The following is a 61,521-nucleotide window of genomic DNA, read 5'->3' on the forward strand; positions in this document are numbered from 1 at the left end:
TTATTCAACCACCTGGACTGTTTATTCATGTGCGCGTCTCCGGTAAGAGTACGTACTCGGACCCAAACTTTCCAACTGTGTGGGTTAACATTGTCCGGCGATCTACGGATCTGGTGAGATCTGCTTCATTTTTGTATCTTGTTGGCGTGGTATACCACTGGATCAACGCTCTACTTTTTTCCTTTTTTTGTTGTGGATTACGTTTTTTAGTTACGTTCCGATAAGGGATTAATCTCGTGGACTAACTGTTTCCTGGTTGGAAAGACTGTAGCGCGCTCCTGAGCCAGCCTGGAAGGTTTCTTTGAGTTTGAACTTTTAGTTTAATTTTGTGGACTGGGACAAGAAAGGGGGAATTGTGTGGTTGCACAGGATATTTGATTCCTTTATAATATACCGCGCTAAGCGCGTCATTCAATTGAACTGTTGGGTGAGTCTTTTGTTGATGTTGTTCAGCGCCGTCTGAATATTTGTTTGTTGCTGTGTGCCTTATCAACTTCTTTACACCTTTTTCTTAGTCATATTTATCTGTTTAAGAAAGCATTGAGTATGTGACATTGTGGAATTTTTGTGGTTACTGCTTTCATTCCAAAGATCACCTTGTGTGTTTATAGTAACACAGCTGTTTAAAAGGAACATTAAAGGGCGGATTGTTACAGTCTTCAATGGCCCTAGTCAGCACACGGAGAAGCATTGCGTCAAGGCTAGTTCTCACGTCACTCATGCTGGCTTGTATTGAGGGTGCGGGGTCGGCCACGGAGCCCGTCCATTCCTCACATTTGGATGCAGCGAGGGAAAGGCTGTAATCCTTGTCGTCCTCCTCGTCTGATGCCCCAAAAGAGATGAGACCGGCCGCTCGCTGAGAGGGGTACTGGTCCGCCTGTGTGAACAGGACCGGCAAGGGGATTTCTCTGGGACGCGGGGACTGGGCCGGCATATGCTCACTCCACTCTGGCATTCTCTGTGCACAGCGCTTTTTCTTACGCGGCTCGAGCAAAGGAAAAGGAGGGGCAGGTGTAGGGTCGTCGGCGGCGAAGCTGGCTAGTCGAGCCCTCAGTGGAGAGAACGCCATTTCAACGCACTCCGGGCAGCCGCCCTTAGAGAGTGCAGCTTCCGCGTGGTTATGGCCCAGACAGGAAGCGCAGAGGATATGACAATCTCCGCCAAAGAGAGGGCCTCTGCACGACGCGCAGGTGAGGCATTTGAAACAACGCCTGGAAATTGCTCTTTTAGAAAGTGAGTTGCAGTGGCGAACACACTAGCTTTTGTAAAAGGATATAGTGCGCCGGATGGCACAGCAGAACAGAGGGCTGAAGGTGGCATCCAGTGAAACCAGAAAGCCGGTGTCCTCAGAGTTGCTTATCAGGTGGCTTCTTCCGCTGAAGGCTTATCAACGGCGGCGAAAAAGGCTTCTTAATCCGGAGGACAGCAAAGTGGAAACTTGCTGAGGAGATTAAATCTGATTCTATGACCTGACTGGTTCGCGCACATGAGCCGCCTCGCCATAGGTTCGTGCAGTTGCTGCAGCACAGCCAATTACCACACTAGACACTCAACTAGCTGTCTGCTGTGCAGCTGCACTGCGTTTTAAAAATTTGGCTTCAATATTCTTGAGAAAAGGAGTTTTTCCCATAGCGTAAGCTACTTACGCAATACGAGAGACCTCTCGAAAGAGGTTGACTATACAATTTTAAGTTCTATTTCTGCATCCTGAAATATTAATTGAATGCAGAGGACTGTGTTCCCTGTGCTGACACGCTATCAAATGACACTATCTTGTGACAATGTGAAACTTTCACTAAATAGTTAATATCCAGATATTTATTTTTGGACATTAAAAATGTCAAAAATTCATTCAACCCAAAAATTTCTATTCAACCCTCATCACTGCGTAAGAGACACTATGAATCCAATTGTCTTTTAAAAAGTATTTATTCTTGCAAGAAGGCCCAGTCGCCACATAGAAGTTACACTGTGGAGTGAGACCCAGACAGAAAGAGCTGGGCAGCCTTTATACTCGTTTCAATGCCTTATTCAGCAGGGCTTCTTTCTGCCACACATTCCATAGATAAAGGACCCTTTGTTGTATAAGCTTCTATTTATCACTAGCGGACACTTAAGACCACCAAAAGTCAATACTAGGGTCAAAAGATCCCTTCCCAGCTGTTCCCAAAGTGTCTCACTCCTGCACTTCCACAGGTGTACAGGTGTACAAATATACATATATTCCCCGTTCACATATAGAAAAATGTGACATTACTTTGTAATATCTACTGAAGATCAATGAAAATCTAATTTTCCCATTACAACATTAACTAGAATGCTTGCCTCATACACACTCACAAGTCACAAGACACATTTGACACTCCTTTGTTTACAACACAAATCAGATTAATTGTTGTAACAACAGGCTACTAAAAGTCTAGTTTTCTTTAACCCTTTGATGCGCACACTATGGATACCCCTTCTAATGCACAACATGGGTCTAAAAAGACCCGTATTCATTTCCTATGTTATTTCATGCATGGCTTGGCATTTTTTTTTTGTTTCACCTTTTGAAATCACTTTATTTGAGCATTTACTATTTCATGATCTATTAATTTCATGATTTATGAATATAATTTTTATTTCATTTTATGATCACAAATTCATATTTTAATATTTTTTTATAAGTTTTGTGTTAAAACATCAAGTTTACACATATGGGTCTAAAATGACCCATCTATGCAAGCGTGATAAAACAAAAGAATAAAGAAAACTTTTTGTTAAAATAACCAATGTCACAGTTGTTTAGATCAACACATTTACTGTAACACTTGAAATATGTTTATTGGCCACTTTGTCACACATAACACGCATATATGCCTAACCGATAACACTGAAATTGAACTGTAGTGTAGTGCAACTGTAGGGGGATCTCCTCAACCACCACCAATGTGCAGTATCCACCTGGATGATGCGACAGCAGCCATAGTGCACCAGAACGCCACCACACACCGGCTTATGTGACCGATAGCATTGATTTATGACCACAAATAAAAATGAATAACGGTACAAGGTTTCTGCCCAACAGCGACAATATATACTTTTATATATAACTTTCTATTGCAAATTTTATTTTATTGACCTAGCTAACATTAGATAAAATAGAATGTCGACGCAAGCTAGCTAATGGTATTGGACATGTTTCTCTTTCACACTAGTAATGGTTTTCAAGGTCAAGGCAACCTTAGCCTACAAGGCTATATCTATATTTTTCTGTAACAAAAAGTGTTTTAAATAAAACTTACATTCATGAAAAATACAAAAGCAGCCGTGTTGAATTGTGAAATGTGTGGCAGATGAATAGTTTTCTGCAGTAAATATATTTATACATATCAAAGGTTCCTATACGGGTCATTTTTGACCCATGTGTGTAAAATGGATGTAGAAATACAAAAATCGTGTTTGTTTATAAAGTAAGAAAGGAAAAATAAACATAATGATTTTTGAAAATCAAAAACAAGATATTTAATGAACACCTGGATTAATAAATTATAAAATACATTTATTTCAAAGATTCAGCAAAGAAACATGAATACGGGTCTTTTTAGACCCATGTTGCGCATTAGAGGGGTAGTGACACAAAAACCATTTTTATTCGAAAAGTAAGAAAGGAAAAATTTAAATATTGATTTGTAATGATCTAAAACAAGTTAATTGAGGAATACCTGGAATACTGAATGATTAAATAAATTTCTTGCAAAGATATAGAAAATGAAAACTCAGTCGGGTCTTTTTAGACCCATGTTGTGCATCAAAGGGTTAAGAGTTGTATTGTCTTGGCAGCTGATCAAGGAATTGTTGGTTTCTTTTTGTCATCTTTGTGATTAAGAAAGTCCAGATGATTTTCAGCAAACGCCGTCTCCAGCACCAGCAGTAGAGACTGTTTAAGCTTCTTCTTATACTCATCACACATGAACACATAGAGAATGGGGTTCAGACTGCTGTTTAAAAAAGCCAGGCACACTACAAAAGGTCTTGCTTTAGAAATTACTTCTCGAACATTAACATTCTGCTTATTCTCCACTGCATTTAATGAAATGAAACACAATTTGTGAATATGGTATGGGAACCAACATAAGAAAAAGGCCAGAACCACTGAGATACTTCCCCCTTTTGAGATGTTTGACCCGCACTCCAGTTGCAATATAAGAAGATGCAATGATCAGGAAGGAAATAATAAAGCCCACTATAAACTTGTATGTGTACAGAGACTGTAAGTCTATATACCCCTAATCAAGTAATTAAAAAAATGACATGGCAAAACACCAAAGATCAGTAAAACGTATTAAACACTGAACATAAATTTAAAGGGCAAAAAATGAGTATAAAGTATATGGAACTGAAATAGGGAGAAGTCTGTTATATGACCATATAAATGCACATTTCAGAAACAAAAATTAAACTATTTTAATCCTTGGAAGAACACAAATGAAACATAAATGTTTATAGCTAAAAGACAATCTATGCAAAAAAAAAAGTAATTCTGCATAATTTTCCATTGAAACCAAAGTTCTTGGCCAAGGTTTTTCAACATACTCTGATTGCAGCTTCATTGCCCTCAGGCTTCTCAATAATAATGGTGTTTCCTATTTGGTTGCAGTTCACAGAACAGGTCTGAGCTGTTCTAATCACGCTTCCTCTGATTTCTTAATAGATGTGACTGCTGGCCAATCATACTTTGAAGCATTAATTTGCTCAGTTAATCTTCTAATTAGGTGCTACATTTAGTAATTTATTTATATGATTTATATACTGTCAGGTTACTGATTGGGTCTCCATTAGTATTTAATTTACAAAAACAAATAACAACAACAAAAAAACAAATGAAATGAATATTGCACAGATGAGACTCTTAACCATGTTCTGTATCTCTGCAGCTTTGTGTTCCCACAACTTGGCAAATATATATATATATATATATATATATATATATATATATATATATATATATATATATATATATATATATATATATATATACAATATTATATCAATGAGGAAAAAAATATGTGTGGTGTTTTTCCTGCTTAAAATTGGAGGCTGTAACAACATCAATACACATTTTAATACATTTTTAATGTATTTAATTTTTAAAAGCCTCAAGGCAACATTGTAGGCTACCACAACAGAGAAATTGAAACATTTGACATTTTCAGTGTAGTTCTACCACACATAAAATTCTTATTATTATTATTATTATTATTATTATTTTTTACGTTTACACAGAAATGTATAATACTGATGTATTGACAGCACCAAAAAGTTAAAATATTTACGTATTGACAGCACTGAAACGTAAACTATTTATGTATGAACAACTTTACTGACGGACAAATTTGTATGTATTCCTATACGCACACACATATATATATATACAGTGTTTGCATAATTATTATGCACAACACCAACACTTCAGCTTGTGATTCTTATTAATGTGGGTCATATTTCAGGATTCTTTACCTTAGTAACTTGATCCTGACACCTTGCAATTATGGAGATTCCGGGTTGGTTGCCATTCTGGAAATTGCTGAAGACTAAATGGTTCCTGATGGTTTCACACCTAATTCTTCACTTTAATTCCTTTTTTTTTTTCTTTTTTTTTTTTTTTTTTTTGCAGTTAACATGTGTCTTTTCTTCTTGGCCTGTATTTGTATGACACTACTGTCCATTGGTCAGGCCCTAATTTCACAATTTCTATTGCTTTAGTAATGCATCCTTCTCATGGGCATTTAGTAATTTTTGACTTTTCAGTGCACGTTAAATCTCTTTTTTGCCCCATTTTAGGCCTAACTGTAAAAGAAAACATGCTTATTAATTATGCACACCTGAATATAAGGCGTTTTTCACTTCCAGCCTTCGTTGACAATTATATATACACACACACACACGACACCTTTAAATTAATCATGCTTGACTACAATGGTGTCAAATGTCATTGGTTCTTTCTAATGTGTAATAACCTCAAACCAGAAACGACAATATGTTTTCCTGTGCCGTGTTTAAAAGGAATGCAATAGCTTCATCAGAAGGCAAGCTTAGAGAATAACAACTTCAATGGTCTGTTTCTCCTTTCAGTGTGACGTGTTTTCCACACAATCCTGTGGTCTTATGGTCAATGTATCATGCAACAACAGTTACAACAATGCAATTGGCAGATAAAGTGTAAAAAAGGCCTTTGTGCCAATCACTTTGACTGATACCTTGGCAGAACTGCTGATGTGAACAAGAACCACAATCATGTCCCGCCTGAAGCAACTACACTAAGAAAGCAAATACAAATGTTAAAAATATGCCAATATTAGTATAATAATATAGTAATTACATACAAACTATTTTTTTATTTTTACTACATTCAAAAAATTGGGGTCAGTATTTGAAAGAAATGAATTCATCAAGCACACATTAAATTGATCAAAACTGACATTAAAGACATAATAAAAATGTTACAAAATATATATCAAATAAATGCACACATTTTAATTAGCACAACTGTTTTCATCATTGAAACTAATGGTAAAAAATTATCACATTATCATGTGACACTGAAGACTGGAGTAATGATGCTGAAAATTCAGCTTTATCATCACTGGGATAAATTACTTTTTAACAAATATTTATATCTTAAATTGTAATAATATTTTAGAGTATTACAGTTTCTCTGTATTTTTATCAAATAAATTCAACCTTATTGAGAACAAGAGACATCTTTCAAAAATATAAGAGTAATTACTTAATTAATTACTTAGTAGTAGACGTTGTAATAGCATGTAACAAAATGTAATTAACATGTAACTAAGTTATGGAAAAGCCTGTACAGATTGTAATTACGCACATGTAATAGGCAGCTACTGTTACACATATGTAACAAGCCGAGATGGATAAGGTTTATAGATACACATGAAGTACACTTAAGTACAATCTTGATACACTTTATTTTACATAGCTTATCCCTGTGTAATATTATGTAATTGCAATGTAATTAGGAAGCTACTACATGTATTTAAGCTCTGAACTAGTGAGTTTAAATCAAACTAAGGCACAGATGGATAAGGTATGTATACACAAAGTACACTTAAGTACAATCTTGATACACTTTATTTTACGTAGCTTATACCTGTGTAACATTCTGTAATTTTAAAGTAATTAAGAAGCTACTGCATGTATTTAAGCTGTAAACTAGTGGGTTAATTAAGATGGATAAGGTATGTAGATACACATGAAGTGCACTTAAGTACAATCTTGATACACTTTATTTTATGTTACATATGTGTAATGCTACAGAACGTACAAAATTACCATGTGTAACTGCAGGCTTTTCCCGACCTTAGTAGCCTAAGTACTTGTGTTACATTGTGTAGTACTAAGTACTTTCTTATATAATTACACTGTACCAAGTCTGTAACACGCATGTAACCGACTCGGCTTATTACATATGTGTAACAGTAGCTGCCTATTACATGTGCGTAATTACAATCTGTAAGTACAGGCTGTTCCGTAACTTAGTTACTGTACATGTTAATTACATGTTATTACAACATTTACTACTAAGTAATTAATTAAGTAATTACTCTGTAACACGGACACCGTAAAATAAAGTGTTACCAAAACGTAAAAAAAAAAAAAAAAGTGCCTATTTCCCTGATGTTGTTGTGTATTATTAACAGTGCGCTCTGATTTGTTTTTGTTTGGGTCGTGGTTCCTGGAAACGGCAATACTGATGAATCTTACATCACCTCACTATCAATACATCATGTTACTATCAATACATTTGATAGATGCAAATACATTTGACAAACTCATACTCACATTTATTTTTTTAATCCTTATCACCCAGTCGCGTCTGAACGCGTTGTTGTCTTTGGAACTCTATCGATTTGATTTATAATTCTTGATTTTACTCTTTAAACTTACTTACAACAAACATTTTCTACTTTTCCTCACTGAGAAGCACTACTGCTCAAACCTCATAGTTACAACGCGGACTGTTGAGCAGACGTGTCTCAAGCCTGTTAGTGATCCAACGCTGGATACTCTTATAGGTTACTCCCGGGGATCACGGCTGAACGCGTCTTCTCAACACTCACTTACAAACATTTTTCACCTATCGTGCGTCTACTCTACACCCGTACCACTTAAATCGCGATCAGCCATGGTCTCGTTCACTCCGGCTCCAACACGCCACCACGAAGCCTGGATATTTCCGCAGCAGAAGACGCGAGTCAGGTCTAGACCAAGACCCTCTCCGACCCTCCCGGTTTTCGAGTTATCCACACAAAACCGCTTCTCCGCTCTTCGCGAAACAGAACGCGATGCTGTGATCATCGGTGATTCCATTGTTCGGCACGTCCATGCTACATCAGGTAAAAATAAGGTGCACAGTCACTGCTTTCCTGGTGCTCGTGTTTCTGAAATTGCTGCTCGCGTTCCCGAGATTCTGAACGATAACGAGCGCGTCGGAACTTTGGTATTGCACGCGGGAGTGAACGACATCAGGCTGCGCCAGACGGAAGTTCTGAAGAAAGACTTCAGGAATCTGATCGATACGGTACGCAGCACATCGCCTGATATAACGATCATTGTGTCAGGACCGCTTCCCACGTACCGTCTAGGACATGACAAGTTTAGTAGATTATTCGCGCTAAATGAATGGTTAATGTCATGGTGCAATGAGCAGAAACTGCTCTTTGTAAATAATTGGAATCTGTTTTGGGAGCGTCCTAGGCTTTACCGTGCTGATGGCTTACACCCAAACAGATTCGGATCGGATCTTCTGTCAGATAACATCTCCAAAATGTTAAATACCTTTTGACTAGTAACCAAAAGTCCAAATCATAGTCTCTGCTGCACCAAATTAACTGATATAAATACTAGTGTAGAACATTGCATAGAAACTGTGTCTATTCCCCGTTTAGTGCGATCAAATAATAAATCTACTGCAGGATCTAGGAAAAATCTAATTGTTATTAAAACAGAAAATGTTGCTATTAGTAAACAAAAACAATTTCTAAAGCTAGGTCTTTTAAACATTAGATCACTCACACCTAAGGCAGTTATTGTAAATGAAATAGTCACAGATAATAACTTCGATGTACTTTGCCTTACTGAAACCTGGCTTAAACCAAATGATTATTTCGGTCTAAATGAGTCTACTCCATCAGGATACTCCTATAAGCACGAGCCCCGTCTGATTGGTCGTGGCGGCGGTATTGCAACTATCTATAGAGATATTCTCAATGTTACTCAGAAAACGGGTTATAAGTTTATTTCATTTGAAGTACTTGTACTAAATGTTACGCTCTTAGATGATAGAAAAACATCCCTATTATCTTTAGCCTTGGCTACCGTATATAGACCACCAGGGCCTTACGCTGATTTCCTAAAAGAATTTGCAAATTTTCTCTCAGATCTATTGGTCAATGTCGATAAAATATTAATTGTTGGAGATTTTAACATACACGTAGATAATCAAAATGATACGTTAGGGGCTGCGTTTATAGACTTATTAAACTCTTTTGGGGTTAAGCAAAACGTTACCGGACCAACTCATCGTTTTAATCATACACTCGATTTAATTATATCACATGGAACCGATCCAACCGATATAGATATCATTCCGCAAAGTGATGATGTAACTGACCATTACATGGTAACTTGCATATTACGTACCCCGGTAATATATCATGCTGCGCCGCGTTATCGATTAGGCAGAACAATCCTTCCATCCACCATAGATAATTTTTCAAATTGCTTATCGGATCTGTCTCAGCTGCTGCCTGAACCTAAACAAACAGATGAACTAGACGAACTAACCAGCACTATGAGCACCATTCTCTCTGGAAAATTGGATATTGTTGCACCTATGAGACTAAAAAAGGTCAGAGAGAAAATTAAAGCACCATGGTACAACAATACTACTCGTGTTCTAAAGAGAGAAACCCGTAATTTAGAGCGTAAATGGAAACAAACTAATTTAGAGGTTTTTAGAATCGCTTGGAAAGACAGTACGTCACGCTATAAAAAGGCCCTAAAAGCGGCCAGGGCTGAGCACCTCCGCAAACTAATAGAAAATAACCAAAACAATCCTAGGTTCTTATTTAACACCGTGGCTAGACTAACAAATAAACAAGCGTCACCTGAACAAAATATTCCGTTACAGTTTAGTAGTAATGATTTCATGATTTTTTTCACTGAGAAAATAGAAAACATCAGATCCACAATTGTAAACGTTCAATCTTCAATCGCGCCTTATAATTCAGCCTCGATTATCACCCCGCAAGAACAATTACAGTGCTTTACAACTATAGAACAAAAAGAGTTAAATAAACTTATCATTTCCTCTAAAACAACAACATGTTTATTAGATCCCATACCAACTAAACTATTGAAAGAAGTGTTACCTATAGTGGAAGAGCCTCTCCTCAATATTATTAACTCGTCTTTATCTTTAGGTCATGTTCCAAGAACATTTAAATTGGCAGTTATAAAACCTCTCATTAAGAAACCACAATTAGACCCAAATAACCTAGCAAATTATAGACCCATTTCAAATCTTCCTTTTATGTCCAAAATATTAGAAAAAGTTGTGTCTGCCCAACTGGGCTCTTTCTTGCAAGAAAATGACACCTATGAAAAGTTTCAGTCTGGGTTCAGGCCGCATCATAGCACTGAAACTGCGCTTGTTAATATCACAAATGATTTACTCTTAGCTTCTGACCAAGGCTGTATCTCAATACTAGTTTTACTTGATCTTAGTGCTGCGTTCGATACTATAGATCACACAATACTCTTAGATCGGCTACAAAACTATACCGGTGTTCAAGGACAAGCATTAAGCTGGTTCAGATCATACCTATCTGATCGCTACCATTTTGTCTATTTAAACGGAGAAAAATCGATCATAACTCCAGTAAACTATGGAGTGCCGCAAGGATCTGTGTTAGGCCCTCTATTATTCTCAATATATATGCTGCCACTTGGAAATATTATAAGGAAACATGGAATTAGTTTCCATTGTTATGCTGATGACACTCAACTATATATTTCATCACGGCCGGATGAAAACGCTAAATTATCCAAATTGACAGAGTGTGTTAAAGATATAAAAGATTGGATGACGCACAATTTTCTTTTATTAAATCCAGATAAGACAGAGGTAATACTTATCGGTTCAAAAAACCACCCACAAAACCTCTCACAATACAACTTTAACATAGTAGGGTGTCCTGTTACTTTATCCTCTACAGTAAAAGACCTGGGTGTTATATTAGATTGTAACTTGTCTTTTGAAAATCATATTTCATATGTTACAAAAACAGCCTTTTTTCACCTTAGAAATAAGGTATTGCTACTGACTTATAAAGCCCTAAACGGCTTAGCTCCAGTTTATTTAACGGATCTTCTATCGCCCTATAATCCATCGCGCTCTTTAAGATCACTAAATTCAAGGCTTTTGGTCATACCTAGGATATCCAGATCCACCAAAGGAGGGAGAGCATTTTCACATTTAGCTCCAAAACTCTGGAATAGCCTTCCTGATACTGTTCGTTGCTCAGATTCGCTCTTTAAAACTAGATTAAAGACGCATCTCTTCAGCCAGGCATTCATATTTTAATCTTACAGTTAAATCCGGTCTCTACTTCATAAACGCCAGAGGAGAACTGGCCCCTGACTGAGCCTGGGTTCTCCCAAGGTTTTTTTTTCTCCATTAGGTCACCTGATGGAGTTTTTCGGTTCCTTGCCACTGTTGCCTTTGGCTTGCTCAGTTGGGGATACTTAAATTGATTAATCGATTCAACAGTGCTATTGATCTGCATTACCAAACGTGGATGTTTTACACCAGAAACAAACACTGATGTACTATTTTATTTAATACTGTGAAGCTGCTTTGATACAATCTGTATTGTGAAAGGCGCTATATAAATAAAGTTGACTTGACTTGACTTGACTTGACTATGATTTATGTTATGTGCTTGAGTCACTTCCCATAATCTTTAGAAGGTGTTTTAAATATTTTTATTGGCATTATTTTCAAATTGTTGGAGCTCTAGTTGGAGGCGACGATCTGGTCAATCCATTGGCGAAGGTAAGAGACCCGGGCATAGACGGCTGGGGTGCGAACATTGCAGTCGTTGGTGCCCCAGGACACGATGCCCACCTGATACCAAACACCGGAGCTCTCACACACCAGAGGACCACCAGAATCACCCTGTAGTTGACAGACAAACCCATATAAGCACATCAGAACTAAATCACTGTATGTATGTATATACATTTAGGCCTAGGTATTTGTCCTCATATACCTGGCAAGAGGAGACACCAGAGGCTCCAGCACAGATCATGGCGTCTGTGATTCTGCTCTGACCCCAGTACTGCCTACATTGAGCCGGACTCAGAAGCGGCAGCGCGGTCTGCTGCAGGATATTAGGACTTGCTGTAAAAGCAAAGCAAATAGAAGAAAACTGTAGAATATCCAGTCATTTTAGTCATAAATGTAATTGTTTTGACATCAGTGATGTTGATGATATATTTACAGGTGGTTCCAGTTTTGCCCCATCCAGTGGTGACGCAGCGAGTGCCAGAGGGGATACTGGTAGAGGAGGCAGCCAGACACACAGGAGAGATACGGGACGTCAGCTGGGCTGGAGAGGACAGTTTCAGCAGGGTGACGTCGTTGTTGAAGGTCTGACTGTTGTAGTAAGGATGGGTGATGGCCTACAGTGGGAGGAAAAATGAACTCATGAGATTATTTATTATACAATATACATACACTATACCGTTCAGAGGTTTGTATCTATACCGTTTAATACGATTTTAAAAAATTTTTTTTGAAAGAAGTCTCTTATGCTCACCAAGTCTGCATTTATTCGATCAAAAACACAGTAAAACAATTTGAAATCACTGATTTCTATTGTAATATATTTTAAGTGTATTCCTGTGATGCAAAGCTGACTTTTCAGCATCATTACTACAGTCTTCAGTGTCACATGATCTGTTAGTATTTCTTATTATCATCAATGTTGAAAACAATTGTTCTGCTTCATATTTTTATATCATTTATATTTGTAACTTTATAAATGTCACATCTGATCCGTTTTATGTGTCCTTGTTAAATAAAAATACTGACCTCAAACGTTTGAACAATAGTGTCTAATACAAAACAATAGATCCCAACATATTAGCCAATATAGCTAATAGAGAACGACCTCTGAAGTTTTCTTACTGACTACAAACTAGGGCTGTCAGAGACTTTCGTGATATCTGTCAGATAGTAGGGTCAGTTACTCATGATATTAAAATAAAAACTTACAGCAATTTTAATCTTGTGGTATTACAAGCTGAAAAAAAGAGCAAGGCGTAGCGCAATGGACAAAGGAGTCTGTCACAAGTATTTGTTAAATCCCGCCCCTAGTAAGCAAGCCACACTTTTTTTTAACTATGGCAGAGAGACAAATTCCTGTGGTTTCTGAGGTAATGCCCAGATCAGAGAACCACAGCAATGCAATCAGCAGATAGTGACTCAAAGGGATACAGTATGATTAAAGCATGATACCTTGGCGATCCTCATGACTTGAACAGATTCAGCGCTGGAGCCGCGGTTATGCTCTCCAAGGATAACATAGTGATATCCAGCCCTAGGGTAAGATTGAAAAAATAAGAAAAAAAGAACCAGGTAGGGTATGTTTATAAAGTAAAACAGATTTGAAGGTTCTTACTGAACACGACAGTGAGCAGCAGTGACGACCCAGTACTGGTTGATCAGCGATCCTCCGCAGAAATGGAAGCCATTGGATTGCTGGTTCATACATTAACAAATAAACATGATATAACTCAGTGAATGATGAACACATTGTCAGTAAAAACATTTATCATGTATTTATACATACAGCTTATAGGACCCTCTACAGGGATGTTCAATTCTACTCCTGGAGGGCCACTGTCCTGCAGAGTTTAGCTCCAACTCCAATTAAACACCTGAACCAGCTTATCAAGCTCTTACTGGGCATACTAGAAACTTCCAGGCAGGCGTGTTGAAGCAAGTTGGAGCTAAACTCTGCAGGACAGTGGCCCTCCAGGACTGAGTTTGGACACTCCTGCTCTAGTTCCTTAGGAACAATAATTGCATAATTAAAACTAGCCTCAGTTACCTGGAGCGAGACCTGCCAGGGCCACGAACCGGACACTGCATTCTGTCCATTCACAATTTTGTTGTAGCCGCTAATTACTGGTCTAATGGAAGGCACTCCACAGCCTATGGTAAGGAAAATGAATGCATGCAAAAACATACAATCATGGGTAAACCAGCTTAGTTCTTTTTATAATTGAGTACGTTAATATATTTTGAACCTAAGAAATTCCTCTGTTCTTTAAGCCAGCGATTGCAGGTTTAAAACTAGCTAGTTACCAGTTTCATATACCACACTCATTGCAAGTTGCAACAAAAGAAACTCACCCAGAGTGGAGGCCACCAAAGCAAAACAACTTATGATCCAGAACATCATGGAGACATGAACCGTAATTTCCTACTGTTGTTCTCATTGAGTCTGACGCCTGCTTTATATTCTCTTTAGCATCTGATAAAACTGGGAATCATCAAGGTGCTTCCATGCAGCTGGAAGGATCTCAGAGCTCAGCAACGTTCATATCTTGTTCAGTACAGTCATGTGACAAAAAGTATGTTGAAATATTGACAAGAATAATTAGGTCAACTGGGGAAAAAAGGGTACAAACTAATTAAAACTAATGTTTTCTGAATGCATTCAAGTGCAGCTATGAGACAAACTGGGACGCTATTCTTTCACCTGTAAATTTATAACCTGAAGTTCTTATTGAACCCATACAAGCAGCAGATACAAGAAAGAAAATTAGGGGGTGGGGGAGATTTAAGATCTTTTCTCTATTCTAAGACACTAAATCATTTGTTAACACTTTACTTGAAGGGGTGTGCATAAGACTGACATGACACTTTCATAATAATGAACTTGAAGGAGGTTTTATGCATGTTAATGACAACTATCATTAAGTGTCATTCATAATGCCATTTTTAATGCAAAGATGACATTGTTTGAGATGTCTTTGTTATGACAACTTGACATAAACCAAGACAACATAACCTGTCATAAATATGTCATAAACATGACATAGCAGATTAATCATCAAACTTAAGAAACTACTTAGCTTTATGGGTTAACATTACATTAAATTACTGACCACTTTTTTCCAGTGGTACAAATTGAATGTGTCATTAAAATGTCATTAAGTGATAATACTCTCAAATAATTTTATAACTTTTATAACAGTGTCATGAATATTTTTCTTGACCTCAACTACAGTGATACAAATTTAATTTGTCATTAAAATGTCATTAAGTGTTAATACTGTCAAATTATTTTATAACTAATACTGGAATACTGGAAAAAAAGTGGTCAGAAATATATTAATGTCAAAACCAACCACATGACAGTTTAATGCAGCCTTTCTCAAACTTTTTTCAGTCAGGGCACCTTTCAAAAGTGCATAAAATCTCAAGGCACCCCAGTGTAAAATATAATTTAAAAACACTGCATAACCCAAATGCAAATTACATATATATATATATATATATATATATATATATATATATATATATATATATATATATATATATATATATATATATATATATATATATATATATATATAAAATGAATTTACAATTTTATTAATCCGTTCATAATATGTTTAACCCTTTCACACGTAAATTTAATATATTCTGGCTGACCCCCCCAGCGTGAGTTTTTCAAGGGGACCGTTATTTAGAATGTGCCACTTTATGGTTTCCATGGTGACGCGTCATTGCTTGTCACGTGACACACCGCAGCAGCAACAGAGATGAATGAATTGTGATCTGCTTTTATGTCATTTTTACTTTTTTATTCAAAATATTCACAAATTTGTTAGATATGGCATGAAATATCTGATATTCCGATTGTCAAATATATGCAAGTGGAAGTGTTTTGTTTTTTGAACACCATTATAACGATCGCGTTAGTTGAGCTGTATGCGCGATGGGCGCCGCCATGTTAGTTTGTGCCGCAGACGCAGTTCAGAGAATCGGATCTGTTGGATTTACAAGTGAATTAATCCACTTCTCCCGAAATACATAAAAGTAAGTGGCAGGTAAACTGGGAGAAGAATAGAGTAAATTTTAAAGTTACTTACACAATGTGTATCTGATATGAATAAAACTAATTCTAATATAAATTATTATTATTATTGCCTCTTCCTTTGACATCAGTGTGTATTTTACTAACTCTAAATGTATTGTTTTTTTAGTAATTATGTCTGAAACCTAAAACAAACATTATGTGGATGAAAACACTGAAAAGTTGTGATATATGACAGCTGAGCGCGCCTGTCTCTGGCTCAGCTCCAGCCAACGCGCGAAAGCACATTTGAATTTAGCAGTTGATCACGTCATGCACTGACCGTTCTAATCACACCGGTGCTCCAGGGACCAGCCTAGACTGATCGTACGTGCAAAAGGGTTAAAAGAAGAAGAATGTATTTATGTAAATTCAAATATATTTATATATGAAATGTCAGACTTTTTTTTTTTTTTTTTTTTTTTTTTTTTTGCCTACGTAATTTTTTGGCGGCACCCCTGGCCCTGACACAGTCAGGGGGCACCCCAGTGTGCCGCGGCACCCACTTTGAGAAAGGCTGGTTTAATGTAATGTTAACCCATAAAGCTAAGTAGTTTCTTAAATTTGATAATTAGTCTGCTATGTCATGTTTATGACACATTTATGACAGGTTATGATGGTTTATGTCAAGTTGTCATAACAAAGACATCTCAAACAATGTCAACTTTGCATTAAAAATGTCATAATTGAGCGAATGACACTTAATGACAGTTGTCATAAACATGCATAAAACCTTCATATTCATGACATGTCATGCCATGATTATGAAGCTGTCATGTCAGTCTTATGCACACCCCTTCTAGTAAAGTGTTACCAATCATCTTTTAAATAAATATTTGTTTGTGTCTCAGTCACATTTCAGGTGTTTTGTGGTTGTTTAACACCAAAGAACACTGTGAAAAGATGTTTAGCCCGTGTGGTTTTTAGGATGAACAAGTAAACAAGTCAATCACTTAGCTAATCACTTTAATGCTGACACCTTGGGAATAATCTTCGTCTGCACAGGTTATGTACAGTAACCATGATAATGCTCTACAAGGACAACATATAGAAGAGAACAGGGGCCTGTTTCAATAAGGAGGTTTAACCAACTCTGAGTTCAAACTTGAACTCTGAGTTGATTTACCCTGATACTCATTTTCATGCTATAAAAAAAATAAAAAAATAAAATAAAAAACATGACAGGAACTAAAAATGAACATTAAAACCATAATTCAATCAGTTAAACCTTTAAGCAAAGGTTCATGGCTGTAGGCTACATGACTTTACAAACATTTGACATATTAAATAAATATAATTCAGTGTCTATTTCAATGTGCCACACATGTTTCCATGTTGTTTAATGCTCTTTTCACATAATTAAATGTTCTCTAATCCAACTTGTTACATTTTTTAATTAGGCTAATGAAATTAACATTTGACTTCTACTCCACCAACAGAGGCTAGACCTGCACCACCACTGATTGATGAAGAGGAGATATGGAAGAATATTAAAATCCAACTGGAAAAAGAATTACTGTTGCTTTTGTATTTGAAAGAAAAATAAAGATGACAAAATAAATTGAGAATAATTTGTGTATTTAACAGCTGTGGTGGTTACGGCATATATCTCTAATCTTCCATCTGGCATCCTCCCTTACAGTAATCTGGCTCATTTTCGGAAGGTGCGATGATGGGATTATGTGTGTCATCAATACATCCAACCACACTGGAAATCCTAAAGGAAATTCTAATTATTAGGTTACTTCCAGAGGTCACAGCAAGATGTTATCAAGTGAATATAATTGATCAGATTATCCTCATTTAAACCGATTTCTCCAACACTGTCCTGCAGTCCTGTGAAAATCCTCTTTGATGGATCTCACGGGTTTGTGTTGAGGAAACAACACAAAAACTCACAGAAAGTGTGTGAGAATGAGGCTCACTTTCCTTCCCACTCTGATACAGTGGCCTTACTAATGTGCTCTGCATCTCTGATGTTGTATAAAAAATGTGCAATGAATGAATGTTCTGCACTGCGAACATTTTTTTTTCTTACTTACACTTTTTGCCTTGTTGTTTCCAGTCAAAATATGTAAAAAATTCTTAAATCAAGATGCATTTACTACATAAGAAAAACTCTGGGTTTACCGAAGAAAACCTGCTCCCGACCAGGTTAGGTTAAAGGGTTAGTTCACCCAAAAATGAAAATTCTGTCAGTAATTACTCACCCTCATGTTGTTCCAACCCCGTAAGACTTTCGTTCATCTTCGGAACACAAATTAAGATATTTTTGATGAAATCTGAGAGCTGGATCACTCCTCCTGAAGGCTTATGGACACCTTAACTTGCTGGCCCAGAAAATGTATTAAAGACATTGTTAACCCATTTAATCCCAAATTTTTCCCAGACACAAAAATATCCAAATCATGTGTCATTAGTATCCCTTTGAAACAATCAATCATAATTTTTTGAAATTTTCATGGAAAAGTGTGTGAAAAAGTGTGTTTTACGGTCGGTCACAATTGTGACCGGTGGGATACTGTGTTGTATCAACCATTGTATTGATTTAATATTGGTCTATTTGACCTGTGCAGTGTGTTTGTGTGTGTTTTTGTGTGTGTGTGTGTATGTTTTTTTTTTTTTTTTTGTGTGTGTGTGTCTGCGTGTGTGTGTGTGTGTGTGTGTGTGTGTGGAGATCAGACATCAGAGGAGACGTGACCGTGTGTGTGTGTGTGTGTGTGTGTGTGTGAGAGTTTCTGTCTCTGTGTGTGTGTGTGTGTGTGTGTGTGTGTGTGTGTGTGTGTGTGTGTGTGTGTGAGTTTCTGTCTCTCTCTCTCTGTGTGTGTGTGTGTGTGTGTGTGTGTGTGTGTGTGTGTGTCTGTGTGTGTCTGTGTGTGTGTGTGGAGATCAGACATCAGAAGAGACGTGACCGTGTGTGTGTGTGTGTGTGTGTGTGTGTGTGTGTGTGTGTGAAATTAGGTAGAAAGTTAGGTAGCAGCAGAAAGTAAGGTAGAACAGTTAGCCTATGTGTATTAGTATGTAAATACAATGGGTTATCCCACCGGTCACTATTGTTGCCGTTGACATGTTTGTGAGTTCTATGAACACATTAAACAAAGTTGAGTAATTGCAAATGCATATATCAATACTAGACACCTTAAACATGATGTGTACCAAAAATCTATGTCCTATCTTTATGTTAACATACTTTACCACCCTTTTCTTTGGGAGCTTTCTTGCTGCCATCCTCTTCTCTTGGCGCAAACAGGAAATAAACAGCTCTGGTCATGTGACAATTTACAGTAAACATGCGAAACTGCACATATTTCATTGAGACCCTTTATTATTCAATATCAGCTGGAAATGCATTGATAGATCATTTAGTAACATTTTTATAGCCTTAGAAATGAAACACTTTTTTACGGTCACTATTGTGACCGGTGGGATTGTAATATAGTCCAAGTGACTCCAGTGGCTCAATCTTAAGTTTATAAAGCGACGAGAATACTTTTTGTGCGCAAAAACAAACAAAAATAACGACTTTATTCCACTTTTCATTTCCTTCTCTCTGGACCTCGAGTCTTTTTACGTAGTGTTTAAGCGTAGCGCATCTGTGTTTCACGTCACCACGTAGGCTCACTATTGGGCGACGCTGGTCATGTGTGATACGTGGTGACGTGAAACACAGACGCGCTACGCTATTACACTACGTAAAAAAAAAACTGGAGGTCCAGAGAGAAGGAAATGAAAAGTGGAATAAAGTCGTTATTTTTGTTTGTTTTTGCGCACAAAAAGTATTCTCGTCGCTTTATAAACTTAAGATTGAGCAGGAGGAGTGATCCAGCTCTCAGATTTCATCAAAAATATCTTAATTTGTGTTCCGAAGATGAACGAAAGTCTTACGGGGGTTGGAACAACATGAGGGTGAGTAATTACTGACAGAATTTTCATTTTTGGGTGAACTAACCCTTTAAGTTACCATGGTAACTGACTCTGAGTATAAGTTACCTCTCTTTCAGAAACGGGCTTGACTTACTCTGCTTTCTCGGGTTTGACATACCTCCCATTCTGAAACAGAAAACCCAGAGTTTCCCTCATTTCAGGGTTAACATACTCAGAGTTTTCACTTAACCTCCTTTCTGAAACAGGCCCCAGGACATGTAGGCGTATGTAAATGTATGCATAATAAAAGGGTTTTCAAAAGTTATTGGCACTGTAAGTGTGTAAACAGGCAATCATGAACAAGCTCATTTGAGCATCATGGTATATTTATTTGACCTTGCTAATCTTATAAAATGCATAATCTAATTTTAATATAAAAGCTAGGAAAAGACATGGGAACTGATTTATACACCACTAAAAATCAAAAAGCACAATTTGATTGCAAACGCCACTTGGTTTGATGTTTATATATATATATATATATATATATATATATATATATATATATATATATATATATACTAGTTTTTAAAGCCTATACCGTTCAAAAGTTTGGGGTTGGTAAGTTTTTTTTTCTTCTTTTTTTTTTCTTATAAGAAATATAATATAAGAAATATAAGAGAATAAGTCTCTTATTCTCACGAATACTGCTTTTTTGATAACAAATACAAACAGTAATACTGTGAAATATTATTACAGTTTGAAATGACTGTTATCTATTTTATTATATTTTAAAATGGAATTTATTCCTGTGATGCAAAGCTGAATTTTCAGCATTATTAGTCTAGTCTTCAGTGTCACATGATCCTTCAGAAATCATTCTAATATGCTGATTTAGTGCTCAAGGAACATTTTATATTATTATCAATGTAGAATGTGATGCATTTTTTCAGGATCTTTTAATAAAAGTAAAAAAAAACTTTGCACTAAGCACTAATGCTTATTTTTGTTCAAGATTTGGTCACTGCATTTCAACAAATACTCAAAGCATACCATGAATAATTTCAGATTTATTGAGTAACAAGTGTAATACAATTAGTTAATTACAATTAGATGAAAACAGATACATTGTGGTTACATAAGTAGTGTTTTTAATAATTTAATTGCCATATGAGGTATTTTCAGTATTCAAAACAATAGCATCATAAAAAAGTGTTATGATAACTGGAAACCTTGACTAATGGCTGAATGCTCAGACACATGAGAACCAGAAACCGTGAACAACAAAAGATAAAATGTAGCGATGATAGACTTATGTCCTCTGGAGGGTAAATACTCTTGCTGGTGCTCTAGTTGAATTGCACAATTCCATCAATCCATTTGCGAAAATAAGAGACACGGGTGTAAACTATTGGAACGTCAACATTGCAGTCTGTTTTGCCCCAGGACACGATGCCCACCTGATACCAAACACCTGAACTCTCATACATCAGAGGACCACCAGAATCACCCTGTAGTTGACAGACAGACATCAGTGATTAACATTGTGACAATGTTAACATTATTTGTTTTTCAAATATTGAAATGGATAGTTTGTGTGTAATATGTTTGTCAATCTGTCTTCATATACCTGGCAAGATGAGGCTCCAGAGGCTCCAGCACAGATCATGGCATCAGTGATTTTTTTCTGACCAAATACTTGCCTACACCGAGTCTGACTCACTATCGGCAAGGTCGCCTGCTGCAAGAACCGAGGAATCACTATAAGCAAAAGAATAATGTGAGACAGTAAGTGTATGAATGGTTGAGCAAGGATCAACTGCTGTTTTTGTATTTATTTACTACACAATTGAAAATGTACAGGTGAGAAGAATTGCGGACTTACTCTCGGTTCTGGTTTTGCCCCAGCCAGTGGTGACACAAAGAGTCCCAGGGAGGATGTTGGTGGAGGAGCTAGGCAGACATATAGGAGAGACACGGGACGTCATCTGTACTGGACTGGACAATTTCAGCAGTGTAACATCATTGTTGAATTTGGTCAGTTTGTTGAAATCGGGATGGGTGATGACCTATAAGTGTAATGTAGCAAGTTTTTAAGAAATTAATACATACAGCAAGGACACATTCAATTGAGCAGAAGTGACAGTAAAGACGTTTATAATGCAACAAAAGTTTGTATTTCAAATAAATACTGCTCTTTTGAACGTTCTATTCATCAAAGAATTCTGAAAAAAAAATCTGAATCTTAATCAAGCAACACAAAACTGTTATATTAAACTGAAATAATATTCAACAATCTTTTTGTTTTTACTGCATTTTTGATCATATAAATGCAGCCTTGAAGATACTTTAACTTTGAAATGATAGTGCAATTTAAAGATTTAAAACTTCTGAGTTAATATAATAATCACATTAAAGATGATACCTTGGCAATGTTCTTGATCTGAATAAGTTCCTTCTTGGAGCCACGGTCACTCTGTCCAAGGACAACATAATGATTTCCAGGCCTAGAAAGACAGCGGGAAAAGGAAAAGCAGGACAACTTGAAAACGTTTTTATTTTTTATTTGATCAAAATCTGAATACCTGGATAGAATGATAGAATACATGATTGAACAAAGAAACAATGAATAGCTACTTACTGAACTGAACAGTGGGCAGCAGTGAGGACCCAGTAATTGTTGATCAGGGAACCACCACAGAAGTGCTCACCTCTGGAATTCTGGTTTAAATATAAATAACTTCATGAGTACATGATTAAACAGAGAATGAAGCCCACGACCATTATGATATGATAATAAATTAGCAGTGGATCCATTAATAAAAAAAATCTTGTTTTGGAAAATACTTAACGATTATGTTTTTAAAACTTGTAACACTACCTGGATAGAGACCTGCCAGGGCCAAGGGTTTGCTTCCATTCCATTAACAATACCATGGTTTACATCATTTCCCCCAACTACACTTGGAAAATTCTCAATTTTACTCCTGGCAGCACTACCCCACGGCTGCAATTGAGGCACTCCACATCCTGTAAGCAAAGATCATAAAAAGACTAATAAGAAAAGTATCACTAAACATGTTATGTTTAGTTTTGTTCAGTACAATGACATGCATACATTCATACATGACCTCAAAACTCACCTAGAGTGGAAGCTACCAAAGCAAACAAGCTAAAGATCCAGATCATGTTGTTGACAAGTGCCTTGTGTCTTGCTGTTGTTTGCTATTAGGTCTCTCTCTGGATTTATATTCTCTCTAGCATCTGTTGAATTTCACAATTCATACAGGTGCTTTCATGCAGTTAGGAGGAGCTCAGGAATGTTTGTATCTGTCATATGAGGAAAAGAACAATATAATTTTGACGGCAATAGCTGAGCCAACCAAACAAAAACAAAGGAATATTATGTTTCTGAAAGCAAAAAACATGAGACAAGATATTCAGGAAATAATATGCTTTATTTTTATTGAGTCATACAGGAAACGCTAAAACAAATGAATTGTAAAAGCAGATGTGTAAAAACCTCTCCCTGTGGAATAATTATGAATAATGAGTATAATGGCTAAATGAACAAGGCCTCACCTCAACTAGGCATTTTGTTGTAATTGTAGCATGACTAACCTTGTAAACACTGAATAATAGCTTACAGACAGAATAACAGATTTCCAAACATAATGCCAACATAGGCTAATATGTTAAAGCTGTTTTGTAAGTGCCATATTGCTTTGGTCATAAGCTATAAGTTGGTCTTATGTGGCACATCAATGTAAGTAAACACTAGTTAACATGAAGCCAGTTTGAAATGCAAGTTGACAAAAATCTGATTTTGAGTTGGTTTCTTGTACTGTATGTGAGCCTGGATGTTCTGGTGTCAAGATTAGTCCACTTCCTCAATGGTAGGACCAGAGGAGGAACCACTTCCTGCCCCTCCAGGAAATCCCCCAGGCATTCCACCCGGCATTCCACCTGGCATGCCGCCTGCACCCTGATAGAGCTTGGTGATAATGGGGTTGCACACTTTTTCCAGCTCCTTCTGTTGGTGCTCGTACTCATCCTTTTCTGCAGTCTGCGGTACAAGACATAAGAAAAGTCTCAGAAGATGCTCTTTGTTCTGTGAGGTGACTCATTGCTTAATGCAGCATTTCCCAACACTGCTACTAGAGGCACACCAACAGTTGGGTTCAATGGGGTTACAGGCACACCTTAAGAAAAATATGCTTTACTAATCCCATAGTGTGTGATTGCAGGAAAAAAAAAGACATACAGTATGTTTTTATTGAACGTTGATGGAGCAACAGATTTTGTGTGAAAATAAATCATAAATGTATAAGGTGGTAAGGAGGGCCTTTTATCCCACACACAGGGTAAAAGGCTCACCAGCATGGGGCAAAAGGCACAACATATTGATACAAATACTTAATATATTTAGAATAATACCAAAGTTAATACTTGTTCAAAATAATACTTGTAGTTAATACTTGTATTTTCTGTTTATTTTGATACTTAAAATAATGTTTTTCGTTCAATAAATATACTGTCATTACATTCATTTTAAAAATACAGAAACAAAATTATTTTAAAAAGCTACGATTCTATAGGCATTGGATGAGATACCCTAATAATTTAATATAGCTTGACAGTAGTAATAATTAATATGATATGAAATGATTAATATATTTTAAAATATGATGGTTTCATTATAATTATGGTCATTATCTCTTAATGTCTTAAATTAACATATGATATTGTCTGTCTAAATATAATTATTTCATGTCAACAAATGGAAAAGTCAGTCGGCAGATTATTGTCATGTTAATTTTTTTTGCCTTTAGCCAATCGTGGGGTGCCTTTTAGCCTAAATACCATACTTTTACATATTCTTCCAGTATTGAAAAACTTTTGCTTTAATTACCTTGAAGAAAACTAAAAAACATTAATGATACCGTTGTCTCAAAATATAGTCAATAATGTTATCATTATTTGTCATTTACTACATAAACCAACAACATTTTAAAAAACTTTAAATAATAGATCAAAGTAGCGGCGAAACAGCGTTGCGTTGCTGTCTGTGATTGCGTTACTTAAGGATCAGCCAAATTTCTTTTGCATCATCAAATGTGGTTGTTAAGAAAAGTGCTGAGGTTCATTTTTGTGCCATCTAGAAGTGTAAAGTCAAATGTGCCTTTTCCCCCAGTGCACCTTTAGCCCTGTTGTACCCTTCATTTTTTTTTTTTTTTTTTTTACATTTCCTAATTAATCTCACTTGATTCAACTCATCAGCTCATTAGTACAGACTCCAAGACTAGAAATAGATTGGTAAGATATTTGAGACATCCAAAATGTGTACTGTTGGTGTACCTTTAGGAACAAGGTTGGGAAACACTTGAAATAGTTGAAAACACACACACATACACACCCCGGAAAAATGGAATCCTGGCTTATCTTGTTTTGTGTTTCACACTGCTTATAATTTACCCTGGATTTACAATTTACACTGTACATTCCTAAACACTGGGTTAACATTCTTATTTACTTATTTACAAGCGTTGTCAATGAAGGCAGAATGTGACCTGTTTACATTAAGGAATTAGCATTTCGCAACCTCATATTATATATTGCTGACTTTACCATCAAGTTTGTTTTTAATGGACTTTTCGGACTAATAAGGTAAGAATAATGTGGTTTCTTTGTTACTTCAATTTACATGTTTTTCATCACCATTTTATTTTTTTCTCCTCAAACACCGAAACTACTGTTTATACAACAATGGATATGATAGTATATAACAGTATTTATACACAGTTTATACAAATGTTTCTATCATTGTCCAAAGCACATAAATATGAGGCACATCATTGGGTATCTATTGCTAAGCATCGCCATAACATTTTGGCACCACAATGCAGAGCAGGGTTTCATAACCTGGGTAAACCCTGTTTCTAAATAATGATTTTCTACCTGGGGTTAAAAGCGGCGTTTAGAACGATGATAACCCCACAATTATCAATCACAATGTAAAAGGTACATTTTTTGGGGGTGAAACACTCACACAAATAGATTTCACTTCCTCAAGGTGAGATATCAAATAAAGATCCTTCAGTTATATAATCATAACTGAAAGGGATAGCCTTAATCCTGTAAACAAGTGTGACCTGTAGATTGGCATGTAAGTTGTGCAGTTTAGGATGTTCCCTACCTGGTTCCTGTCCAGCCAGGCTATGACCTCATTGCATTTGTCAGTAATATTTTTTTTGTCCTCTGCACTGATCTTGTCCTGCAGCTTGTCATCCTCCACAGTGCTCTTCATGTTAAAGGCCAGGGACTCTAAAGTGTTCTTGGCGGTGACCTTCTCCTTCTGAGCTTCATCCTCTGCTTTATATTGGTCAGCCTCTTGTACCATACGTTCAATGTCTTCCTTGCTCAAACGACCTGAAAGAAGCAGAAGAGATTAACGGGAAACTAACGGTAAAAACTAAGACCATTTTTGAACTTCAGAGTTCTCTGGAATTAATGAGTATAAAGTCAACACTTTATCCAAGGTCAGAACAATTTATTCTACCTTTGTCATTAGTAATCGTGATCTTGTTTTCTTTGCCAGTGCTTTTGTCCACTGCGGATACATTGAGAATGCCATTGGCGTCAATGTCGAAGGTAACTTCAATCTGTGGCACACCACGAGGAGCGGGAGGGATGCCCGTCAACTCAAATTTTCCAAGAAGGTTGTTGTCCTTTGTCATGGCTCTCTCTCCTTCATATACCTAGGGGTTAGAAAATCAAAATGACTAAAACAGACTCTTATTGGTTACAAATGCCTCAATGGCTTTTGGAAGAACTGTTGTCAACATCTTAATTGTTTCAAGGACCTTCCTGAGTAGTCCAGCATTGCTGGTCAACAGCACATGTTATGTTTTGGACGTTGGTTTATTTGGTTCCCTTACAAGGCTTTTTAACTTTTTTTGAGGTCTGGCTGGGGGGTTACAGATGGCCCGGGTCAGCAATCTCTTTTCGTATTATCTTTTTAAATGCTTATCTTCTGAACTGCCATTTTCTTTAGCACACTATTCAGTGCAAATCCCGAAATGCAGTCAATTGTTTCATTTGTTAATGTTAGGGTGTAGGGTAGGTTTAGGGGTTAGCATTTGTTGAAGCATTGTCTAGGAAATCAGCACTGTGATTGACATGACCAAATAAATCTTTAGACTTGGCTGCACTGGTCTAGTTTGGGGGGGAAGCCTGACAGCATGTGCCTGTCTGTCAATGGGAGGAAGCCCCCACCCCGATTTGGAGATCTCCAGGCTGCAGCTATACCCATCTCAATTTTCCAGCTATCCATGTTTTCACTGTTATTCATTAGGGGGCGCTATTACTCATCTGAAAAAAGTACAGAATATCCAGATCAAAACACAGGTGAAGAAGCAGAAACAAGTGGTAAAAGATTGCTAACACAAATGTAAAATAATGCGGTCATAAAACATTAAACAGCATATAAGTTCAAAACTGTCTAACGTTACTAAATAAACCGAATGACCCAGCAAGGGTTAACAACTGTGAAGCTTTTGGGGGTGTTGATGGACTCGATCTACATCTGTGTTTTGATCAACATTCTGAAACCAGACCGGACATTGTCTTTGACAAAAATGTGATTTTCTCAGCTTTTTGTTCAACGTGAAACTTACCCACATTCAAGTGTTGATTAAAAAAAGGATGCATGAAGATAGAATAAAATGTTTTTAAAAATGAGTTAAAGTGCATTGAAAGGTATATTTCAAGTATAAAAATGTATATCTAAATAGGAACATAGTAGTATACTTAAAGTGCAAAAATTATATTTAAAAAGTAAACTATAAGTATGATGTTATGTTCACTTAAAGAAAATGTACAAGTATACTTGCAGTATAATACTAAACTAGTAGTTTACATAGAGTATACTTCAGTGTACTTTCATAAACTAAAAGTCTGACTTTTAAACTATCAGTATACCTATAAGTTGTGTACTCAAAGTTTACTTCTGGTACACTTGAAGTATACGTAAAATTATACTTTTATACACTGAAAAGTGGGCCAATTTAGTCCCAAGTAGTATTGAAACAGTACGCTAACAAGTATATGTCTAGTACATTAATATTAGTATACTTATTACATAAAATGTGCTTAATAACAGTATACTTAATAAAATGAACTTGAAGTATACTTATATATTATATACTTATATAGTCTATTATTATTTTGTAAGAGAGACTTGGAAACGGAGGTTCATGCTAATCCGACCTGGGATTTTCAAAAGGGGAGGAAGACCAAGTATGTATGGGTACAGCAACCCCTTTGATTTACCTGGATCAGTACACCGGGCTGGTTGTCTGAGTAAGTGGTGAAGGTCTGGGTTTGCTTGGTGGGAATGGTGGTGTTCCTCTTAATTAACACAGTCATGACACCACCAGCCGTCTCAATGCCCAGAGAGAGAGGAGTGACATCCAACAGCAAAAGGTCTTGGACATTCTCAGATTTATCACCTGCTAAGATGGCTGCCTGGACAGCTAGGTGGGATTTGAGGAAAGATTAGTATGTCAAAAAGCAAAAGTGTTTACTAATTCATCTATAGTGGAAATCAACCCTCTTACCAGCTCCATAAGCTACTGCTTCATCAGGATTGATGCTTTTGTTAAGATCCCGGCCGTTAAACAAGTCCTGAAGCAGTTTTTGGATCTTGGGAATGCGAGTGGAGCCACCAACCAGCACAATGTCATGGATCTGTGCCTTGTCCATCTTGGCATCCCTAAGAGACTTTTCCACCGGCTCCAGCGTACCACGGAACAGGTCGGCGTTGAGCTCCTCAAAACGTGCTCTGGTGATGGAAGTATAGAAGTCGGAACCTTCGAACAGAGAGTCGATCTCAATGCTGGCTTGCGTGCTGGAGGAAAGGGTGCGCTTGGCTCGCTCACATGCTGTCCTCAGGCGACGGACTGCACGTTTATTGCCAGTGATGTCTTTTTTGAACTTGCGCTTGAACTCGGCAATGAAGTGGTTGACCATTCGGTTGTCGAAATCCTCACCACCCAGATGGGTGTCACCTGCGGTAGACTTGACTTCAAAAATGCCATCCTCGATTGTTAGAATGGACACGTCAAATGTTCCACCACCCAAATCAAAGATGAGGACATTGCGCTCACCACCAACCTGTAGTGAATTGTGGCCATAAAGCAGTAGTTTAACCCTCCTAGCTCTTTAATATTACTGCACCCAAAGTGCAAAGGTGAGATGCTGGACAACAAAAAAAGCCTACAAACAACTTCATCCAAACATCTTTACAACCAGTTAAGCATGTTTACTAGGGATGTGACGAGATCTCTTGCCTCCACTGTTGTTTTGTTGTTTTTATAAAAATAAAAAAACATTGTAAACTATTGTAAATATCAGCTCTGCTCATCCAGCACGAGTTGCAGTCGCACACAGTGCAGCAGGAATCACAGTTCACTGATCGTGTGATGATAGCAGAGGATTCGTTGTGCAATAGAGCCTAAGCGTCTGATAAATATCGTATCTTGTAGAATGTGCGCCCAGCACCGCACTTCTTATACACAGGGTACGTGAAAACGCGAGCTCCTCGATACACGCAAATTAGGCTGCATACAATAGCTTGTCTCCCAATATCAAACCTTTCTCTGGACTGTGTAGTTGTGGCTCTGGTCTCTGTTTTGGTCTCTCTTTGCACTTTTAATACTAAGAGAGTACTTTGATTACTTTGTTATTTATACTGTTTTTTTTTTTTTTTTTCTGTTCAATTTGTGGAAAGGAGTTGAATTAGGAGGTAATGCACAGCCTAAATCAGAAGTTCCGGAAGCTCATAATTCATGTACAGTAAGGTATGAAGAGACTCGTGTTAAATCACACAGGAGAGAAGCCAGTCAGTTGTGTCTGAGGCAAAACATTTTAAAGTGCTTGTATATTGTCTTTCAATGCATATGATAATTCATACTCATAAAGTAGAACTGAAATGACATTCATTACAATATTATTACCAGTAGTTAAAACATTTCAAAAGGCCAGTCATGCATTTTGTCATTGAGGACTTCTCTAAAATCTCATCTTGTCTTGTTCTCGTGAACCATATCTCGTATCTCGTCTCGTGAGATAAGTGTCTCATCACACCCCTAATGTTTACCAAGTTATATATAAAGCCCTGAACTGGTAAAGTATAGCTCAGGATGTCTGTATACCTTTTTGTCCAATCCATATGCAATAGCAGCCGCTGTTGGTTCATTGATAATACGAAGGACATTAAGGCCAGAAATGGTTCCAGCATCCTTGGTGGCCTGGCGCTGAGAGTCATTAAAGTATGCAGGCACAGTAATAACCGCATTTGACACAGCCTGAAATAACAAGAAGATCCAAATCAAGTCCATGTCTTACTCAGAAATGTTTTATTTTTTGTGTAAAAGATTATGTTGGCTTTGATTCTGATAAACCCAGTGGCTTCTAGATACTAGTGCATATAAAAAGTGCTTAGTGACTTTTTTGTAGAGGGGAGATTTTTGTGATTAATAAGGAAAGAGTATTTGCATTCATTATGATTACAGTTCACTTTGTTCAATATAATTTTGCTCATAAAGAAACAATAGATGCTTTCATGAAAATGTCTGTGTTTTTAAGCAACACAGGTTCATAAAAACAACCTTGTTGACACTAATGATTGTGGCCAAGTTGACATCCTTCCTGGAACCAGTGTTATCTTCAAATATCTCTCAAAAGTCGAGGTACATTTCAAACTTCAAAATGTTTTAGAGATTTCTAAAACGCGTGCTGCGGAACCAGATATTAATCTGTGGTGAGTGTCTCAAAACCATTCTAACAGTAGACGTCACTAAAAGATAAGATGCATAAAGCTGTGTTTGCAAAACTTTGCACAAATGCATGAGATATATATATATACATATATATATTAGTCCTCACAACAGTACTTGGGTTTCTCTGTTTTTGTTTGGCGCGTTCTATAAAAGTATGTGATCAGTTAAAGGCTTTACGTCCATTATAAATTAGTCAGGATTCTTTTTACTTTGCATGTTGCAAAATTCAGGGAAAGGCTTCAAATGTTGTACACACATTTTCTCATTAATTTAATGACAATTTGATCTTTAGAGCGATATGTTCTCTTTGCTTGGTCATCCATTTCCTGTATGCTTGAATGCACATTACATGTGAAGCAAAAGGGCCAGAAAGTGTCCTGAAATATGTAACAACCTAAACAGAAAAGATTTAAAAGCACCTAATTCCAATGCTTTTGCATAGTTCTATTCACCTTTCCCAGGTAAGCCTCAGAGATCTCCTTCATCTTAGTGAGGACCATAGAAGACACCTCTTCAGGGTAGAAGGTCTTCATCTCCCCTTTGTACTCCACTTCCACCTTGGGCTTGCTGCCATCATTGATCACCTTAAAGGGCCAGTGCTTCATGTCAGACTGAACCACTGGGTCATCAAAGCGTCGACCAATCAGGCGCTTGGCATCTGTTGAACAAATAAAATGCACAATGGCAACAAACAAGCATTACTTTAAAACTGCTGCTGGTTTCTGCTGGGTTACTGGATTTCAATATTAACATTATAATAACTACATTGCCATCTGATGGAGAATAGTAACATATACAAGTGTCAATGTCAATCTTTCATTTTTTTCCTCATGTAAATCACATCATGTTCTGGTAAATTCTGTTATGGGCTGTCTTACCGAACACTGTGTTGGTGGGGTTCATGGCAACTTGGTTCTTGGCTGCGTCTCCGATCAGTCTTTCGGTGTCTGTGAAAGCGACATAGCTGGGGGTCGTTCTGTTCCCTTGGTCATTGGCGATGATCTCCACCTTTCCATGCTGGAAGATTCCCACACAGGAGTAGGTGGTGCCCAAATCAATACCCACTGCTGGACCTTTTGACATCCTGTCTGGACCGTATGACCAATGGTAATTTTAGTAAAATATCTGAATAAAGTATTTTTAGAATGACAGGGAATTAAGTTTACTTTTTTGTATATGCAAGGTTATAAACGACAGCTAAAATGTGTTTATAAAAAAAAAAAAAAAAGAATTCTGTCAAATTAAGACAATGCATATTGAATATGAGTAATCTGTCAATCATAAAAAAAACATTGGTCAATCTTTAAATATATAGAATATGTATAGCCTGACTGTGGCATGTTTCTAGTTACATCCACATTATGCTGGCCTGTGCTGTCAGCTGCTTTAGAAAGCTCTAGATTGCCTGCTTGGCTGCATGCCATGACCAATACTGTGTGGGTGGGTGGGTGTGTGGGTGGGTGGGTGTGTGTGTGTGTGTGTGTGTGTGTGTGTAACAGCATGCTGTGAATTTCTGTCACCTCATACTGCTTACTCAACAATTAATTCTAATTAATTTTAAAGATAGAATATTGTCTTATTTATCTTTAAATATTATAAAATGCAAAACCAAAAAGGCCTTAAAGAGGTTGGTATACAAGAGCGACTGGAGGTTTTGCTCCTGCTTAACTCTGCAAAACAAATCAAATGAGGGATTTTAGGAAAATCTTCTGAGACGAAGATATAGGCCTGACAAAGACGCAGACTGTTTCTTAAAGGAAAGCTGATGTCATGAGACAAGAGCACATTGAAAGTTAAAGGGCCTAGTGCTGAAGGGGTCATGTGACCTACCATATCCACATGATTTGCTGCGCCTGCATGTGTGGCAGTTATTTTTATTTTTCATGTAAATTTTAGTTTCAATTTTAGACATTTCTGTTTGTGCTTTTTTCTTATATATATATATATATATATATATATATATATATATATATATATATATATATATATATATATATATATATATATATATATATATTCTTTTCTTTTTTCAAATATTGCTTGTATTTTATATATTATTTATATTATACGTTTTATGTATTTTAGTTTTTATATTTATTTACAATACATAATTATAGTGCTTTAAATTAAACTTAATTCAGTTTATTGCCTAGACAACATTTCTAGTTTGTGTTTAGTTTAAGTTTATAAACTAAACATGATATGAATATACTGAGATTTTATAACAATTGTACTTGATATAAATATACAAAATATTACAAATTCATTTTAATTTAAAATCTCCAGCATGCATGCATGCAAACTTCAATACTTAAAAGAATAAAAAGAATAAAAAAGCATTCTAGGATGCACCTAATAAAGTTTTAATTACCATACTACATTCGTGTTACAATTTGTTATGCTTTACTATTTTTCCAAAACATGAAAAGGGTAATAAAAAAAAAAAAAAAAATGGGTAGGTGTGTCCATTTCAACTGTGTATTCCATACATAAATGCCTTTCTTCTTCTAGCACAGGGGTTTTCAACTGTTTCATGGAGCTTCCCCAGAATTAATATTTTGTGGATGACAAATTTCTATTCTTATCACAAAGTAAATAATAAGCTTGTTATTTTTTCTTCTGGGAATTCCTTCCGGCGTTTTTATATATTTTTTCACATGCTCAGTTTAATGTGAGAGTTGACGGATGGAAGAATAATCAGCCCAATTTGGTCTAGAACAACAAACTTTGTTTTAGCACTGTGTAAAAAAAAAAAAAAAAAAAGGAAAATATGAATGCAGAACTGCCAAAACAGTCCATATCTAAAACAGACCGAACAGAAAACCAAGCCAAACTGCTTGCAATGCTTCAAAGAAAACTTTTACCTTACTGGAAAAGTTGTACTTGAGAGATAAAGAAGTGCAACGTGTGTCCGGTTCCTTTCAGCACGGGGTCCGCCCTCGGCCAAAGCTCTGCTATAGCGTGTTCCTGGTGCCTTTTGCACTCCTGCACTGCTGGACTCAGAGGCAGAAGCCCTGGACTCTTCTGGTATATAGGGATTCCAGCTTGCAGTCACCTGACCCACAGCGCAGAGAAAGTTCCAGGCTGCAGTTCTCATGTGCCAAACGCCTGCCATTCAGAGCAAGCACAGTGAGGTAACAACCAACCAAGGCAGTGCAACACCGAAGACACTGGTTTCCATTCATGGGGACATTCAGTCTTCATCAAGTATGACACAAACTCAATAAGTGCAGTGTCCTCACCTTTTTTATTTAGCAGATTTAAGCACTTTGAGATCTTTTCGTGGTGCTTTTTTGCCTCAAATGCCCAGTTGTGCTGTAGCATGCGAGATAAACACATGCTCTCACAAGATAAGTTCATCAGACAGTGTCAACCGAAACACTCACGAATAAGACTTTCTTGTAGGGATACGTCTGCTAAAAACAAAGTTAATCCAAAACAATGTATGTGCATATAACACTGCATACAAATGTGATATTTTCCACTAATAGCATTCAAAATATTTAACAAATGGAGATGAATGATTTTATGAGCGATTTTGAATTAGATTTAATTTTGTATGAGGTTGGCCATTTTTTTTTCAACCTTGTTACCATCTGTAAATAGTTGAAAACTTCAATTTGCAAGATGAAATAATAAAACATACCAAAATTTATTTCAAATATTGGGCAAAGGGGTTGCAAATTTAGCCAAAATTCATATATATAATACAGTTTTGCAGAGTATCTAAGAAAAATTCTCAAAGAAATATTTTTCTTTAATTAATGGGAAATGTACAATTTTTGGATACACTTTATTTCAAAGTTTTTCTTGGTGTTACCAAATGCTTCACATTTCTCATTAATAAAAGGAAAAATTCTCAAAGAAATATTTTCTTAAAATAACTTTGGTAAAAGGGTCAGCTTGCTGAATATGGTCAAAACTACAATATTTGTAAATAAAAAAAATCGAGACCATGTACTTGTCTTTCCATCATGCTTTAGAAAAAGTCAGAATTTCAAGGAATGTTATGCGTTTTGTAATAAATTATGTAATAACATTGTTGCACTAATATCCAGATTTTTGGTGCGTACCCTATTCAAGGAAATTACCATGTATCCTCAGCTTTAACAGTAAAACTAATTAGAGAAATAAACAGTCATATTCAAATCTCAATACTTTATTTCCCAAGAATATTTAATGGCTAGCACGCATGAGTCTATTCTGTATGAAGTGACTCACTAAAAACTGACAGCTTAAATGTCACATAGTATTCTTAAAATAAAACACTCACTCTCAGTATCTGTCTCTCTCTCTCTTTCGCGCACACACACACACACACACACACACACACACACACACACACACACACACACACACACACACACACACACACACACACACACACACACACACACACACATTCATGAACGACACTTTTGACTGAAAATACACAGCTACAGTAGATTCATTCATTCTGTTTAACATTACAGTGTTTCTAAATTATTGCTACATTAATTAAAACATTAATCAACTGTGAAAACCTCAAAATATAATCCAAACATCAGTGGGCAGCATCAAAATTACAGCACCCGTTCCCCAAAAAATGTTGGTCATTCATTTAATTCTCTTAGAAAACAACTTTAACATCACTCCCTCACTGAATGTGTCATAGTGTGTCAGTTCTTAATAAATAACCACCAAATGTTATGTGCAATATTCCATATCTCCAAGTGTCCACTCATATCTTGTGCATCTTAGATAATTAAACCAATTCAGTGTGGTCTCACGGTGAAGGGTGTCCTGGTTCAACGTGCTATTTCTGAGCAGTACATTGAGCACTCTACGATTGGTAAGACAACACCACAGAGGGTCTTCTAGAGCTTCTCAGAACTGAGCCCGTGTTTCTATTATTATATTGTGCTGTAAAATACGCAAGAACTATTTTTCTAAGAGTTGTTAACATTCACAGGTCGGGTCTCGCTTAGATCAGCAGTAAGGATTTCGGTTTTCTGTGTTTATCCAGCCATTGCGCACAATAAAATCCTGATCGAATTTTGATTTACTTTAACTGACGAAGCATCTCTGCAGTCAATAAGTCTTCAGTACTATCAAAAAACTGTTAAATTCCCAAATGCTACTTATATTTTCAAGCATGGTCAGGGTAAAAGGTTAAATAAAAGTCTTATTTGATTATCTTAGAGTGGTTAAATTAGTGTTTTGCTGTTCTCATTATTTCTGGCACCATAATAGAAGCCTTAAAAGTTCAAATACTGAAGGAACTGTTTGGAAGGAGTCCATCTTGCTCCGGTTCAAAACTCTGGTTAAAAGCAGCATCATTCTTTGAAATACAATTCCCACTGGATTCCCAAAATCCCACTTTTTCCACTTGTGTCTGTCAACAAGATTGTTTCTTGAAAAATTCCATGCTGGCCTTTTGGTCTCAGGAAAAAAGGTTACGGAGTTGATATAAGAAATGGTCCTCTTTGCTCTTGCGTGTGCGATAGAGGCCATTCAAATAGTCCCAGGATGAGCGTTTGCAGTAGTTGTAAATATGTTCCTCAGCTTTTGTAAGGGTGCTGTTCAGGTCCAGCTTGCCCTGCAGACTGACCATGACAGCATGATTAGACTCTCAAGCTCCATGAATGGGAAAAAAAAAATGCAATATACAGTGGCCCCAAAACACATTTAGACACTTAAGTCACATTAAAAATGTATAAATCTCATAGCATTAGAAAAAGATATAGCAGTTTTTAACAAAACACTGCACAAAAATTAATGATCTACATTTCTTTTCCAATTAAGACAAAAAGTATTTTGACACAATACAATTTTTTAGACATCTTAAAGTGACATTTTGGGGCCACTATGTTCATGAAGGTTTCAATGTGAAAGCACACACACACACACACACACACACACACACACACACACACACACACACACACACACACACACACACACACACACACACACACACACACACACACACACACACACACCTGCTGGTGAACTGTATGAGCTGAACCTCGTTCCTGCAGCTGAGTAAAGTGTCTCTGTTCTCCAGCAAGATGGTGGCACACATGAAGAGTTCAAAGGTGAAATCTGTGTTAACGGCATGTAGCTCCGTCACAGGTTCCTCCTCTGGCGATCACAAAGTCATAAATCAAAATCATTTAGTAAGGCAATAAATTGCAAAATAAAGTTAAAATAAAATAAAGGAAATAAAGTCAAATTTATGTATAGCACATTTAAATACAGCAAATCTGAACAAAGTGCTGAGAAAAGTTAATTACAGCACAATGAAATAAATTAGATACAAAAACTAGTGTTTATCTGCTGTTTTTCTAATCAAGCATACAAAAAACATTTAACCATCTGTCCCTCTTCGTTTAGGGGTCACACTTGGCCAAAGCCTTGAAATATAACTTTTTTTCCCCAAGAAAGCCAAAACAATACATTTTTGTTCAATAATATTTTTTGATTAATATTTAGAATTTAGCAGGGATTTTATGATACTATGCAATATTTATACAATTTTATGAGCCATTTTTTCACAATTAAAGAATACATATTTTTCTTATAATTACTTGTCAATGAAAGAAGTATTCCATGTTAAAATAGAAACAAGGCAATTTAAATGGCCATTTTTGAAGGTAGATTAGTGCCATCTGGTGGGAGTAAAAGAAAAGAAAAACTTATGTAATACCATGGTGCTACTAGATGCCTGTATACTTCTATATAAAGTGGTGTATAAATTCTCTAGTGGTTTTTAGACATAAATACTTATTTGGATTTATACTTAGACATTCTCAAAGACTAGAGTGTGTATTTGAGTGTGTGTGTCTGTTTTGTACTCTTTTGAAACCTTTTCCTTGCTGTTAGTGTTTTTTTTTTTTTTTTTACTGTATTGTGGCTGAATTACTGATTTTATTTCACACATTTGCAAAAACTTGTTCTGTGTTGTAGTCGCTACAATGAATCGCATCCAAAATAAAAGTTTGTGTTTACATAATATATGTGTGTGTACTGTGTATAATTATTTTGTATATATAAAATGTATATATGTATATTACCCAGGCTGTGTTTTCGCGCCAGTCTCTCCTGATATCGAACGCGATCCACCTGCTGTGAGATGAGCTCCAGGTGATCACAGCTGAGAATCTCAAACAGACGCAGAGCATCGCTGTGCTCAAACTCCCGCTGGAAACCCAACAGAAGCCACCTGAATGGAAGACAAAGATAACATTTATAAAGTGACAAGAATGGAAGGAAGACGAGAAAGCAAAAAAGAAAACCGACACACACCTGTGACAAAATGTGAGTCTTTCCATGTTATCTGTGACCAGATGAGAGTGTAGTTGAGGATCCAGTTCTTTTAGTAAAGCAGCTTCCAATTCTGATAAACGCAACAGCAGAAAAAGCATTTGACCATTATTACCATTAAATCCAGTAAGAAATCATGGGCCGTTATTATTGCTAAAAACAGATCTAAACGGTTTGGAAAAACCAAGGAAACCCACCCATTTTGCGATACAGTCCATCAGCACGGAAGTCTTTGGAAAACTTCTCCATGTAGCAGGAGAAGCTCCAGTAAGTGTCCACTTCTGAGTCGAGAACCTCTAGAAAGCGACTGCACAGGTCATTCATACCCTGAGCGTAACTTACATCTGCAGAGACCAGAGAAAGAGATAGTTCACCCAAAAAATGAAAATTCTGTCATCATTTACTCACCCTTTTGGGAAAAGTTATTCCAAAACCTGTATAGACTTCCTTCTGCTGTTGAACACAAAAGAAGATATTTTGAAGAAAGTTGGTTGAATGGGCCCCATTCACTTCAATAGTATTTTATTTACCATTCTATAGAAGTCAGTGGAGTGCATCAACTGTTTGCTTTACCATATTCTTCAAAATATCTTCTTTTGTGTTCAGCAGAAGAAAGAAACTCATACCGGTTTGAAACAACATGAGGGTGAGTAAATGATGACAGAATTTTATTTTTTGGTTGAACTGACACACTGTACTTCAAAATTTAACCACTAGATACCGCCCTTCATCAGCAAACAAAGATCAGATCACAACCACCCAAATAAAGTAGAAATAAAAGAGTTAAAAGGTTTGGGGTCAATAAGATTGTGCTGTTTAACATTTTTATGGAAACTGGGATATATTTTTTTTCAGGGCTCTTTGATGAAATTATATATATATATATATATATATATATATATATATATATATATATATATATATATATATACAGTATATATATATACAGTATATATATATATATATATATATATATATATACACACACACACACACACACACACACACACATATACATACATACATATATATATATATATATAGACAGATATACATACATATATATATTTATATATTTAAAATAATTTAAAATAATGGTTTTCTATTTGAATATACTTTAAAATAGAATTTATTTCTGTGATGCAAAGCTGAATTTTCAGCATCATTACTCCAGTCTTCAGTGTCACATGGTCCTTCAGAAATCATTCTAATATGCAGATTTATTATCAATTTTGGAAACTTTTTTTTTTATTACATGTGATAATTTTTTCAAGATTCTTTGATGAATAAATTGTTTTAAAAAAAGAACAGAATTTATTTAAAATATAAATATTTTGTAACAATAAACACTACCGTTCAAAAGTTTGGGGGTCAGTAATTTTTTCTTTCTTTTTTTGAAAGAAATTAATACTTTTATTCAGCAAGGATGTGTTGAACTGTCAAAAAAAAAGTGATAGTAATGATTTATATGGTTTCCTATTTTGAATCCCAATTCAAAGTTTCTTTTAAAGTCCTGAAAAAAGTATCACAGGTTCCAAAAAAAATATTAAGCAGCACAACGGTTTCCAACATTGATATGATTTCTGAAGGATCATGTGACACTGAAGACTGGATTAATGGCTGATGAAAATTCAGCTTGGAATCACTCAAATAAATAATATTTTAAAGTACATTCAAATAGAAAACCATTATTTTAAATGGTAATAATATTTCACAAAATATTTTTGATCAAATAAATGCAAATAAATTATGCTTCATGAGCATAAAATACATCTTTCAAAAACATCTATTTTTTTAATGATTCCATTTTTACCAGTACTATATATATATATATATATATATATATATATATATATATATATATATATATATATATATATATATATATATATATATATATATATATATATATTGTTACTGTCACATTAGAATAATTATAAAGTGTTCATTTCTTTTAGAACGACTCAAAGGTGTATTTACAAGCACATACCTGGGTGAAAAGCAGCATATGTGATTAGGATATCTCTTAACACAAGCAGGTTACCCAAACCTTCATTCCTGTGAAGAAACACAAGAGATTAGGGGGTCTTTATTCTTCAAATGACTGATTTAATTAAGCGGTTGATTTTTAACAAAAGTTTAAAAAAAAATAACTATGATATAATCATACAGTGCATAAAATCATTTGTGTGCTGTACATTAAAATTGTGTTATCTGCACATTTAAAAAAAAAATAATTAGTGCTTTGATGAAAGTTTGATTTTGCTGCAGCAAAATAGGCTAATTTTATATTAGTTTATATTATTATCATTTCTTCGATCAAGTTAGAGTACCATTCCTTTATTAAAAAAGGTTTCTAATGTGTAATACATCATGAATTATACTTAAAAGCTAAATACATTTGCAAAAAGTCAGTTTGAAAAGCATTAACAGTCCATTTTTGCTAATGTACCATTTAATATCTATTTTGTATTAGTAATTATTGTGTATGCTTGCCTATATTTGCAGTTTGTTATATATTGTAATTATTAAATGGCTGTTTAGAAGCCAACACTGTCTTTGTGAAAGAGCTACAGATTTCTGCTTTAATTGTAGATTTTGTATGTACTTTGATATTAAATTCTCCTTTCAAAGTGAGTAAAAATACTCAAAACTAGTTACTGTTTAACCGCAGTAAAACGGTGTGCCAGACTCCCGAGTGTTATTTGCATTGAGCTCCAAGGTTGTTTGATAAACTGGTGTGGCAATGACATGTTTGCTTTGTGCTGGTAACTCACAGTAGTGATGCAAATTGAGCCGTAAATTTCACAACTCTGTGTGATTGTGTGACTGTGTGTCATTTGTGTAAACAAACATGAGAAACGAATTATTGATTTTACTTTATTTGGCAGAAATGTGTTGCCATGCAAAACACATGCAATTATGGTTCTATTAAAAAAAAAAAAAAAAGATTTTGGTGTAAATTAAACACTAAAATAGAGTTTAAAAAAAGGAATAATCAAGTCATGAAGATGGATAGACTTGTAGATTTATGTAGATCAAGATGTATGTAGCTATAGAAGAATCAAACATGGAAATCTGAACAAGGAAGTCTTTGCTATAAGAAAATGGACAGATGTAATGATAATGTCTTCGATAATGAGCACCATAAAGCCATAACAATACGTGAACAATAAGACCCAACAAAGTAATATAATCATATTTATAACTTCCAGATCAAAACTCTTTAACTTAAAACTTAAAAGGAATGTATGGCAGTTTGTTTCTGCCATGGAATAAAAAATAAAAAAGGTAATTGCAACTTTTTTCTCTTGCAACTGCGAGTTTATCTTTCAAAATTATGAGAAAAAAAGTCGGAATTGCAACAAAAAAGTCAATATTGCAATATTGAGTTCACAATTATATATTTTTTTCTTGCAACTGGGAGTTTATCACACAATTCTGAGAGACAAAAATCAGAATTAGATGTTATAAACATAAAATTGTGTCTCTGACTTTTTCTTCTCGGAATTGTGAGATATAAACTTGCAATTGTGAGGAAAAACAGTCAAAAATGTGAGATAAAAAGTTGCAATTAGCAAATGTTTCGACCAGCATTTTCTTTATTTAGCATATTAAACTGTACACATGAAACAAGTTCTCACCGGTAGTAAGGAAGATCTCGGTCGGTTCGAGGAACATCTTTGTCAATGATGCGAATGGCCTCCTGTAGCTCTTCCAGGTCAAAGGTTACCCGTTCAAATAGCACCTGCACATTAAAGTCAGTATGAAATCAAAACTGATGCTGACCTGACATACTGTACATTCTTATTACACAATTGTTTATTTATTGTTAAAGGATTAGTTCACCTCACTGTGTTCCTCAAAAAACTTAATTTCTTTTACAATGAAGAAAGAAAGACATTTACATCTTGGATGGCATTGGGGTGAATAAATTGTCAGGAAATTTTCATTTTGAGGTGAACTAATCTTTTGATGTTTTTTTTTTATTATTATTCAAATCATTTTTACATCACCAATGCCATTTTTTGTGTGTTTTTTTTTTTACAGTTTACAGTTTTACCTGAGCCTGAAGTTGCAAAAAGGACAACTTTTCTTGGGCCTCTTCTGACTGATATTGCTGCTGATTCTGCTCTCTGTCCTGCCTCTGCTCAAAAAACTTCACTGCTGTCAACAGTTCAGCTGAAAAACGATTTATTTATTATTAGTTGGGGTTTAACATCACCACAACTTGTCAGTTCTGAATATATATATATATATATATATATATATATATATATATATATATATATATATATATATATATATATATATATATATAATTTGTATATCATAGGTTTTCAATATCAAGACTGAATATTTTATTGCAGTCACTAAGGGTTAATAAGGGCAAACCGTTCCATTTTAAAAGTGTTTGTTCTGCCTTGGAATATGATTTACCATCAGTGCCATTAAGACGTAGGCAAACGGCTCCAGGAAGCAGGTGTTGCCACTTCCTCTTCATGACCTGATAGCGCACCGCCATCTGCTCCAGCAGCAGGTGGCGCTCTAGAGTCGTAGAGCTGCAGGGGTACATCCCAAACAGAAAACGCCATACCTGACCCCGTTCGTCAGGGGACACGCCACCTGAATCGCACGAACAGAACACAAGATAGACATTTGAAGATGATTAGCTGGTATAATAAGAACACAACGCTCGGGATATTCGCTATTTCACAATGTTAGTTGCTTTTGTTCTACTAGTATACTGACTATTTTTGAAAGTTGTACTTTACAAGAAATGTAAAAAAAAATAATAATAATAATAATAATAATTGTAAGAGTGCAATGCATTTAAAAAAATATGAAAATTATTATTAATAAAATATTATTAAAGTTAAAAATGTCCCTTTTATTTATTTATTAAAAATCTAGTTGCATCATTAGGATCTCTAAGGTTGTTAACTATCTTTTCAAACAGGTCCGTGGACCCCCAGGGGCCGCAAGGCAGTGCTATGGGGTCCGTGGAAAAGCTAAAAACAAGGTAAACTTTAAAGAAAAATGTAAAAATAAATATTGTATTATTTAATAATACAAATAATAAAACATAAGATTAAATTAACAAACTGAATTAACACATAATTTGAATAAAACAGAAATATATATATATATATATATAAATAATAAAATAAGTACAATTATTTAAAAAAATACATACAAATAGAAACACATTTAATAATGTAACAAAATAATATAATATAAAATATTTAATAAAATAAAAACATTTTATGCATATTCATAATTTACAGAATTATTTGGTATTTATAAATTAAAATATATAGATGCCTTTAATATAAAATATATAGATGGGGGGGGGCATATTGTGGGCTCTGTGGCATCTAAAATACTAAAAAACCCTGAACTAACTGATACAATTGATTGGAAAGGCAATGCATCAGTTTTAACAACAGTTTAAACAAATGTATTGATTAAACAAACTTAACATCACTGTTAAGATACCAACATTGCATCACTTTAAAAAAAAAAGTCAAACCTAAGCATTCATATCGTATTAGCATTAGCAATTCAGCATTTCACAATGAGCTCGCCCAGTCTGGGCAGAGAGAGTTTGAGGCTCCACACAGAACAAAAACAACCTCTAATCCCCTTCTTACAGAGCTGATTATGTAATTCATTCACTTTGCATAGATTCTCATTTCATTGAATAGGAGGAATGTGTTTTGGACATGAGAGGCCTTCACAGACACGGCAGAAGTTACACTGAAGGACAGTTAGTGAAACGCCAGTTCGGCTTTGAATCGTGACGTATGACTTTAAACGTTACTGATGTGGTCATGTTTGCATCACACTCTCGTGCCACATTCTTGTGTTGTAAGATGAGGGTGCGCTGCTGAATATTAAGCTTCAAATGTGATGAACGCTAATAGGTGCAGATCTGAGTTACTTTACAGACGCATTGAGTGGATTACAACAAACCATCAAGGAAAATCACATAACTTAAGAGTCTGGTTGGATCATTATTGCAGTGATTATTATGTTTCTAGCATGTTATATGTTTGGCAAGAGTTCTTCTAATTCTAACTTATGGAGTGTGTAGCTTTATTATTTCTTAAACTACCACGTAGGAAGACTCATCATGGCCATATTCCAGGATGATAATGTCAAGATTCATCAGGCTTAAGTTGTGAAAGAATGGTTGGGAGGAGCATGAAGAATCATTTTCACACATGAATGGGCACCTCTGAGTTCAGACCTTAAATTCAGTGAAAGTGAATTTGTGCTGGAGGAGACTTTACAGAGTGCTGGACTCTTGCATTGCATTACAAGATCTTGACCAAAATTGATGCACCTCTTGATGGAAATTTCATTCACAACATATATTTCCATCTAGAGGTGCATCAATTTTTGCAATGCAAGAGTCAAGCACTCTGCAAAGTCTCCTCCAGCACATCTAATCTAACAAGCTGCTACATTTGAGACCTATATCAGGAGTTCAGGGTTAGTAGTTGCTCCATATGCTGACATGGCTAATTCGCAGATATCTCACAATACTGGAGCATGTCTAATCATTTGATTTTAAAACTAAACAGACCTACTGATAAAACTGATACTGATAATCCACAACTCTAAGGATTAGCCATGCACAACCACTTGTGAGGGGTTTCTGTGAATTAAACTAGCAACCATGCTGTCTGTCGTCACATCTAAAGCATGACTAAAATGAATCTTATGATTCAGCGCAGATTCTATAGCTCTCTGGATTACTATGAAACCATTCTTCATCTGTTTGTTTGGGAAACATGTCACTTGACAAGCACTTGACAAGAAGAGGGCCTTTGGGTAGACCAGTGATTCCAGACAGTCATCCAGCCCTTTTATAAAGTATGTTAAACTAAGACTTCTACATGCCAATTGCCTCTCTTTGAATGCAACAAAGATTAACTGATATAGATAACAGTGATTAGATGACCTACATTAGCAAATACAGAACACACTTGAATATAAAGGTATAGGGATTTCCATTGACATCTGTTGTTTTTATAATGAGCTAATTATATTTGTATCCCCTACACCTAACACTCACACAAACTTTTTTGCATTTTTACATTTTCATTAAGACTTTATTACATTTATGTATATTAAAGTCGGCATGAAACGGAAGTTGCGATAGTCTTTTCTTCCCTTTTGTGCCGTATATCCAAGTAAAACGGCTTCTCAAACAAGAAAAAAATGTAGGGCGGGATTTGATTTTGTCCATGGGGAATTAATTGGATGATTGTGGTCTGCTATTGGTCAATCTCATGTGAGTGACAGGTTGTTACGCCCTCATGCCGCTAAACACATCATCAGAAAAGAGAAGAGATGTCGCTGCAAGAGGGAGGGGCGGTTATTTTGATTAAATATTATGAGGGCACATGAAGAAAAGTAATAATGTGCAAATATAAATAATTTATAATAAACACTTAAATATTCTAACTTTTTTTTTAAAGAAAGAATGATAATAAAGTCACAAGTCACTCCTACAGGCATCAAACAAAACACAAATAAGATAAACGGAGCAATTCCAAGAGGGTCCTCACACCATCGGTGCTCGGGCCCTAATTAGATTACATTAAAAAAATTAAATTCTTATTTTTTTCAGAATCCCAGGCCGTACTTGAGGAAATTGTTAATTCTAATAGAATTAACAAGTAAAACTGGTTTAAAATTCTGAAATTTCATAGAATTCATTTAACATTTAACAAGAGTTTGTGCCACTGTAATTTATTAGCCTATATTTTTATAAATAACCAACCAATAGAAAATCTGACAAAAAAGTAGTAGAAATCTACAACTAATCTTAAAACAGTGTAAAGTAGCCTAAAATAAAGTGTAAAGTAGCAAATCTAAAGTAATAAAAATTATATAAAAGGCAAAAAAAAAAGAGTGTATAAGCAAGCATGAGTTTGTGTTTAGCAAATGTATCAGTGCTGGGTGTAATGCATTAATAAGTAATTATTTACAGTAATTTAATAACTTTTCCCTTGAAAAAGTAAAGTTAGGGATTACTCTTAATTTGGCTAATTGTATTAAATACTGTGTAGACTATAGAACAACGTATATTTTCAATGTAACCTTCTCTTAAATACTTTGGTCAGTTCAGGAACAACTTATGCAACTCAATATTATTTATTCGAAAGAATAAAAGAGCAGTTTCATGACTATATCCTTGTATTGTTCAACTGGTCAGGGGTGATTTGGAATTTAGAAAGTAATGAGTAATGCAATACTTTTTAAAGAGAGTAATTAGTACAGTAATCTAATTACACAGTTGAAGATGTAAGCTGATAATTAATTTTTTTTAAAGTAACTTACCCAACACTATAGTCCTACACACTATTTTATGCTATCTCCTTTTTTCATCCTTTATTGGTCAAGCAGAAATACACTAAAATTGTAGAGTTGCAATCCACACACATGATATTTCAAGTGATAAAGTAGATGAAAGTTATCTACCAATATAAACAAGAGAACCTGCTGATCCAGTAACATTGTCATAATCAAATGATAATCCATACATTACAAACAGAGACCTAGGTCTGTCACCTCAGGAGGCCTTTGGTCATGTTTCTAGTTATTAATTTCCAACAGCTTAAACTAGGCTAATTATGTTATCATACCGACTCTCCACAAACTATATGGATGATGATTGATTATTTACCGTTTTTAAATATATGCATTCTGAGTCTGGATTCGTCCACTCGCCCCTCAGCGTCCATCACACCTGGCAGCGAGATGCGCGCGCAGGCAGACGCAGGTGAGGTCACAGGGGCGACGGACCGACAGCTGTTGTTATTCCCTGTAGAAACGCTGCACTTCATTCCCTTAAACTTGCCAAAGCGTCCATTAATGTCGAGATGGTTTTTACCTTTCCCTTCTACATGTGATTCATCACACGATGCGATCATTGTGCTATATCCTTTTGCTTTCTCTCAGACATTAAAGTTGTCGCGGTGTCACGAGCTGATAAATTCAGTAGGTAAAAAGTCTTCGGCGGTCTTTCTGAAAGTTCATTTTAGACGTACGAGAAAGTGTTTTGTTAGTGAGCACACCCCTCATCCCTGTCATATGACCATCTCTCTCTCTCTCTCTCTCTCTCTCTCTCTCTCTCTCGCTCTCTCTCTCTCTCAGTTTGAAAGCCCTCGGAGCTGCAAGCGCTGAGGACATAAAGGTAAATGTCTCCCTCTTGTGGTGAGTGTGTTTTGCCTTTTCTTTATTTACAAGTTGTATACAGTATGTTATCATATCTTATCTGTATTATAGCTGCGTGCGCAACTTATATTCCATTATATTCAAGAGACACAGAAAATATTATCATGCTTTATTTGATATTCTAAATTCAGTCATAAATAATAATCCATCAGATAAAATCAGATGATACTGTTTGAGTAGTTATTTCAGATATCCATTAATTGTTTCTGAACAGTATAATTGGTGGGATTATCATCATCCTCCAACTGATGAAATAATGAGAACGAAGAATCTTTTATATGCTCATTTCCATTGATATTAATGTTTGCATACAGCTCAGCAAACAGGTTATGCAGATAATGGCTATGTCTGCAAATAATGGCACACAGTGTATCAGTACCAGTCAAAAGTTTGGAAACGTTACTATTTTTAATATTTTTATTTTTAAATAAGTCTCTTATGCTCATCAAGGCTGCATAATGTTCTATTTTAATGTACTTTAAAATATAATTTATTCTGCAAAGCTGAATTTTCAGCATCATTACTCCAGTCTGTAGTGTCACATGATCCTTCAGAAGTCATTTTCATATCATTCTGATATGCTGATGTGTTTTTAATGTTGGAAACAGTTGTGCTGTTTAATATTTTTTTTAATAAGCATATTTTTTTCAGGATTCTTCAATAAAGTTAATAAAGAACAGCATTTATTTAAGTTTAGGGTCAGTACAATTTTTCTTTCTTTTTTTGAAAGAAATTAATACTTTTTTTCAGCAAGGTTGTGTTAAATTGATAAAAAGCTATAGTAAAGATTTATTGTTAGAAAAGATTCCCATTTTGAATAAATGCTGTTCTGTTGGTGACTCATCCACAATTGCTGATTTCAGTGATAATGCATTTTCATACACTAAAAAATGCTGGGTTGTTTCAACCCATGTTTGGGTCAAATATAGACAAACACAACTGTTGGATTTAAAAATTTAAAAACAATATTTAAACCAACGGTTAGGTGAGTCCATATGTTTTTTAGAGTGATACTGTTGGACCACATGGGTTTCAGTATAAACCTCAAACAAAGCTGGTACAAAAGGGCATTTTGTCTTGCAAAAAAATCATTTACTTTTGCCATCACTGGTACAACCTAATGGAAAACATTTCTTGTGGAATGAATGTAATGACTGTTGAACTCTGCATAACTCAGGCACACCTGCAGTAAGCAGTACCAGTACCCACACACTGATTCACATCTTCCATTGTTATTAATTTGAGAAACTGAAGTGTGTTTTCAGTATGATATAATATTTTTTTCATTGTTTTGTGCATTCACTAAAGCACTGTGCTGTACTTTTTACTTATCTGATTGCTCTACATTATTTCATTAGGTTATGTCCTTTTATAAACTACTGTTCAAAACTACTGTTCACATTTGCTTATGTTCTAGTCCTGTTTGTTGTGAGCACGCTTTTTCTTAGATTATTAAAAAAAATGTAAAAAATGTATATTTTCATTTGATTTTTTTCTCCTTAAATGATGCCAGTTTAAGCACTTTCAGCTACCATTGAATATATGCCATATGAATAAACATGCCTTGGATCGAGAAAACATGAGGATTGGATTTAATGTGGAGAAAAAAGTGCAATGGAAGTCATAAATATAAATACCACAAGTTTAGATAATAAAACAATTAAAACAAGAAAGGGGAAAATCAGGTCAACTCTTGATTCATCCTCCACTCCATCTGGTCAGAGAACAAGAGAGTGATAATGAGAAATTGTACCAAAACATAAAAGTTTCACAGCTATTTTACAAAGAGTTTACAAAGAGAAAATGATCCTCTTTCTTACCTGTAATATTGGAGGTACAAAGTGGGCTTCCCTTCACATTTTCAGTCCTAAAATGTACAAAAAGTCGAGTCCCAGTCCCACAGTGCTGCTCAAATGTGCCATTGATTTTGCAGATATAATTACAGCTGAACATGCCGGTGTCGTTGAGCTCTAGTGAGGTCAGGGTAAAGCTTGAGCGTGAGTTGTTTGCTTTTTCAGAATGTCTCCCACTAAACTGAGCAAGCTTGTTGATGTTCTCATGTTTCCCAACTCTTTCATAGTACCAGTTTACTAAACAGATGGCTTCCTGAATGTCTCCATGAGTGTGACAGTGTATGGTGATGTTTCCTCCAGGTGTGCTGTACACCTCACCTGGCCACTGCTTCACGCTGTTTTGTGTGTCAGCCTTTCCTGTGAAAAAAACAAAACAATGGAGAAACATCTAAAAGATATTTAAGATGTTTACTCTTGATGCCACACTCTTAGAAAAAAGCTCATTGGGGTTCTATATAGATTACATTACGCATTTTAGGTCATATAATATAATATCGGATACATTTTTTATTACTTTTGACCCAACTCATTTATCTCATTGATTTCATTGATTTCAAGTATTGGCCTATTGATATAAAAATGCAAGGAGAAAGAAAATGTATTCCACTCATTGTTATCAACAACGTGAAGTACATTAAACATGTCTGGCTTTTTCAAATTGGAGTTTGTGTGGAAACATCAGGGGGTAAAATTGATGAAAAGCTTACAATCAATTAAAATATTTTAAAATAAAAACAAATCAAAATAAAACATATGGCACAAATCTGTCTGCACTTACTAAAAATATATATATTTGCTTGTTTATTCTGTGTGGCCTCTCAATTTTCCATGTAATAACTGCCTAGTGGTCGTTCTTGTGGGCGTAATTCCACAAAACATGAAGAATTTCCGAACATATATAAGCAATAGTTTTTTTTAGAAAGGACATTTTAAAAGAGAAAATTCTTAGAATTATGGAGAATCATTGAATTATGAATAATTTACTGTCATTTTGTGAATATTTAGTAATCAATAAAAAAGTAACTGTAGTCTGATTACGAGTATTTTAAAATGTAATATGATCTAATTTCAAGTATTTAATTTTAGGAATCTGATAATGTAATCCAGATTACATATAATCAGTTACTACTCAGCTCTGTATTATATTTATATACTATTTTGAAATAATAGGATGCATTTTGATCCATGAATATATTTTAAGTTTAAAGCCATTAGTTGTAAATATAATAGAAACACAAAGACTAAAAAAATAAGAGTAAGTGTGTTACCTGAGGGATATAAAGCAAAGAAGACAGCGGCAAAAACAACCTCTTGGAATAACATCTCTGTCTGTAAATTTGAAAAACAATGATCTTATAACAGATTCAGTGCCATTTTCTGTTGCTTATTATATACAGCATGACTTATTTAGACCTATCAGAAAAAACTTGGCTCTCTTCTCTTCTTATTGATGGCTTTTAACGTTACATTAAGTAGGCTACACGTAGTAAAACACATCATTTAATGTGAAGAACGTTTCTGAAGCACATTTACGACATCCTGACATATTGAAACATGAAAACATATGATCTGTCTTGTCATTTTAGGGGTACAGTCTCTGATAACATTTGAAATAAATGCTGAATTGTTTCAGTCGATGCTGTCTGACTTACCTCTGAGCTTCTCACAAATCAGTGCTTCCTACAATATTGTTGTTGCTATCAGAACCAGAATCTATTCGCATGTCAGTCAGTGAGGGGGCTTTCACGCATCTGTTACGGTCTCACTTCCTGTGCCTTATTAATATTCAGGAAGGATGAAGGTTAACTAACAAGTTAAAGACTTGAATTAGTTTACAGCTGTCATCCATTAGCCTACTTTTCATGCAGAGTTTGTGTTTTGGCCAAAGCAGTGTTTTGAAAAAATACATTGCATGTTTATGCTTTCAGATATAATCAAATATTGAGGTCTTACATTGTTTTTCTACACAGAGGGCTGTTAGGTGCTAACAGGAAATCTATGATGTGACAATGACATGCCTGTCCCACATGAAACAGTCTGACTACAGCTAAACTGGATGCACGCTCACGCTTTTCACAAGAAGTGCTGTGAAAACCTAATACGAACAACATATTCTTGCAGCATTTCCTACACTTTGTTAATCTTAGTTAATAAAAATATCATGTTCTTGTTCACAGTGCATTAATGTTAACCCTTAAATGCATGAATGTCTCGCTAATCATTATTACATACAGAGGGTTTTCACTACGCGTCATCAATCCGGAAGTCGGCCATTTTGGAGGCACTGAACGTAAACAATGCCACTAAACTGAACTGACTCGCAAATTTGGCTGATTATTGCTGCTGAAAAATGGCCTGTACTAATCGGTCGCATCGGAAAATCGAAAAACTGATCGAAAAATACAATAATAAAAATAAATAAAAATAAATAATGGCTCGTTGTCAAGGTTGTTTCAGATCAGCACCTGCAAGTGACCACTAGGTGTCACCGTTGAGACGGGTGTCAGATTGTTTCGAAGCCTTGACACAATATGGCACATTTGCTTCAACTGTTTCATTGTTTCACGAAGCCTCGATCTGCCCACCACTAAATATAACTCAAACAGGTACATAGAAGATGGGCAGAAGGTAGCCTACACACACCTAATACAACGGAGATTGAACAATGAACAAGTTAACACACAGGGCTTACATACATAGGGAAAACAGATCAGGGAGATGAGACAGCTGACAAGACGAACTAACGTGAATGTGACAGATGAACTAATGAAGGTTGCCGTGGAAACCAAGGAGTGGTGGGAACACATGCGACTACTGAAAACAAGACTCAGACAGAACACAACTGTGACAGTGGGAGAGGGAGGCTGGGAGGGAATTCAGGGCTCAGGAACAGATCTGGGAATATGGACAGTCCTTGGGACAGGAACAGATCAAGGAACAGGAACAGGAACAGGTATTGGCGTGGCGACGGCCATCCTGGCTGAGGGCTCAGGCGGCGAGGCGGCGGCCATCTTGGCTGAGGGCTCAGGCATGGCGTTGCATTGGCGGCCATCTTGGCTGAAGACAAGGGCTCAGGCATGGCAGGTAGTGATGTGACATTTGAACCGAGGCGTCGGAGCTTGTGTCGAGAAAAAATGGGCGTGCCAGATGAAGCCGCGATTCGAGGCTTGTGTTGTTAACGTGAAAATCACGTGACTAATGACAAACGAGGCCTCAGTTGGTGTGGATACGTCATCGGTTCGGTCTGAGTGTCGCTTACGGAAAAAGGGGGTTCGAATCTCCCACCACCTTTTGGGTGTTGTCAGGAGTAGTAGAAGCAGTTGTAGCAGTGTTAGAGAGTCAGAGAGTTAGATAACTATCATTGTCATTGTCGTTATTGTGTCATATGTTAGGGCTGTATATTATTACATTATCAGGTTAGAATAGTTATAGTATATTGTTATTATTAATTATAGTAGCTATATCATAGCTATCATAGCAATATTGTTTTATTAACTAGATACGATTATTTGGATTGCTTCAGATTTTTGGATCTGGACTGGATTGCTTTTTAACTTGGATTGCTCTTTTGGATTTGTTTGCTTTTTGTCACCTCTTCCTTTTTCCTGGAAATGGAGCCAGCAAGAAAGAGGAAATCCTCCCCTGTCTGGGCTCAACAGAAGCATCAGTGTCCTCATTTATACCAGCTGGCACTGGCATTTGTATGTTCCCCTGCATCCTCTGTTCCTTGTGAAAGGATCTTTTCCAAGATTCAGAATCAATTAATTTGTCTGCTATTTCTTTCCACAGTAGCTAGGTGTCACTAGTGAGCAATACTGAATGAAGCTTCTAGTAATGAATCTTTGGCTAAAGCAATGGGCTGCGAGGTCTCGGTGGTTCAGGAAGCCTCATTTTGCCATCACTAGGGAAAGCCTCAGTGATTCATGAGGCTTCATTTCCCCATCCCTACTGGCTGGTCAGGCATGTCATGAAAAAGTGCAAACTTTTACTCACAATATAACTCAAACAGGTACATAGAAGACAGGCAGAAGGTACATACACAGGAAACAGGTGTGACAGATTAACTAATGAAGGTTACCATGGAAACCAAGGAGTGGCGGGAAGACAGAACAAAGGAAGACATGTGACTACTGAAAACAAGACTCAGACAAAACACAACTGTGACAATATTAGAGTAACAATTACAGAAGAATCAAATAAAGCATATTTTGTAACCATTTTGGAGCTTGGGAGAGTTTGGTTTGAGCAGATGTTTTATACCATCATCAAAGTCCTCATCAGAGCTCATTTCCCAGAACATTCAGCATCTGGCTCATATTTGCGATCTAAAACATATTCTCAAAACTATCATTTTCAACATCTTCAAAATCAATATTTGATCACTGACAGCTTCTTCCCCTGATCCATCATCAAGTGACAGTGACACTAATATTTGATTGTGTTCAGTACTTGCTCTGCAGTAAATCGCTGAGCCATTTCAAGTTTTGCTGATGATACTTCCTATTCTTTTGTTTTCTGCCTGCTGTAACTATGAGTGAAACGCCACTTCATCATTGAGTATCAAACATATAATAAAGGTCATAAAATATTAAATTATTGTTGTGCAGAGAAAGTATACTGTACTTACACTGTTCCACACCTTGGGTCGTTAGCGACCCTATACAATTTTTTACAAAAAAATGTATGGGAAATAAAAAAATAAAAATAAATTATTGTTATGTTGTTAATAATGAATTGATTGAGGAATACAAATGTGATGGATTTTTTAATAAATAAAATAGTAAACTGTAATTTAAACTAATCATAATTCTAACATCTAACCTCACTTCTCCTTTAGGCAAAACATTCTAACAGTTGAACAAAATGTATTCTGAAGATTGTTGGTGTGCCGAATCCAGTGGAAATTTTGAGATGCTGGCTTGACAATATCAAAAATATAATAGTTTATAATAGCCTCATGACATATTGAGTAATCAAATTAACTTCTAACCTCTAAATCTCTAGATCTAAATTTGCTCTGCCAGTAACAGAGGGTGAAATAGGGGCTTGTTTTGCACAGATTAAAGTTTTTAACATTTTTCATTTTTAAAAATTAAAAATTTAAGGTGACCATGAGTAATATGTCAAAATTAATATTACTGTTGTATATGTCTCTATCCTTTAAAAACCTGATGTATTCTTCTTTCTGATAGAGAAACCACATTTAACCAATTTACAGTAGTCAGTTAGTTAGTTTTCATGGTTTGGGTTAAATAGAGAGTAATTTGTACAATCAGTCACTAGATATCCCCCCTCTTCCTTGTAAATTTGAAGTGGAAATATGACCTATATTTTTATAGCACGTGTCATGAATGAAGATGGCTATTGCAGATCAGTCACGATCCATGAAATGTGTTTTTTTTAAGAGTGTTTTCTTGTAATATCCTGTGAGAAAAAATGACGATGGTTATATAAGTTAAATCCAAAGTAATTGCCAAAACGATTTTTTTTGTGGATCAAATACATTTAGCTTTTTTTACTGAAATATATTTTTTTCTTAATTCTGCATTTATCCTTGTTTGATTAATTATTATGACCGCCGCTAGCGTAGCTAGCGAAAGCGGTCATATAGGGATTGTCAAAGTTTTTTTTTTTTTTTTTCGTCATCTACTGAATTTTTCGTCAACGATACCAGGGACACCGAAACACTGGGGAACATGAAATTTGGTGGGCATGTAGCCCCACTAGACTTTTACGGAAAAATTTTGTTTGGTCCCCGGGGGCCACTCATTTTCCTTTTCTGAAGTTGGCAACCCTAACTGTCACACACACACACATGCAGGAATACAAACAAACGCAAGCATGCACACACACTGACATCCACACGCACAGACACACACCCATACACACACATACAAATCCACATGCATAGACACACACACACACACATATGTACGCACGCATACATACACGCACAGACACACACACACACACACACACACACAGACACACACATACACAAACACACACACACACATACACACACACACACACACACAGACAGACATGCATATACTACTACTTTTTTTAGGTATATACATAAACACGCAATACAGCCAAATTGCTCCACGTCATTTATTTTTGTGGAAAGCCAGTGCAGGCCTGAGCGGCGGTCATATTTTGTACCACGATGCGGTACATCTAGTTACATTTTTATGTCTGAATATGTTCAAATTTTGAAAGAAAATAATCTGGGCATATACAGTAGGCTATATTTGGAATTTTTTCTTTTTTTTTCTTCTTTTTTTTTTTTTTCTCTTGAGTGGATATTGACACCAAACACGAAAAATCCTGCACTACACTGATGATGTGCCTTTCTTAGAAAAAGTTAGACAGAAATCATCTAGGCAGCCTTTGATAGGATGTTACCATTTCTTGTTTTGTAGGCTACTTTGGTTAGAGAAGCTTCATATCTGACCATTCATCAGCCAGTCCAAACAGCAGACTGTAGCCAAATAGGAAAACAACTTATTTGATCTTTTTCTTAGGACTTGATTCTCCAGGGGACCAAACACAAAGCACAGTATTAGAGCCAGCAAGGCAGTTTAAGGCACATTGTTCTTGGCTAATTTATTGCAAATGTTATTATTATTATTATTATTATTATTATTGTAAGTTCTGCAGATGCCATAGCCATTGAGAGGAAGTCTAGTCATGTATTACATTAAGTATACTGTATATCATTATGATGAATCAAAATGCTCAAAGTCAATTTTGAGGAGGATTAAATGAAGGAGGAGGAGGATGTGTTGACAGTTCAAACATTGCAATCTCGCAGAGGTTTATTCAGTAGCTTCTTGATTTTTCCTTCTATCTGCAACTGAATTTTTTTGCGACAACCTATTACTGTATATGCCATAGGTGATTTTTCCTTTATAAGTAGGAAATAATCCATATTTTGTGTGTTTGTTCCTTTATGTTTTGCTAACACAATTTTGAAATTTCAGTGATGTTTCCTCAATGTTTGGTGAGTTTCACAGTGAAACTGACCTCAATTCACAATGTTTAACCCTGAAAAGGACAAGACCATAAAGAGACAGCAGATTTTTTTTTTTTTTTTTTTGTGAAAACTTTAATTTTTATAAAGTAAATTTAAGATTGCAAATTGAGTTTACTTGATCATGTGATAATTACCATATTTTAAAAATTATTGTAATATTTTGAGTTAATGTAGAGTTTCAAGTTAATGTAAATGTCAAATGTGACACAACAGGCTTTTGGGGAACATTTATTTGTCCATCTCTCAATTATCATTGAATTGCATAAATGAGCCATAAAAGCCTGATGTACAGTGAGGTTTGAATTATTGGCACGCCCGGTAAATATGATCAAAGATGGCTGTACAAATTTGCAAAAATCAAACCTTTCATTGAAGTAAAATAATTGAAATTGAACAGAAAATCACATTGTGAAATAAATGTTTTTCTCCAAAACACGTTGGCCACAATTATTGGCACCCCTAGAATTTTTATGAGTAATTTTTCAATTATTTTCCTTCAATGAAGGTTGGATTTTTGCGCAGTGGATAAAAAATGCATTTTTTACAGCCATCTTTGATCATATTTAGGGTGGCTATAATTCTGACCACAACTGTATGAAATACAGAAAAAAAATAAAAAAAATAAAAAATAAAAATAAAATAGAAACATAAGTGTTAGGGGCCATTTGGAGGGGGCCCAAAGCCCCAGGTGGAAAAACTACTGCTTGACACTGTCCCTTTCTTCGTAGAAAGTGTTGACAGAAATTGTCTGAAAAATCCATGTATTGCACTGTAAAAAATTTGTAACACTGCCCAATCAAAAATTTCAATTGACCGATAACATCTAAATTTTTCAATTGGCCCAAGTGAAATTCTGTAAATTCTAAAATTAAATGTACAGATTTTCACTTGGGCCAATTGAAAAATTTAGATGTTATCGGTCAATTGAAATTTTTGATTGGGGAGTGTTACAAATTTTTTACAGTGTGTTGGAAAGGCCGAGTCACGTGCGCATGCGCGACATTCTGCCAGTTGAGGGCCCTGTCCCAAATGGCCCACTTTATGTGGACTTTCGGTCTCGTGGACTTAAATTGCATGTGCTCGCCGAGTCTACGAGTCCGTAGGCCGTCCCATTCAGCATTTTAACGCTCTGAAGTGTGTTCAGCAGCGCCCATTATTTACCCTTGAAGCGGTTTTCCACAAAGCCCGCATAGATGCAAGCTCCACACACTTTAACCCAGGAATCCTTGCGAAAAGCCAATCAGACAACAGATGGGAGGAAATTTCGCTCACGGATAATTGTTGACATGGCTGAGAAGAAAATATTGAAACCTGTAAATTCCTCTGAAACTCATGCACATTTTCATTATGTGTTAAAATTGTAATCTTAGTTCAAATGGAACATTATGTATTATTATGTAGCCTACAACTGTATACATCATTTAAATGATACATTGATGTATCTATTGTCTAATGCCCAGGTGGCATGCACAATATCAAAATATAGAACTGTAAAATTACGCTGTGTAGTTGACATGGAGATAAGACGTCGGAGCGCAAAAATCTGATTTTCCTGTCCAACAACAACCAGACTGTTATTTCCGGCTTGACGATCAAGTCTGTCCCAAAAATACCTCTCAATGTGCCCTCGTGGACTCTCGTCAACCTAGGGCCCTATAGGTCTGCACTACATGACGTCACCAAAGTGTGGACTCTGAGGAAGTCCACAAGTCTGGAGTGTGCCATTTGGGACAGGGCCATCATCAGCAGCGAGAGTGACCCTATCCCAAATGGCACACTTAGGCCCTGTCCCAAATTGCACCATAAGCACTCGTGGTCTTCCTATGAGTCCGCACTTTCATGACGTAATGCCGCTTTGACTGCTGGGAACAAGTCTGCATGCGCGGAGTCCGCATCAGAGCGGGCTCGGCAAAAGTGCGCATCGGGGACGCATAACGACCACAAAGGAGGTGCTCGCGAGCACCCTTCTGCGGCCTAAAATGACAAATGGGACACGGTCTCACAGACTTAGCGGACACGCGCACGCGGCAGCCATTGTAAGTCCACAAGACCGAAAGTGCATATGAAGTGTGCCATTTGGGACAGGGCCTTCATATGCACTTTATGCCATTACTTCACAAAATGACTTTTAGGAAGACCACGAGTGCTTAGGGTGTCATTTGGAACAGGGCCAGTGACTCAACCAAGGTGCAAGGGTCTGCGTGTGCAAAGTGTGCGTCAATAAACAAATGTAAGTTGACTGTTTACCAAGTTAATGATCCATGTTGGTTAAGGAGTTTGTAAAGCCTTTCTACAATGTCATCCTTTCACTAAGTGATGAATATTCAACAGTGATGAAGCAGTTTATCGCGTGCTGTCAAGTGCACGTGAATGTGCAAGTTATGTTCAATATTACTTGCAATCCGTAGTAGCCTATTTATATTGCACCCAGTGTGTGATTCGTATGTATGTATGTGTGATCATCACATTAACAGCTGAAACGCTTGCTATTTTAAGTTTATCAACGCGATGTTTCTAATTATGTGCCGTTCATTTAAATTTTAAATCACTTCATAATTAGTTTCGGTTTTGAATGTTTTACTATTTCTGACCACTGGGTGGCGGTGTTGCATACGAATTTTGTTGCATGTATTCATTTATTTATTCTAGAATTGAACTTCATAATTTCTTTGTTTGAGAGATTGGTAGCTTTATGGAAATAACGTTTGTGTAATAATACTCAAGACATTTGTTAATATATCTTTATCCCTTTCCCTTTGTAGACCACACACATTTAAACACACTATTAAGCTGTAAAGCCTGTACATACAGCTGTGTTGTGTACAGTCAAAGACTGTCAACAATAAACCTCCTTTGCATGGAACTGGGGCCTGTTTCAGAAAGGAGGTTAAGTGAAAACTCTGAGTATTTTAACCCTGAAATGAGGGAAACTCTTAGTTTTCTGTTTCAGAATAGGAGGTATGTTAAACCCGAGAAAGCAGTGTTAGTCAAGCCCGTTTCTGAAAGAGAGGTAACTTATACTCAGAGTCAGTTACCATGGTAACTTACTCTGTGAACCTAACCTTGTCAGGAGCAGGTTTTCTTCAGTAAACCCAGAGTTTCTATTGGTCTCCTCCCCTTTTTTAAAGAGGAAGTAGTGTTTAAACACCTTATTCATTCTTTCAGTACATTTTTATTAATAAAATTAATCTTTTATTAATAAATAAAATATTGCTATTTTTACTGCAGTTTTTTTTTTTTTTCATTTTTTTTATAAGATGAGGTCTATATAACTCCTTAACTGGCAACTAAAAATACAGTAGTAGATTAGAGTTACATAATGTAGTTCTGAACAAATTCTACAGAATTAAACTGTGGCATTTACTGGAAATCACTGAACTGTTCATCTGTGCACCAGAAGTTGATGGACCGTCCTCCTGCTGTTCTTCCACACTCTGAGGGCGGAGGGAGAGATAAGAATACCCGTTTATACTTAGATTTAAACTTTGATTCTATAGGCTACTCCACATAAAAATGTGAAAAAATGTGAATGTGTAGATTGTTTGATGTGTAGACACATAATATTAACATTACCTCTTTATCAGAAACTCAGAAACTCTTTATAACCATGTGATGAGCATTTGGTTGAGTGCACTTTATAACACTATTTGTCATAATTTCTGGTGTATTGAGTTGGCTACTTACGACTGCCTGGGGTTCTGTTGTGACAGGAGGCTCCAAAAGACAGATATTACCATCAGAATCTATTGGGACCAACAAAAATCCTAACTCAAAGTAAAATATATGGAAATATAAAAAATAGCCTATATAAAAAATAACACATATGTAAACCCATTTTATGAGGCCCTTGGATCTTTGGGACTGGCTCTGAAGTCCCTCCAGGAATTCCCTCAGCCAAAAATGCTGCTGCTCTGCTAGACACGGATGCTATTTAATATGTCAAATGTTTGTAAAGTCAGGTAGCCTTCACCCAGTGGTGTGCCGTCAGAGCCAGCAGGGCCTTCTCTGCTGGCCCTGTCAAAATAGAATTTTTTTTTTCTAAAATTAAATTAATGTGTGTCTGAACATGTCTAAATTCAATTACTGTCTATCAATACGTTACAATTATATTTCCAGAAAGAATATGGTTATTTTTTTGTGAGTCTGAGCTGGATTTTATATATGTCATCTAAACGCCGTGGACCAGCACTAGAAGTATAGCTAGCCTTCCGTTGAAGCTGCCGTTTTCCAATTGATCATAACTTTGACTGACGTGTTTTATCAGCCAATCAAATTGTGATGCGTATGACAGAACGCCCCAGAGGCCCAGCAATGTGTCGACGGCTAGCCCGCGCTGATGTCATCAACATGGGTGGGCAGATACAATACATGTTTATGTACAATAACAATTTTCAGGAAAAATAACATTACGATGTCCAGAAATAAATTTCATTAGTACATTGGGTCATTTTGGGTACATTTGTCATTCTAGATCTACCAATTTTGTTAGTACCGAGAATTTCCACGTGAATAAATCCATTGATAACTATACAACTTTTGTGTTCAATGATGGCCCAGTGGTAGAACTTTAGCCAAGCGTGTCAGAGGTTCTGGGTTCGAATCCTCACTCGTATAGTTTTTTATTTTTATTTTACCGAATATGTTCATCAGTGGTTGTATATCAAGCAAGGCGTTTGTGTGCATTTTGTTTTGTAAGATTTCAACGAATAGAAAGTCTCCGCAACGGCGATAGATTGAAGCGCGCATCTGAGTGAAAACTGTGCGCGAGCCACAAGAGAACACTGTATCCGCGCCACTGATAACAGCGGCAACGAGCACTCAGCTTGAACAACACATTTCAGCGCTAGAATGCATCTTATTCAACTAACGAAAATTAATGTCCTGCTAGTTAACCGGAGATGTTTTATTTATTTGTATTACTAACTTACATCCGTGCGCGAGATGTTTCAGCTCAGCTTTTATAATGTACAGTGGTGTGCGTGTGCGCTGAGGTTGAAGATCAGCTGTCTCGTCGTTGATGTTACGCAGTGCATACAGTGCATGATTGTATTTTTTTTGGGGGGGGGTTAGATCGTTACTGAAGGCCCTGACTGAAACCCCACGGTACGCTACTGCCTTCACCCATGATATGCTCAAGACTTACT

General features: G+C 36.0%; 4 protein-coding genes across 8 annotated transcripts; all 4 read right to left on the reverse strand.

Moving 5' to 3' along the window:
* Positions 1 to 12,085: 12,085 nt before the first annotated feature.
* On the reverse strand, positions 12,086 to 14,537 carry LOC308693491 (chymotrypsin-like protease CTRL-1; the record flags this gene model as incomplete). The annotated part of the gene is made up of 7 exons (XM_081370412.1): positions 12,086 to 12,247; positions 12,342 to 12,472; positions 12,573 to 12,753; positions 13,592 to 13,673; positions 13,755 to 13,834; positions 14,187 to 14,290; positions 14,492 to 14,537. 7 exons carry the CDS (start codon positions 14,535 to 14,537, stop codon positions 12,086 to 12,088), a joined length of 786 nt encoding a protein of 261 aa, XP_081226538.1.
* Positions 14,538 to 21,138: 6,601 nt separating this feature from the next.
* On the reverse strand, positions 21,139 to 23,539 carry LOC308694082 (chymotrypsin-like protease CTRL-1). The gene is made up of 7 exons (XM_081371345.1): positions 23,231 to 23,539; positions 22,969 to 23,117; positions 22,729 to 22,808; positions 22,513 to 22,594; positions 21,973 to 22,156; positions 21,718 to 21,848; positions 21,139 to 21,598 (listed from the first exon to the last, which is right to left on the reverse strand). Exons 1-7 carry the CDS (start codon positions 23,274 to 23,276, stop codon positions 21,437 to 21,439), a joined length of 834 nt encoding a protein of 277 aa, XP_081227471.1. The 5' UTR covers positions 23,277 to 23,539; the 3' UTR covers positions 21,139 to 21,436.
* hsc70 (heat shock cognate 70) lies at positions 23,527 to 34,312 on the reverse strand. 5 transcript variants are annotated; one of them, XM_081371339.1, is made up of 10 exons: positions 34,171 to 34,299; positions 33,793 to 34,036; positions 31,807 to 32,016; positions 31,381 to 31,586; positions 30,302 to 30,454; positions 28,706 to 29,261; positions 28,419 to 28,621; positions 26,647 to 26,845; positions 26,284 to 26,516; positions 23,527 to 24,153 (listed from the first exon to the last, which is right to left on the reverse strand). In XM_081371339.1, the coding sequence occupies exons 3-10, from the start codon at positions 32,009 to 32,011 to the stop codon at positions 23,965 to 23,967; spliced, it is 1,944 nt and encodes a 647-aa protein (XP_081227465.1). In that variant the 5' UTR covers positions 32,012 to 32,016; positions 33,793 to 34,036; positions 34,171 to 34,299; the 3' UTR covers positions 23,527 to 23,964. The 5 variants fall into 5 exon arrangements, with proteins under 5 accessions (XP_081227465.1, XP_081227467.1, XP_081227464.1 ...); XM_081371341.1 differs by having other exon boundaries at positions 31,807 to 32,012; positions 33,798 to 34,312; XM_081371338.1 differs by having other exon boundaries at positions 33,793 to 34,299.
* Positions 34,313 to 35,078: 766 nt separating this feature from the next.
* On the reverse strand, positions 35,079 to 47,378 carry LOC308694081 (TBC1 domain family member 15). The gene is made up of 10 exons (XM_081371344.1): positions 46,935 to 47,378; positions 42,674 to 42,859; positions 42,297 to 42,415; positions 41,878 to 41,981; positions 40,224 to 40,291; positions 38,431 to 38,577; positions 38,216 to 38,306; positions 37,984 to 38,132; positions 36,910 to 37,051; positions 35,079 to 36,513 (listed from the first exon to the last, which is right to left on the reverse strand). Exons 1-10 carry the CDS (start codon positions 47,179 to 47,181, stop codon positions 36,351 to 36,353), a joined length of 1,416 nt encoding a protein of 471 aa, XP_081227470.1. The 5' UTR covers positions 47,182 to 47,378; the 3' UTR covers positions 35,079 to 36,350.
* Positions 47,379 to 61,521: the final 14,143 nt, after the last annotated feature.

Source organism: Scardinius erythrophthalmus (genome assembly GCF_964197995.2).
Source record: "Scardinius erythrophthalmus genome assembly, chromosome: 7".
Lineage (NCBI taxonomy): Eukaryota > Metazoa > Chordata > Actinopteri > Cypriniformes > Leuciscidae > Scardinius > Scardinius erythrophthalmus.

What these genes read in the sequence shown, in the direction of transcription:
- LOC308694082 (XM_081371345.1), bottom strand. Translation starts at nt 23,276, where the DNA reads ATGATCTGGATCTTTAGCTTGTTTGCTTTGGTAGCTTCCACTCTAG. An exon ending in CCTGGCAGGTCTCTATCCAG is followed by an intron (nt 22,809 to 22,968) that starts GTAGTGTTACAA and finishes TATTTAAACCAG; the next exon opens with AATTCCAGAGGTGAGCACTT. An exon ending in CTGGAGCCTCATCTTGCCAG is followed by an intron (nt 21,599 to 21,717) that starts GTATATGAAGAC and finishes TGTCAACTACAG; the next exon opens with GGTGATTCTGGTGGTCCTCT.
- hsc70 (XM_081371337.1), bottom strand. Translation starts at nt 34,025, where the DNA reads ATGAGAACTGCAGCCTGGAACTTTCTCTGCGCTGTGGGTCAGGTGACT. An exon ending in CCCCACCAACACAGTGTTCG is followed by an intron (nt 31,587 to 31,806) that starts GTAAGACAGCCC and finishes TTTGTTCAACAG; the next exon opens with ATGCCAAGCGCCTGATTGGT. An exon ending in CCTGGCTGGACAGGAACCAG is followed by an intron (nt 24,154 to 26,283) that starts GTAGGGAACATC and finishes CTTGTACCGCAG; the next exon opens with ACTGCAGAAAAGGATGAGTA.
- LOC308694081 (XM_081371344.1), bottom strand. Translation starts at nt 47,181, where the DNA reads ATGATCGCATCGTGTGATGAATCACATGTAGAAGGGAAAGGTAAAAAC. An exon ending in TTTTGCAACTTCAGGCTCAG is followed by an intron (nt 41,982 to 42,296) that starts GTAAAACTGTAA and finishes TTTAATGTGCAG; the next exon opens with GTGCTATTTGAACGGGTAAC. An exon ending in GGCGCGAAAACACAGCCTGG is followed by an intron (nt 37,052 to 37,983) that starts GTAATATACATA and finishes TGTGATCGCCAG; the next exon opens with AGGAGGAACCTGTGACGGAG.